Below are 72089 nucleotides of genomic sequence, written 5' to 3' on the forward strand. Positions count from 1 at the left end.
AGAGCTTTTGGCTTTCCTTTCTTTCCCTCTTTAAACGCAAGATACATACCAAATCTATCCATCACACACGCGAGTATTTCCCGCTCTCGTCACTATCAATGCACTTCCTTATATATTCCTGTTCAACTTTCTCGTCTTTGAAGAATTTGACGAGCGCACCGATGGCTGTTGCCTTAATTCGCAAGGTGTTACCAGGCTGTAGATCGTTTCAGCTCATGCACTGGTCCAATTAAAGCATAACAGGCAAGTCTGTTATCGATGGATACGCTCGATTCAACCACATCTGGGTCCCTTTCGACCTCTCTACTTGTCCTTGTACCTCACTTGGTATTTATTGAATTTCTTCGTGTATATCGCTTGCTTGTCCGGATTGCGCAAGAAGAAGCGCTGCACGTATGCCAAATCATCAATTTTGTTTACATCCATCCCAACGCTTTTAGCCAATTTCTGGATTTTTTCGGCCGGGATGGTTCGTTCTTCTTCATCTTCTTCTGCTTCATGTTCTTCACGGTCAGGGATCCTCAGAAACCGTTGGATCGGGACATTGGAGGAAGCCAATTTCGAAATTGAGGCAGCGTTCGATTCCGACACGGCCTCGCTGGCACCCACGAAAGAAACCGCGACGACCGCAAAAGCTTACGAGTGACGCATGGACAAACGAGCTGACACAATCGACACTTGAGCAAGCAAGAGAGAAAGTTATGAAGTGATCGTGATGTCTGTGCACCTTGCACGGTAGGGGCCGGCGACTCGTCACTGACGAGACACTGTGACATCCGGACACTAGGTGTCACAGCGCGAGTCTCACCGGATGTGCACTATGTTATACAGCACTGGCTGTACTAATAGTGCCGGGCATTCTTCGCCGACGATAGTGCAGGATATTCTTCGCCGACGAGGCCATAGCGGATACTATTGCAAGCAGAATCATAGGGGAAGCATTACTTTTTTTCTTGGACAGCGATTGGTCTCTTCATTGTGTGCAAAGTGGCTTCTTATTGGTCAAACGTTGCAACAGCTGCAATACTGACACAGTTTTCTCTCTGTGACTAGCGACAAAGATTCTTGACGCGAATGCTGCCAATCTCTAAACAAAACACATACCTTCGGTAAATTGATCAGGTTTAATCTTGTAAACTACAACGGTAAAAACTTCAGAATGTCCTGATTGTACCATTGTAGTTTACAAGATTAAACCTGACCAACTTCAGAATGTCCTGATTGTACAGTTGTAGTTAAAGTAATGCTTCCCCTATGATTCTGCTTGCAATACTATCCGCTTTGGCCTCGTCGGCGAAGAATATCCTGTACTATCGTCGGCGAAGAATGCCCGGCACTATTAATACAGCCAGTGCTGTATAACATAGTGCACATCCGGTGAGACTCGCGCTGTGACACCTAGTGTCCGGATGTCACAGTGTCTCGTCAGTGACGAGTCGCCGGCCCCTACCGTGCAAGGTGCACAGACATCACGATCACTTCATAACTTTCTCTCTTGCTTGCTCAAGTGTCGATTGTGTCAGCTCGTTTGTCCATGCGTCACTCGTAAGCTTTTGCGGTCGTCGCGGTTTCTTTCGTGGGTGCCAGCGAGGCCGTGTCGGAATCGAACGCTGCCTCAATTTCGAAATTGGCTTCCTCCAATGACCCGATCCAACGGTTTCTGAGTTTTCCTGACCGTGAAGAACATGAAGCAGAAGAAGATGAAGAAGAACGAATCATCCCGGCCGAAAAAATCCAGAAATTGGCTAAAAGCGTTGGGATGGATGTAAACAAAATTGATGATTTGGCATACGTGCAGCGCTTCTTCTTGCGCAATTCGGACAAGCAAGCAATATACACGAAGAAATTCAATAAATACCAAGTGAGGTACAAGGACAAGTAGAGAGGTCGAAAGGGACCCAGATGTGGTTGAATCGAGCGTATCCATCGAAAAGAGGCAAAATGTGAATTCAATAAAACCTACATTTTGAGTAAGCGACCTACAAAACGTCAAGCATGTGTGACTTGTTGGCCCTTGCATTGTGTTTGAAAAAAAACAAAAGCTGTTTTGTGGACTAGGTATGCCCTCAGCACCATAATCCAGATTCCACATTTGTAAATAAAACCGCGATAAGGCGCGGTGGATTTTGTCAGTAAAAAATAAAGAAAACATATGGACCCTTTTATTTATTAGAGTACTACTAGTAGTACTATTATAATAAAGTCCACATGATGTGAGAGACTAGCACGTTTACTACTACTACTAGTATTAGAAAAGACAAAGTACAGATCATGCCCATGAATCTTGGGTGACAAAGTACAGATCACGCCATGTTTCTTGGGTCTGTTGCGAGCCAGAACAGATACTGGGGGCTCCGAGAAGCAGATTATTTTCAAGCAGAACAGGAATGTGTTCTGTGGCACGGACGCCGAAGACAGCGGCTACTAAACCGAAGAATAATATATTACTTGATTTAGCACAACTTGATTTAGCACAACTTTATTTTAACTTCTTTTTCTTTGAATTATGATATTACTCATTAATTTTAAATAGCGTTTTCTTAAGGAAAGATTGTTAGTGATACAGTAAATGCCTCAAAACTTTAGTCATAAGAAGCTCAGACGCTCCTCACTGATACGTGTAAACGTAAGACGGCGTTGGTTGCCCAATCTCGAGTCTACGTTATGTTGCAGCATTGCTGGTCGACGTGCACGTTTGGATAGTGGTATGCTTACACGATGCTGAACTCTGCATGATTTAAAAAATGTCTTCGTCGCGGCTTGAATTCGAGAACCCACATCATTATTCTATAGTTTTGACGCCTTTTTTTAACCGGGCAAAACTATAGAACAATGGTGTAAGAAAAACTTATAATTCATTTAATTACTGTGTCGAAAAGCAGGGGTTTAAAATACCCACCACTGTTAGATCAAGAAAAATTTAAAAATTGCAACTGAGACACTTGGATGGCGCGTTAATCTTCTCACCTGTGCTCTCATTTGCATAGATCTCTTTCACCTTTTCCGTACCTACAACAATAACGGCTAGCCACGGAGCAGATGTGACGTGGTGGTCACTAGCCAATGGCATGGCAGTGACCAGCCACGTCAATTATTTGATGTCAGCTGGTCAGATTATTCTGATCAGCGTAAACTTAAGATTGCGTGTCTTTACATCATACTACAATCCTATTGGTCCAAAATTTCATGGATTTGCAACAATCAAGCTTCCAGCCGGAAATTGTGATTATGGGACGCTGTGCAAAATTTCCGACCAAGATAAGAATTAGGATTCATAGGCTTTCATTGGTAGTTACAGAGAAAAAAGGGATTTGAGAAAGATAGGTTTTAGGATGGACCTGGATACGTGCGTGAATATCCGGTTGTCAAGAACTACTGGCTGTGCGGCAGCTACTAGCTTGCCGCTGCCAACTCTAACTGATTAATCACTTCTCAATTTGCTTTCGAGCAGCAACTCCTCTCCTCCCCTACAACTGTCTACGGCGCCGTACTCGCCGTCTACGCTCCTACACTTCCTCGCTACTTTCGTGACATAGTAGCACTTGTCGTGTCAAGCTTCGGTTCAAGTAGGGCACTCATGGTGGCATAGCCAGAAGCGAGTTGGCCTGAGGTTATTGGTGCCAGCCACATAGTTGGGGAAGCACTAGATCACAAAGGGTATTGCCTCAGCACGAACTGTTACGTTCAGTGGCTAGTTGGTGTGGCTGCGCACTAGTGTGGTACATACAATCGGAAACTCTTTCTGGTGGCCTTGGGTCTAACGCTTTCACGTTACGTGGATCCTTATCCCGCATCAGATCTTAAAGGAGCAACCGTCCGATTAGATACTCACTGGTTGTGCTTGATCTACATCCGTTGCTACTGCATCTGTTTCAGTGTGCTTGTTTATGGGTAAGCGAAAGACTCGTCAACCCGAAGATCCGTTTGTAAACAGCACAAAGTCCTTGACTGATCGACATAAGCAGCTCGATCAGCTTCGTCCGAAGATCCGGCCAAGATCCGTTTGTAAACAGCACAAAGTCCTTGACTGATCGACATAAGCAGCTCGATCAGCTTCGTCTGGACTTGTGGCTAACAACGGTCAAGCAACTTAAGCTCGTCCGCCTGATCCGAAGCGAAATTCCGGATTCTAAGGACGCAGCCGCCCGGAACGTCATTCACGACTTCAGTGAATTGCTCAAGAAACGTATTGAGCAAACCCAAGCAATTCTTGAAGGATCTTTTGATCACTCCATCCACGTAGACAAGAAACGTAGATTGTAGGGAGAAACTTTAATCGGAACCTTTTTCGCTTCGTTTAACTTCGGTATAGGGTTCTGGTATCTTAAAAGACTTGCGCTGAGAAGTCCAGCTTGTAATGGCTCAAAGAAGGAGTCGTGCAGCTGAGCGCCCGTCACCGAACCCTCGTCCTCGTCAACAGAGCCGTGATAGTGCTCCGAGCGACGCTGAAGTTACCCAACCCACGATGCGAACAAATACAAGATCGCAAGCGTCAAGTGAAGGGGCCAGTGCCAATGCACAGGCTGAGTCAGCCTCCCCTGCTACTGATGCTGCTCAGGATGCGGCTGGACCTGAGACCATGTCCATGCAGCAGCTGCTCGTATACATTACGCAGCAGCAACAGCGGTATCAAGCTCAGATGCAAGCGCAAATGCAAGCCCAAATGCAACAAGCTAATGCGAGATTCGAATATCTCGTTGCCGCTAGGGGTGAGCAGAAGAAGAAGGACCCTCCGATGTATGAAGTAAAGTATGGTGAAGACATTGAATTGCGGATCTTTGCCACCGAGCAGTACTACGCAATCAGACGTGAGTTAGTGGAGGCAGAATCGTCAGGTTTCGTGACGATAATCTCCAGCAACTTAGGCAAGTCAGTGCTGAACTGGTATCGCGCTTTTATAGCCGAATGTGCGAGAGCGAGTGTGAACTCCACGTGGTCGTTGTTTAAGCAGCAGCTGCGCACGCGCTTTCGACCAAAGGACTTCGAGTATGATCTTCGCGAGAGAATGTTTCGTCTCAAACAGACCGAGACTATTCACGAGTATGTCTCCAAGTTTCAAGACTTGCTGTCGCAGACAGAATTGACGATCAGTGAGTTGGAGAAACGATTCTTCTTTCAAATCGGGTTACGTGAATAAACAGCAAAGAAGATTAAAGAAGAGAGTCCATCAACGCTACAAGAAGCCATTGAAATTGCTTCGAACTTCGAGTTTGCGCACTACTCCGGGAAACCTCCTCGAGCACCTTCGAAGCCTTCAAAATGGTCGTCGGGCTCGGGGCATCATCCGCCTAAATAGAAACAGCAGAACAACAAGCGTTACGAAAAGAAAAAGGCAAGAACGATGATTGGAAGAAGACAGCTACGTGCAGAAATTGTGACAAGGTTGGTCACATTTCTCCAGATTGTACTCAGCCAAAACGTACGGAAGCAAACCGGTACATGCAGGGGGCAGTGTATGCGATCCTAGAGGCTGAAGCTCGAGCATTCAAGACGGAAGACCAAGAGAGGCCCGTCACGATATTCATTGACAACGGCAGTAGCCTGAACGGCGTAACTGAGGAGTTAGTGATGAAGCTTGAGTTGGATGTCACTGAAGGTGACATGATGCAAGTTGATCTCGGTTATGATCAGATTGTGCATCGTCCACGTCGGACTGTAGAGATGTCTCTACAGCTACCAGGATTTCCCTTGACAACGGGAACATTCCAAGTCATGCCTGTACCTGAGGGAAAGGACATAGTTTTAGGCATGATGTGGCTGCGGGAGCAGAACCCTGACATCGACTGGAGTACTGGACAGATTGCACCTCGCATCAACGTGGAGAACACGCAGACTGTGAAGTTGAGACTGCCGAAGACACGTCCAGCCCGTTGGGTGGCAGGACAACGCCGCGCCGGAATTGCGTAGAGCCGTGAGATCTACAACTACTATTGGCAGAATGGCCACAACGGCCAGTTTGGACGAACGAAGGTTATTTCGTCCAACCAGTTCCAGCAAATGTTGCGTAGGGACAAGGACATCGAAGCGGTGTTTGTTATCAATCCGCATGACTCGGAGAAGGCGGAACGCTTCGAGTGTCAATGATGGGATGCTCTCAAGGACAATCCGGCGTACGAAACGCTACGTAAGTATGCGGATACGGTTTTTCGCACGGAACTTCCGAATGAGACACCCCCAGTACGTGAAGGGATTGAGCATGAGATTCTGCTCAAGCCTGATACTTCGCCTATTTAGGTGAAACAATGGCGCCGAAGTCCTGATCAGAAGAAAACGATACAGGAATGGACCAAAGAGATGGTTCAAGCTGGTATCATTCGACCGAGTACGTCAGCGTTTTGTGCACCGACTTTCTGTGTGAAGAAACCAGTCGGATGGCGAATTGTGCACGACCATCGTCAGTTGAATTTAGCTACGGCTCTACCGGCTATTCCGATGCCTCGCAAAGAAGACACCTTTGATGCGATGGCCGGCAGCTATTGGTACTCGTGCATGGACTTACTCTGGGGTTACTACCAAGTTAAGCTACGTGAGTCAGATATACCTTTTACTGCTTTTTCGACTCCAGACGGTCTTTTGGAATATCTCGTCACGCCCATGGGACTCAGCGGTAGCCTGGGAACCTTTAACAGGTTGTTACGGGAGGTTTTTAGGGATTTACGTGACGTGATGCGGATCTACTTCGACGAAATTTACGTGTACACCAAGAGTAAAGATGTCGACGAGCATATGGCCGCGTTGGACAGGGTTTTGAGGAGATGTGAAGAGCAGAAGCTATACATCAAGCTGTTCAAGTGCCAATTTTGTGTCGACGAAATCCCATGTTTAGGTGACTTTGTCGGACGCAAGAGCGTTCGAATGGACCCCGATAAGGTGAAGATTATCACAGATTGGCCTGTTCCCAAGACAAAGAAGCAAATGGAAAGCTTTCTGGGGACAACTGTCTACGTCTCTCGCTTTTGCAAGGATCTCGCTCAGTTTGCAGGTCCTTTGCACGATGGTATCAAGGCAAAACGCTCTAGAGATGCGATCGAACTCAATGAGGACCGGCTGCGGTGTTTTGATGAGCTAAAGAAACGCTTGTCATCACCACCGGTTCTCCGTCTTCCTGATGTCACCAAGCCTTTCGGTATTCGAATGGACACCTCAAATTTCGCAATTGGGGGAGATTTATTTCAAAAGGAGGGAGAGTTGGAACATCCAATTGCCTTTACTGGCCGGAAGATGAAACCTGCAGAGCTGAACTACCCAGTACGCGAACAAGAGCTTCTCGCAATCATGCATGCTCTGAAGGCATGGCGTGTATATCTGCTAGACAATCCCTTTCTTGTCGAAACCGATCATAAGAGCATCGAGATGATTCTTACGCAGAAGACAGCGAATAGACGCATTGCGCGGTGCTTCAATGAGCTCGCGGAGTTTCAACCCATGTTCAAGTGGATCCCAGGAGAAATAAATGTAGTCGCAGACGCATTATCAAGAAACTCTGAGTTTGAGCATAAGGCTGCGCAAGTAAGCCTTCAGGAACTTCTTGATACGGCTCAAAACCGTGAGATTGTGGCAACCATGGTAGCGAACAACGTGACGGTGGCACAGTCCGCAAAGAAGATGTATTCGTGGATCAAGGACTTGCAGGGAATTGTCAAGAAGCTTAAGCTTGGAGACAACGTTCCGCATTACTCGCTCAGTGATGGTGTTTTATACTACCAGACCGGTGAAGATGAAAGTCCGCGACTGTATATTCCGGATGACGAAGATCTGAGAAACCGTGTCATTTGCGAGAACCACGATGCCGTAACGGCAGGCCATCCTGGATCGTACAAGACTTACGTCACAGTACGAGAGATGTATTATTGGCCGAAGATGATGAAGTATATCCAGCGTTATTGCAACACTTGTGAATGTGTCAGCGCAACAAGGCGAGACAAGTGAAACCGCCGGGATTACTTCAACCGCTGGAAGTACCAAGAGGTAGATGGATCGACATTTCGATGGATTTCATTGTGTCCTTACCTCCCAGCAAGGATGGTTGTAATGCCATCATGGTCATCGTGGATCGATTGACCAAGCGTGCAAAGTGCATTGCAACGCAGACGACAGATAGCGCAGAAGATACCGCGCATGTCTTCATGAAGAACTATGTAAAAGATCATGGCCTTCCGAAGACGATTGTGTCTGATCGTGACTCCAAATTTACGTCCGAGTTTTGGCAGGCTGTTATATCTGCTATGGGAACGCAGCATAATCTGTCATCGGCATTTAGACCACAGACGGATGGACAAACGGAACAAACGAACCGTTTTATCGGGGATTATCTTCGTGGAGTCGTGAAACCAGCCCAGAGCGATTGGGATGAGTTTCTTCATATGGCAGCGTTTGCCTACAATCGACGTGTGCATTCGACGATCGAAATGGCACCGTTTGAAGCGGATCTTGGGTATATTCCGTACATGCCCGACGAGGTTTCGCTAGATCCGGAATTCAACAAGTTGGGAGAAAGCAGCAAAAGAGTTCTTAGGTCTTCCTCAAGGTAGCACAAGACCGTATGAGTGAAGCCCAAGAACGCATGAAACACTATTACGACAGGAACAGACTTGTCCAAGACTTCGAGACTGGTGATATGGTGTTACTTGACGGAAAGAACATGGACATCCGCCACAAGGGGTATGCACAGTCGAAGAAGTTAGCTCCGAGATTTATTGGACCTTTGCCGATACTAAAGAGGGTGTCTCGAGACTCGTATGAGTTAGGACTTTCGCAAGGATTGAAGCTGCATCCGGTGTTCCATACGTCACTATTGAAGCCGTACCGCAAAGATCACAAGCGGAGGCAAAAGGTGAATAAGGTTGTGTTAGCCGATGGTACCGAGGGGCAACTCGTTAAGCCGTCATTGGACATCGCAAGTACAAGGGAAAACCGCAGTACAAGATCTGGTGGCTTGGTGAAACCACGAAGGAAGCCTCTTGGGAGCCCGTAGAGAATCTAACGCAAATTCCCGGACTCATCGACCTCTACTGGAAGTCAAAGAAGAAAGAGAACCCTTTTCTCTAGGAGAGGCTCTTCTTCGAAGGGAGGTCATGTGACGTGGTGGTCACTAGCCAATGGCATGGCAGTGACCAGCCACGTCAATTATTTGAGTTCAGCTGGTCAGATTATTCTGATCAGCGTAAACTTAAGATTGCGTGTCTTTACATCATACTACAATCCTATTGGTCCAAAATTTCATGGATTTGCAACAATCAAGCTTCCAGCCGGAAATTGTGATTATGGGACGCTGTGCAAAATTTCCGACCAAGATAAGAATTAGGATTCATAGGCTTTCATTGGTAGTTACAGAGAAAATAAGGATTTGAGAAAGATAGGTTTTTGGATGGACCTGGATACGTGCGTGAATATCCGGTTGTCAAGAACTACTGGTTGTGCGGCAGCTACTAGCTTGCCGCTGCCAACTCTAACTGATTAATCACTTCTCAATTTGCTTTCGAGCAGCAACTCCTCTCCTCCCCTACAACTGTCTACGGCGCCGTACTCGCCGTCTACGCTCCTACGCTTCCTCGCTACTTTCGTGACAGCAGAATAGGACAGAGCCGATTTCTCTTTTGCTAAAGTCTCCAATTTGCCGGTACCGCTTAGTATTTTCGCCGAAGCACGCTTACAATGAAAAGATGAACGACGGAGTCTTGTGAAGTTCTACGGGCTGTCTTTAAAATGGCAACCGTTTGATCTGAAATGGGCTTGACAAAAATCCGACCCTCCATCAGACCCAACCCCGGTTTTTTTGTATTGGTACGCGTCAAGTTTCCAAATTCAAGGTGCGACTTGACGCAGCGGCAAGAATATAGTCAGAGACAAGCAGGGGTTAATAGTAGCGCTCCAAAACGAGTAGTAGTATCAATGGAACTATTGGGGGTCCGTAGACGGCGACATATTCATACTACTACAGATATTGGCGTATGGGTAGTAGTATGCGTACTACTATCGCTACTACTCTCAGTACTACTCGGTCGTCTTGCTGTCTACAGCCTTTCGAGCGTCTTGCTTCATCCTCACTATCTCATCACGATTGTGTTTGAGGAGAAGCTGCTTTTCGGATCGCCTGTGATCGGTTCTAGTGCGAAGTGGCCCCATTACAATACCTCCAGATGAAAACACTCGTTCCTGGAAAGCTGACGACGACACTTTGCCCAAGTGAATGCGTGCAAGAAGGGCAATTGAGGGAAAACGCTCTTCACCTTCTTCTCTCAACCACCCCAGAACGTCCACGTGTTTGTACAGGCCAAGCATAGACCAATACAAGCCCTTGGGTTTCCCGATATACAAGTCCTTGTTGAGCTCGTCCTTCGTCTTGGTCGGGTTCTGGCGAGTCGCGATTTCTAACCAGTCAGGTTCGAGTTTAAGCCACTCGGCTAGCACCTTATCCGCCCTAATATTAACTTCATCCTCCGCTACTTCATCTCGTGCTTGACTACTCCGAATAGGGGCCCCGACCAGCAACTCGTCTTCGTCGTCCCAGCCGGTGGATGCTGGCGAAAAAAATAACGAGGTTTCTTGACTCCAAATGCTGCTCCCTTATGACCCCACGTCTTGACCCAAAGAAATTCGCTTCTGTTTAGCCAACGTGCGAAATATGTGACGGTGCTCTTCTTTGAGGAAGTCCATAGCACCAGTATACAAAGCATTTTCCTCTTTGCGAGCCACGTTACCTACTGCAGCAATCTTTTTAACCGCCGCCTTGGTGCGGGGGTCAAGCAGTATAGATGCTATCGATTCACGAGTTACCTTTGGAAAACGTGCTTGCAGTTGTAGAATCGTTCGCCGTAGGCATATCTTGCCTTCTTCTGAGAATTGATCACGGGTCCTGAGCACCCTGCGATGAGTAGTTTCATTTTACTCTTTAGACCGAGGTGCTTCAATGCCCATCATCTGAAACTTAAACGACTTCAACTTATTTTCTGCCAACCGACGGAAAACAACCATGAACGAGGCCACCAGGTTCTCGCTCTGTGCTTCAACTAGAGCTAGATTCGCGATGGAGTTTGTGGCCGCTTCCATCTCTGCAGCAAGCATCCACTCTTGATCTGTAATAACAGACCACACATTGGCTGTGTCTTTGTTGGATTGAAAATAGGCTTGAAACGCCGCGTAGTTGACTATAGATCTTCTGATCAGTTTGCACGTGTACGCCACGCGTACGTCGTTGTCTTTGAGAGGTGAGAGCTCCGGGTACGAAAGCGCTTTCTGAATCATAGTCAATCCGGTAAGCTGCTTTGATGACCTGAAGTAGTTGTTGAGGTTGCGCAGCTTCTGTATTACAGTGCCTCCTTCGTCAAATGCGCCGCCCGGTGTGACGGTGGTGACCACCTTCTCCCAAGAGTCACTTTTACTGTCCCACACACTTGTTGTATGTATGTTGTCCTTCATGCCGAGGCCGTAGCCGATGCAAAGGCTGAGCAAGTGCATCGAACAGTCTTCTTGCTCGGTGCCCAGGTTGTCAGCCACATTCTTTGCTGAAGGTGTCGTGTCAGACATTGTGTATCGTGTCATTGACCGAATATCAACTCCATACTTCACTTTGAACCCGTTCTCAATGAGCTTAGCAACCAGGGGCGCGTTATGTCCGTCGTTTTTCACAGTCGCTAGCATAGCAATGTACCGAAATCTCCACTTACTGTCAATAAACGCAACGGACGCTCCAACAATACTGTCCTTGCCACAGCTTGTCCAGATATCGTGAATAAGGTTCAGGAATTTGATGCTGCATGCCTTCTGAAACGCTGAGGAAAGTAACTCACCGACAAGATCACAAAATAGCTGGAACTGTCCATTGAGTAAGCGTCCATGCCTGTCACGACTCAAAATTGGGAACTCTGGATCCCCCGTGGCAGCGCGTATCACATCCAAGAAAGAGTCGGAATAACACACCGTATACGGAAGTCCCTGATTGACGAGCCACTTGGATATCAACACGTTAACCATTTTCTCGTTCGGACGGAAAAACCTTTTCGTGGACTTGCTGGTTGTAATGGACGAGTCCGCCTTAAGTCCGGGAGACGTAGTAGTATTACTAGTAGTAGTATCAAGGACACTTCCCTTCGTCAAATCTAGGACACTGCGTGCCTCTGCTTCCGCGTTTTCCACATCATGCTTCGCCTTCTCCGTAACTTTCTGCTCCGCGAGAATAGCCAAAGGATGGTCTTCGTGCATGGATTTGATGTGATCCTTTATTCGAGGCGTGCTTCGTATTACGCAGTGCTTCTTCCCAACTGTACCGCGTTGTCTTGGCACGAGCCTTAATCGATTCGCAGCAGAGTAGACAGAGGTTGTGGTAAGGTTTCCCAGACGGTAGCCACGGGTTTCTATTTCGGTACGGCTCGTCAAGGTGATGAATCAAATCCCAAACGCTGTCAGACGCTCCAGCCTTTTGAGCATGTCTGACGGATAGCGGAACACCAAGTTCCGATACTGGAGACGGTGGAGGGAGTTCAGGGGAGTATAAGGAAGCTGAAGTTGCCACGGACTTAACCTTGGTCTTTCCCTTTGCAGCAGCTACTCCATAAGTCAGCTTTGACTGCTTGGCAACCTTCAGACGCTTTGTAACGCGCTGTGAGGACGCACGAGTCTCACCCACAGAACTGTCCGGCGACGGCGCAAAATCAGAGTCCGAGCCAGCCCAAATATTACCTGCAGGTCTCTTAGAGGTCGCTGGAGATTGATGTCGGACTGACGATACACACGCGCTACACACTCTGAGCTGCAGAACCTGTACCGAAGTGCAGTTAGTTTACATACTGATTATGTAGGATGTAGCACGCAATATTACCTCTCATTCAAAGCGGAGTCCTTGCCCTCAAACACACCAATGGCGCAAATGTGGTGCACCTGCTTGCCGCACACAGTGCAGGGGTCTGTCTTGAGTTCGTCACCTTCTTGGCATCCATTCACAGCGCACCCCATCGTTCGCGTGTACACCTAGAGTCTTTCACAGCCAGTTGTGTGCGGATTGCAAAATGAAAACCTGTGGCTGAGAGGCCTTTCAAAATAGTAGTAGTGAAACTACTATTGTGGTTAGCGAACGGCGGTAATACTACTATGAATATAGATACTCTGTACCTGGGTATGAGTATGAGAGATACCAAAAATTAAAGGATATGAATAGTACCACAAAGTACTATTTCACCTAATACTATTAATCCCTGGAGACAAGCGTAGCACCAAAAATGTTTTGTCCAAAATAGTAGGAAAGGACACACAAGCGAGACGTCCTGCTTTCAACCCGACCTCATTCATCAATGCAGATAAAAACTTTCAAAAGCTGGAGGCTTTCCATCCAGCGAAACCATTGTGTCTACTGGCTGCCACAACTGCTCCAGCCACGAATTATGTCACGCGCTCAGACTTGCTCGCACCCGGCGGCCACGTTGGGGATCACTCTACCACACGTCCAAGGGTCGTTAGGGTCGTCTGCCAATACACCTGACGAGTCAAGCCTGAGCCGAGTTGGCGTCGTTACTTCGGGTTGTCTGAAATGATTACGGATGCGACCAACCAGATCCGATCTCGGGCGACAGCTAGCTTGATTGGAAAGGCGTACTTGACCCATGTTAAAATACTCGTTCGCTCGAACCTTAGACCAAGTAGCTGTAGTGGTCCAATTTTGTTTTTATATCCAAATTTGCTGGCACCAATGTAATCCAAGCCCCTGTTTCGCGAATAAAGCTCTGCTGCGACAAATGCTTGCTGCCTGTAGTGAATCCTAGGTATTTCACCTTGGTTTCCCTCATAGTTCAACGGAGACGACTTAAGGGCGCCTGGCAGCTTTGCCATCTTCAGGCGATGGGTCTGCGTGTCTTCCCAGTCGGGCTAGTAAGGTCCGACCCGGGTTTTATATTAGGAACCAGGCCAACTACATATCATCTTTCTTATAACTTTCCCAGCGAACTTTCTGAGGGACGCCTTAGAAAGAAGCTGATAATTGAGCTCGATCTGGTTACCGTCAGACTCGAGACTCATTCTACGATTTACCCGATACAATACACTTGGCTATAAGTTCCAGCGGGGTGGCTCCCGCTTTGTCGAGTGCTGATTGGTTTTTCGCCCGGGATTTACTACAAAGAATTCTTTAGTGGAAAAAGTGTTGTCTTTGGTACAGGTCCAGCTGCCTGTACCAAGAGACAAGAACAAGTACAAGAGCCTGTTCCTGCCGTCGTGACTGTGGTTTTCTTTTGGCGCGACCGAAGCGAGCCGCTAAGGGCCCAAGGGTTAATCGTGGTTATTTCGGCGTGAGTGGGACTGAACCTCAACAAGTACCAGCCAGGATGCAAGGAGCTGGTGCACCGGTATTTACACCGATCGTAGCACCGGAAATTACAAGTATCTCTCATGAAGCTCTGACTGATTGGACGAACAAGCGCCGTCACTACGAGAGCAAGTTGAGAGCTCGATGCCGCGCTACTGGAGAAAATTATGACAACATAGTCCAGTCCGTTCGCGACTCAATGGATCCTGATTTACTGGATGCACTTTGCGAGCTGAGATTGAACGAGGACGTTGCTAACGTGAATGACGACATGCTGATTGCTGAGTTCGCCCTCATCCTTTCAAGCGTCAAGAATGACACGCTCCCTGACGTCAAGGCATTATTCAGATCCAAACTGAGGATGAACCTGACGGAAAGTGATGTCGACGCCCGTGTGCTGGACTACTTTAACCAGTTCCGGAAGTTAGTGCGCGAGAATGGTCTGGGCGCCTGCTTTGAAGGTGACGGGTGTAACGAGGCAAAGTGCAAGCAACTCGTGGCCTCTCTTCACCCAGCGACTCTCAAGGAAGAAGTAGAGCAGTGTTTGCAGTATACGCACAAGCAGGCCGCCTCGATTCCAAGACTGTTGTTTGACCTCGTCGTTGAGAAGGCGAAGGAACATGAGCGCCAGTTTCTAAGACAAAGGAATAAGAAACGAGATCGCGATGAAGATCTGCAGAAGAAGAAGAACCCCGAAGGAAAGAAGAAAATCAGGACCGGTGAGAATACGGAGGGCTCTTCAAGGAAGGTGGCCAAGACCAATAGCATATCCAAGACCAATAGCATATCCAAGACCAAGACGAAATCGAAGTCGAAGAAGCTACCTCCAAGTCCGTGTCCAAAGTGCAATGAGATGCACTGGCTCAACGAGTGCCCCAATGCAACTGAAGATGAAAAGGTGGAGCTGAGGAAACGCTTGCGTGAGGCGAATGCAGCCAAGCGTACAAGGACCAAGCGCCTTGGTGAGTTTCTACCGACTCCATCTCGTGCTGTTATGGTGAATGGAGTACTGGAGATTCCGTACTGCGCTGACAGTGGCTCTGACCATACCGTGATGGGCCGCTCTCACTGGAATCAACTCCGGGCTCTGGACCCAAGTGTTCAAGCTGAAGAACTTACTGTCCCTGTTCAGAACCAGACGTTTGGGTCTATGTTGGTGACTGCCGATAAGAAGGCCAAACTCCATTTAATGATTCGCACCGCGGCTGGGCAGGTTAAACCGATGAAGGCTGTGGATGTGCTGATAGTCGATATGGATGACGACGAGTTCATACTTGGTAATGATGTACTAAGAATGCTTGGGATTGATGTGGAGCGTCAACTGGAGCAACTAGCTGACCTAAATGTGGATGAAACAAGTAGCGATCCTGTTGAACTGGAAGCCGACGAATCTCCGGTCCGAATTGGAGAACCTCAATCTGAGAACGAGGACGTATTTGCTGCAGTTGAACGGTTGGTTGAGCAAGCAGTCGAGAACGGATTCCCAGCAGACAAGCTCGATCGACTTCGTACTATCATCCATGCCTACGATGTATGGCGTTTGACTCTGCAGGATGACCCACCAGCACGTGTCCCACCTCTGGAGATACGACTACGGGAAGGGGCTCGTCCAACAAGGTGTAAGCCTCGACGGTATCCCCCTCACATTCGCAAATTTCTTCACGATTTCAACTCTCGTTTGGTAAAACTAGGACTCGTTTACGAGAATTCGGAAAGTCGATGGGCGAGTCCCGTTCTCCCTGTCAAGAAGTCAGCGGACCTTATGGATCTTCGGCAAACCACAGACTATCGTGAGTTGAACGCATTGACTGAAGTCATGGCAGCAGTTATGCCGATTTTATCCGTGGTGATGGAGAACGCGAAGGGAATGAAACATTTCGGACTCTTTGATTTTTTGAAGGGCTGATGGCAGCTTCCGTTGGCTCTAATGTGTCAAGAATTGCTTTCATACATGACCGATGAGAAGGTTTTTACCCCTCGCAGAGTGCCTCAGGGTAGTAGTGATGCTGCGATATTCTTTCAGAAGACCATGGAGAATTGCTTTGCCAGTCTACTGTACGACCATTTACTGATTTAGATCGACGACTTACTCCTTTATGCCAAGGATATTGATGTATATTTGGACAAGTTGGAAGAAATGCTGTCACTAATGGACCACTTTAGCTTAAAGCTGAGTGCAAAGAAAACGAGCTTGTACCAGACTGAGGTCAAGTGGTGCGGCAGGATCATAAGTGGTGAAGGCATCAGACATGACCCAAACCGAATTGACTCGCTACGTGCTTTGCCATACCCACGTACTGCGGGAGAGCTTCAGCAATTTGTCTGTGCGGTCAATTGGATGCGTCAAAGCATTATTGATTTTGCAAGGCAGATTGCCCCTTTACAACAAAAACTTGACGCGGCTCTCACGAAAACCAAGAGGACCAATAGGGCGGCTGCTGGCATTAACATTGAGCTGAGCAGTGATGAACGAGTGGCATTTGACCGGATTAAGGATTCGCTCGCCAAAGCTGCTACTCTCGATTTTCCTGATGACAACGCTACCACATGTCTCTTCACGGATGCCTCGAACGTTGGATACGCCGTTATTGTGACTCAAGTTGTGGACTTCGACCCTCAGAAGCCTGCTACAGAGCAACAACATCGGCTCATTCACTGCACAAGTGGAACGTTTGCCGGTAGCCAGCTAAACTGGACTGTCATCGAGAAAGAGGCATTCCCCATTATCGTTGCCTGTGATAAACTGGATTACTTGCTACTAAGGCCAAAACCCTTTCGGATGTATTGTGATCATCGTAACCTGATTCACATCTTCGCACCGGACGTTTCGATCAAGAAACATATTAAAGGGAAACTTTTACGATGGTCCATGAAGCTAATGAACTACCAGTATGTAGTGGAGCATGTACCGGGATCTGATAATGTATGGGCCGATATGATTTCCCGCTGGGCTGGTAACCATTCGCCAACTGTGACACGACTGAAGGTTGCTCGGGCTCGCCCAGACCAAAGGACTGAGACTGTGTCTGCTTTGCGCCCTCTGGTTGATGATCGTTTTGTGTGGCCTACACTGGTGGAACTCAAGGCAATACAAGCCAAGAACGCGGCTCCTGTTCACGGTAAATGAAATGATGATGGTCTCGTGACCCTGGAGGACAAGCTGTGGATCCCATATGAAGAAAAAGAGTTACTTCAGCGGCTGTGCATCATTGCGCACTGTGGCGCTCAAGGGCACCGCGGCCAACAAGCCATGATTGCACACCTGGGACGGCTTTTCGCCATCGAGCACCTCTCAGATGTGGTCGCAAATTTCGTTAAGAAGTGTCTGCTTTGTCTGCATTCAAGAGGGGAGAAGATTATCCCACGTCCGTGGAGCGAGGTGATTGAGTGTCGTACACGTAATGGTGTTCTTCATTTTGACTTTCTTTACATGGGTGAAAGCTTTGGAGGCAGCAAATATCTTTTGGTTATGAAGGATCACGCCACACATTACTGCGAATTGGTTGTTGCAGACTCAGCCGAAAGTAGTGTTGTGGTTGAAGCTTTACTGGATTGGCACTCACGATTCGGTGTTCCTCCTGAGTGGGTGTCTGATTGTGAAACCCATTTCAAGAACGAGATTGTCGCCGAGCTGAGTCGCCGTCTCCGGTCGAAGCAGTCATTCACACTTGCGTATAGTCCGTGGGTTAACTGATCAGTTGAACGTGTGAACCGGGATGTACTACAAGTGGTGAGAGCAATGATTTTAACATACAAAATTGGATACAAAGACTGGGTCTACTTGGTTCCGATGGTGCAAGCCAATTTGAACCATACAGCACTCCCATCTCTTGGGAATCGAGCGCCAGTCGAGCTGTTCACTGGACTGCCACGGCCTACACCCCTCTGTGAATTTTATCTACCAGTGAGAAACAAGTTACAGCAGATTCCACAGAGCGAGCAGATAGACGACTACCTAAATCGGTTGAGAAGCAGCTTACAGAAGATGCATGAGGTGGTTGAAGACAAAAGACTGAAGCAAAGACTTTTGAACAAGAAGCGCGAACGAGGAGAGAATATCGTAAACTTTCACGTTGGAGATTACGTCTTGCGATCCCGAACGGATGAGAAACGTGGAAAAAAACTCCAAGTGAATTGGGTTGGACCGTATCGAGTGACTCGGGCTGATTCCCACTCCTTTCGTGAAGAGCACCTGATTACAGGAGAAGAACATGATGTGCACCCTTCACGGTTAAAGATGTACGCAGACGACAGCTTAAATGTCACGGATGAGCTACTCGAACACGTAGCTGCTCAAGGCATCATCTTAGCAGTTAAGGAGCTGAAGGACCACAAGTGGAATAATGCTACAAAGGACTTTGATATTTTAGTAAGCTGGAAGGGCCTACAGACGATCGAAGACTGTTACGAACCAATGCAAGTTTTGAATAAGGACATCAAGATTTTATTGAAGAGATATGTGGACACTGCTGAAGACCCTCGTCTCACGGATCACTGGAAGAAGATAGATCGTGAGGACGGCAGCACAGCGTCTACACCTCCTGAATCAGTGAAGGGCAAGAAGCCTCATGGCCGCCCTCGCGGTAGGAAGAAACGAAGTCACCCCGATGGAGAAACCGTTCGGCGTGACAGCGACGACGCGGATGAGGTACAACCTCGAAGTGTCCAGCAAACAGTTCAGCGTACTTTGGATGAGGACAGCCAAGGGCACACCGGTGCCGAGGACCAAGATCCTCAGCTTCCTCTAGGTCGTCGAACTCGATCAATGATGACAGCCACCGTGGGCCAAGTTCCGCGTGTCCGCAGTCAGCAGACATCTCGAGCACCCAGTCAGCGCCTCAAGAAACCAGTCCGGTTGTAAGCGTCAGACGCTTGCCAGCCGTTGGTCATGCGCTCTGGGTGATATCGCCACAACCTTCGCAAGTCGAGCGGAGGGGTAGTGGGGAAACCAAGCTTCGGGAGCTGTGTAGTGAATCCTAGGTATTTCACCTTGGTTTCCCTCATAGTTCAACGGAGACGACCCAAGGGCGCCTGGCAGCTTTGCCATCTTCAGGCGATGGGTCTGCGTGTCTTCCCAGTCGGGCTAGTAAGGTCCGACCCGGGTTTTATATTAGGAACCAGGCCAACTACATATCATCTTTCTTATAACTTTCCCAGCGAACTTTCTGAGGGACGCCTTAGAAAGAAGCTGATAATTGAGCTCGATCTGGTTACCATCAGACTCGAGACTCATTCTACGATTTACCCGATACAATACACTTGGCTATAAGTTCCAGCGGGGTGGCTCCCGCTTTGTCGAGTGCTGATTGGTTTTCGCTTGGGATTTACTACACTGCCATAATGCATCGGTTCACAAGATTTGGGTCCAGGAAGTAGCTGGAAAATGATACAGTAGTCTTCGTCTTGATTTGGATCTGCCTGGTCGACGAAATCGCTCATAGTTCCTTTCATTGCACTTATAACAGCAGTCAATCCAGAAGAACGGAAGACATTTTGGACAAAGCGGCATGTTCGAATATTTCCCATTCCTTAGCCAAATGATAACCGTCGAGAAAAAAGACACAGCATCCCAAATAGTCCTCTTTAACCGGTGTAACTTCATTGCGTACGTAGTATTAATACGCGCTTCTCCGCTCCCATACCACAAAATTCAAATTTAACAATTCTAAAATCGATGTCTAGTGCGCTGCACGAGATGTCAAAACGCTTCATCGGTTTCTAGGTACCATTAAGCTAAAAACAAATAGCAATACTGATTAAAACTGGGATATTATGTACTTTAAATAAATTGTTGGCTTACTATGAAACGTTAGTTTTATATTTTCTTATCAAAGTCAAAATAGCCGTCTACAAATAGCGAGATGATCGTCTTCAACATGCGACGACAGTTTGCAAATGACCCGGCATCATTGGCGTTCAATTTTCTCGTTGGGATCGTTGCTCTTCCTTTTACCTTTGCGGTACACAGATGCAGCTAATTGGGCCCAAGTCAGTGGTGCAAAATACACCAATGTAGCGGTTCGAGAGATCACGCCGTGGACAAGTCGACATGGTCATGCAGTGACAGCTTTAGACTTCAGTGATGACTATGAGCGCAGTACGGGACAGAAGGCTAGGCTTTTTGTATTAGGTGGAGACTCGAACGTCCAAGGCTCACAGGACCTGAGAGCGTATCCTGGCGGTGGTGCAATGCGCAACGACGTATGGAGTACAACCGACCCCACTTGGAATTTGCAGACAAATATCCTCAAAACTACCAAGTGGGGGGATCCTCTACCTCAAATTGTATCCAATGTAACGTGGCTACAGACCAATAACGGCAAGCGACCACCTCGAGGTGTGACCTACACAGAGTGGATCTCCTGTGCTACCGCTGCTTGGGCTGTCCATCCTCCTTCAGGATGTGATGACCCCACTAAACCTCCTGGTGCATACTTAGCTGATAACATGTTTTCTCCTCGCCGAAACTTCGTCGCTCTTGCCTTCCAGAACGAGCTCTTTGTCTTCGGTGGTCGAGCTCGTGAGCATTTTCCAGTACCCCAGTCGCAACAACGCGGTGGTACGGGGCCAGGCACTATGGCTCCACTCAACGCTAGATGGATGGAGTTTGCCGTGCTAAAGAACGACGTGTGGTGTAGCAGTGACGCCGGCGCATCGTGGAAACTTGTGACTCCAGGGTGCGCTTATCCACAGAGCGCTTTAGTGCACAAAGCTTCACGTCCAGAGCTTCAATGTGAGGATGACGACCAGTGTGAAGGTGACGCATCATGTCAAGTAGACGAGGCGACAGCAACCGGCTTTTGCGTCTGCAACATGTGGTCGCCACGTGAGTTCCACGCTGTTGCAGTGTTCAATAACGCCCTGTTTTTGTCTGGAGGATTCGCGTTAGTTGAGTTAGGCAACTGCGGTGTCGAAGAGAACGCTCGCAAACGCCCATCAGGCGAAGAGTATGCGTGTAGTGGCGGCTATCGCGCATATTTGAACGACATTTGGACATCCACAGACGGTCAACACTGGAAGATGCTCACCCCTCACGCAGAGTTCACTCCTCGTGGTGAACATTCGATGGTGGTATTCAACTCTCTACTGTATATTTTCGGTGGTCGTACCGGGGCTTCAAAGACAGAGGAAGGAACAGGACAAGCACAGACAGAGCTATTGAATGACATTTGGGTCAGTGCTACTGGGTCTACCTGGACTCGAGTAACAGAGGCAGCGCCATGGACACCACGAGCAAAGCATGTGACTCTAATGCTGCCAGGCGCTACAGATCAAACCTCAGGCGATGACCCAGATGATCAACTGATCTTGATGTTCGGAGAGGATGCAGAGCGAACGCTGGAAGATGTTTGGGTCTGGAAAGGAGGGAACTCCAATTGGATCAAAGATTACTCGTCCGATACCGCGTTTGTGGAGTATATAAGACCCACAAGTGACGTGTCGTATCTGCGGACAATGGTGGACACACACGCTCTAGCGCTGGGTGTTGCTGGGGTGAAGACGGTTCAAGACCTTACGAGTCTTTCATTCGACCAAACAATAGCTCTACGTGACCTAATGCCAATTTGTGACTACATTGCATTGGCCAAACTTGTGGTAGAACAATGTACCATACAACCGTCAGAGTATGAAGGGCAAGAGTTTGCTCATGTCAAGGTGATCCAAGGAGCCAATGGCGACGCGGAAGCAGCAGAAACAACTGCTACAACTCAAGACGAGACCAACTGGGACGGCTGTACACACATTGGCAGTAAGGTGGTAGACACCAGAACTGGTCGTCTCCGGTGGGGTGACGTACTGGGGGTCGATCAAGTCCAGGTCCTTCGAGACGTGTTTGTTGATGTGCAAGAGAGTATTTGCCAATGGAGACCCAAGCCACGATCGGGTCATGCCGGTGTAGTCTTCAAGCGTAAAGTGCTCGTTCTAGGTGGCCTTACAGCGCCAGACTACTACGACAACGACGTCTGGTATCGGGATGCTCGTCGACCACGTGCACAGTTCACGTTGTTCCCTACAAGTGGCAGTTCGGACACTGTGTTTAAGTTTGAAAGTGACAAACCTTACTCCGTCTTCGAGTACTTTTTACTCGATACAGTGGAGCAGCTCGTCGTGCGTAACTGGACGGTAACTCTAGGCGAAGTCGATTTTGAGAGTTGGCTTGACTCCGGTACTTTTCGGATGCGTGTCCGTGCTCGAGACCCTGCTGGTAATGTGGACGAGACGTTCGAGGACGGTCGAAATGAACACACGTGGGTGTACGAGCGTCCACTACCCTGGGGTCTGATCATCGGTCTGTCTTGCGTCGGGTTAGTGCTGCTGATTGGCTTCTTGATGGAGTGGCGGAAGCGCCGCAAACGCGCAGCCATGGAGCGCTACGCCATGAAACGTATGCGTCGCAAGCTCAAGAAGAAGAATGCTGCAGTAACTATTGCAAAGGAAGGAGATCCGAATTGGCGCGAGACGTATGACAAGGCCAAAGACGGGAAGAAGGGCAAAAAAGGTAAGAACGCGACTGCAAAGACGAAACCCACCACAGCTAAGGACAAGAAGGACAAAACGAAAAGTAAATCTAAGGATAAAACGACGGACAAGAAGGTAAAATCCAAGACGAAAAGCGGGAAAAGTAGCAGGAAGAACAAGACGAAGAAGACTGAGAAAACGAACGACAAAGCGAAAAAATCAAAGACGGCGGACGCCAAATCGAAGTCTAAGGACATATCAGTGAAGAAGAAGCCGAAAGATAACACGAAGACAGTCGAGAAGCGGCCCGGTAAAGCAAGCAAGAAAGAGAAATCTGACAAGAAGAAACACGGCGACAAGAGTAAAAACTCCGATAAGAAGAAGTCGAAGTAAAAACGTGACTTATGAACAAAACATAATAACTGATAAAAAATAAAAGCTGTTTCGTAAATTACCATAGTATGATACACCGAGGAAATTAACCCTTTTACAGCGCTATTCTGTATTCTACAGAATAAGAATTATGACAGGACATAATTTCCAGCAAGCTTGTAATCGTCGCAATTCCTCGCATGCTTGTGTTTGTAAAGGGTAGAGATGGGTGGATCGATCTTGAAGGATCTACGAAGGGAAGATAGCCGGGGATAATTCGAATTGAATAGAAAAGACAGTATAAGATGACTGGAGGTTTTGAAAATTCAGTTTCTTGCTATTTTCGGCAGTTGTTGGTGACCACAGATTTTAGATTTATTCGAGAATGAACGCTCCCAACGAGAAACCGTTCAAGCAGTTATGGCGCGAGCTATCCAAGGCAGGATGGAAAGCGAGGAAGCCTAAAGGACTGAGTGCGGACTTCACGTACGTGATGCCCAGTGTGACTGGCCGCTTGGATGCAGAGAAGCGCGGAGTTAAATACTTCGTTGGTACGTTCTGCAGACAGCTCGGTATATATACTCACAGTACTGACAGATATGTGCAGGCGAACAAGAACTCATGACATTTGGACGTCGTCAGGGGTTGCTGGAGCTCTCACCTTTGCCATCACTCCCAGCAAGGATCCCCATGGGAAAAGAATGCGGCGTATGAGTTGGCCCGCCGTCGTGCGCCGGTTGAAGAAGTGCTGCCAGCGGAAGAACAAGCGGCACCAACTTTGGAGGTGACGCCTACTCCTCCAACTCCTCCTTCGAGTTTCCCTCCGCGTACTTCAGCTTCTACACTGTCGACTCAAGCAGGTCAAGCAATTCAGCCAGATACAGAGCAAGAAGGAGGGAGCACCACTACTAGTATGAGGATCCGGAATACGATGTACGCTCGGGTCATGAACGTGCCGACGAGTCGAAGAGTGAAAGGGACGATTTCAACGGGATTGATGAGTTTGATGGAGAGAACTTCATGGATGCGCTACGTGGAGAGAAGCTGTTCGGGTCAGTTGCTGTAGATGATGTGAATCTGTGCGATGAAGCCGAAGATGACAACGACCGTATTGGTTGTGACTTCGATGATGAGCTGGATGTGCCCGTGTCGCCACGAGAGGACTACGAAAGCGAAGTAGAGTCTGACAGCGACTGTGAGGAGGACAGTGAGCTATTTGTGCAAGCCGACGAAGACATGCGGCGCTTGGGAGCTTCTGGGTGGAACATTTATGACGAGCAAAATTCTGGTAAGTCGGTCGTCTACAGAATAACTCTTTTGATTCTTTTCTAACTCTGTATTATATTGAAAACAGGTGATTTGACTCTTGAAGCCGCGCAGTTGTACGACGGAAACTGGGGGCCAACTAGATCTGCAGCAGCATTTGCAGAGTCCTCATTAGGAATGTTTTTCTACTTTCTTCCCAAGAAGCTCTGGTTTGTGATTCAGAAGGAGACGAATTTGTATCGCGAGGCTTGCATCCCGCTTGTCGCACGTCAGCAACGAGAGAAGCAGCTTCAAGCACAAGCAAAGGATCCCCAAAAGAAGGTCGACTCTGTCCAAGAGATTGAAGAGAAGCTACGGCGAGTAAAACCTATCCAGGCTCACGAAATTATCCACGTGATTGGTCTCCTCGTTGCTCGAACCCTTTGTTCTCATACGGATGGCCTGGAAAACCACTGGTCTACTCGAGAAGATGGCGCAGTCCCTCGTGGAACGTTCTCCAGGTTTATGAAGAGAGACAGATTCAAGATGATCACTCGTTACCTGCATTTCGCTAGTAACAACGCTGCAGATGCGTCTAAGGACAAGGCATGGAAAGTCAGACCGGTACTGCAGGTACTCGAGAAAACATTTCGGCGTGGCTACCGGTTGGGGCCGCGAATCAGTTTTGACGAAGGCATCATTCCAAACAGGAGCAAGTTCAATCCGGTGCGCGTCTACAACAAGGACAAACCGCACAAGTACGGGACTAAGGTTTACATGACGTGTTGCGCGGAGACTGGCTACTGTTCTCGGTACGTTGATACAGAATTGCTAGTAGTATCAGTAGTATCGGGGTGTTTCTCAGTATCATACAGATTGCCAATTCCTCTTTTCACAGAATACGAGTGAAGTCACTTACAATATGCTGTATCTTCTTCTGTATGCTACAGAATTGAAGTTTATCTCGGCGCGGCTAACAATCCAGCGGCAGCAAAGGGAACGGCACAGAAGGCAGTTATACGAAACGTGAACAAAGCCCTCGAAGGACAACCCGCAAAGCGACTTGTTGTCGCTGACAACTTCTACAGCTCGTGTGCACTGGTACTGGATTTACTTCGGAGGGGTTACTACTACGTGGGAACGCACCGCAACGACAGATTGGGCTGGCCAGTCAACTTTGCGCTCACACAGAAAACGCGGCCCAAGCGTATGCCCCGAGGGACGTATCGCGTCGCTCAAGCCAAAGACTTCCCTGAGCTCATTACTGTGTCCTGGATGGACTCGAAACCTGTGTCTATGATTGCGACTGGATGTGCAACGACGATGACTAGTGTGAGACGCCGAGTGAAGGGTGAGAGTGTTCGTGCAGACGTACCATGTCCCCATCTGGTTGCCGATTATCATACTGGTATGGGGGGTGTCGACCAGCACGACCAGCTGCGACTGCAGCGATATTCGATACAGCGATGTGTGGCTTTCAAAAAATATTACCGCCAGTTATTCTTGGGGTTTGTTGACATGGCGATTGTCAATGGGTTCATCCTGCACAAACTCATCTTGAAGAAAAAGGGAGAACGCATACCGACGCACGCAGAGTACATGCGAAGACTGCAAACGGAGCTTTTAGCAACAACCGAAGCCATATTGCGTGCAAACACCAACGCAGAGGATTTGATTACGGAGCCAATTCGAACGCAGCCACACGCCCTGCAGAATACGAACGACATGTATGATGGAAATGGGAAGAACAAACGTCGTCAGCACCTTTGCAAGGTATGCTCGGCAATGGCGACGCCCCAAACGAAAAGCTTTGAAAGCAGCTACTTCTGCCCCCAGTGCACTCAATCCCACGCCGGCTACGTACCTCTATGTAATCGCGTTCGGAGAGAGGATAGCGGCAACACGCTCACGTGCAGCCAGATTTGGCACCAGGTCTGGCGAAACGGAAGTGCGATTCCAGCACACCTGAAGAAGCGCATACGCTTTCGCAAGCGTAAGCGCGCTGACGAAGAGAAAGAAGACAGTAGTTAGCTAGTTAGTAGTCAAATCAATAGACTGTTCGCTCACCAAACTTTTCGGCCAGTTCAAGCCTAGTTCTTCTTCTACTCTTGCTAGTCTAGAACTGGCCGAAAATTTGGTGAGCGAACTTCTGCCGCGTAGCGATGAAGCTCCGGCGGCCATCCAAAATGGCGCGAAGCCGCCAATCTCACTTATCGTTTTGGAGGGGAAATACCTTACAGAAGACATTGCGATCTTTTTTTATTCTGCAGTAGCCAATCAAAACCCCAGATAATAGCGTATGGTGGATACATTGCGAAGTTTTTGTCCGTAGAAACGATGTCTTTGCACTTTTTCGCAGTGTCCACCTCACATGATTCGCGAGACAGCTACCATCAGATAAATTGTTGCATTCTTCTGTCAATAGTTTAATCAAGATAAAGCTTTATTCTGTATAATACAGAATAAAACCCCGCTTTAAAGGGTTAATAGTTAAACGCCCTTATTCTGCGACCGGGCAGCAAAAACAAAGTTTTTTTTAAACGTGGACGAGAGAAACACAACATTGGACAAGAATCGCTGTTAAGTTCGAATTCGTACTAAAAACGAAATCTAGAAATGATATTTGCTGCCGAACGCATTATGTGTCGTACACATTGTATGTGGTCTACATCACAGAAAATATTGCCCAAATTTTCAACGGTGGAGCACCATGACAAGGGCACTCACTGCCTGTGTGCCTGTTAGTTACAATTAGTAGGCGGCGCTGATGTACACACACGTACTATGTGGTCGCCCAAGTACCAACTGTTTAAAAAACTTGTGGTTCCTGATAACAAATATTTCGTCTTAAATAGTCCTTCTAGTGCTTGTTGCTAAATATTTAAGAATAGTTTTGATTATCAAATTTTTGCTTTGTATTACTTACAGCTTTTTCATATTTTTGCTGTAGGATTAATAAAAACGACAGTGTTATCTTCAAAATTTCAGTCGAAAAGGCTTTTATTCGCCGAATAAACCGTGTGTCGTACACCACGCAAAGGTTTATATTAGTTAAGTTAGACAGTTATCAAAAGTGCGTTTGCATCAGGTCTAGAATAGTCTTCGCTAAATAAGTATATATATCAATCCCTTTTACAGGAGTATTTACTGAAGTACATTGCTCTCATTTTGCGGTAGGAAATGTTCTAGTGTAGCACCGCCACCGCAAATACATCGGCCTCTACACCAAGTTCGCGCAAGGCAGCGACAACTACGCAAATGCCAAAGACAACAATGTATTTTAATTCATCGTAAGCTTCATAGCATCAACCGGAAACTGATGATCTCTCACTTAAAAAACTTTGTATAAATAAATATAAGTCGACGTCTCAAGTTAGAGGCACAAATACGAGTTCAGGGTTAAGCCTTTTCAGTCAGACGTCCACGACCACGAAATGTTGACCACTTTTTTGGATTATATTCGATTGTCCAAATGCCTATGTAATGACAAGGCCGATTGTAGATGCCAATAAGGACAAGTGTGGCCAGGGGAGTACGTATCTCGGCTAGTGGCGTTGCCCAACCCTACGGTGATTGTATCGGTCAGTGGTGATCACACGATATGATGCACTCGTTGACAAGTCCATCGTTACCATTCTCTGCGACTTAAATGTTGTTTCAGCCACGCTCACCGACCCCACCCCGCGCATCATCAAGGTCGATCCTGTAAGTTACGCACTTCAGACTGAAGCCGGCACATCCGACATGGTGCTTAATACGCAAGAGCTCTTGGAGTAACAGAACGCGGTGTGGACAGCCTGCAGGAAGAGAAGAGGTGCTCTGCCTTCCAAGGTGCAGTCCATGATAACGTTTCCATTTGAGCCCGATCACTCAGTGGATTTGGTCTGACCTAATCATCCCCACGTGGTCTATGTCCGGCGTCAACACATTTTGGATGTGGCCATGGGACCACAAAAGAAGATTCGTGCCGATCGGTATCGGGATCCGAAGACACCACTTAAATCTAGTCAGAATTCCCCATCGAGTCCACGCGATTTTCCGGTAGCGAGAGCTATCAGATACGTCGAGAGGGAGCAACTTTAGGCAGATATTGACAGCATCAGAGAGCAGAATCTGGGGCTGGGTAAAAAGCCGCACGAGACTTTTGCGGGAGATCCCGACGAGTTCAGCATTGCTGACCAAGGCAGCGACGAGGACGACGACTATTGGCAATTATGGCCACGGGTTGCGTTTCGGCCGTCTACAACGCAACCCCGGGTTGATCTATCGGCCATCAACGAGCGTTATACAGGTAAAAATGCTTTGATATTTTGAAGATTATGTAGAAGGTGCTCTTTCTTGGACAACAACCAATTGTTTTGCGACGCTTTGAGTATGGATTCAATGATGGCGGTTTGTCTATTATTCGTTTCCGGGGGGCAGGACTACTCGACAGGGTCCGCGCTTTGGAATCTACGGCAAGTTCGACGGACCTCTCCGAAAGAACGGAATCTTCGGCCTGTAGGGCGGCGTCTTGCAGGAGCGAGCTCTTCAACGCGTTGCAGTCGCTGCGCATTTTTGGCTCGCATTTTTCAACCTGTTAGGTGTCGGTCTTCTTGATACTGCAACTTTTTTATAAATCGCTACAGAGGTCTTCGCGACACCGACGGATTTGTATGGAAACAAAGTAATTTATAGGTAAACAAGAAATTTTTCCCAGTTTCGCAGTTGTGTCGTAGCCCGCGACGCCACAGCAGCCATCGTTCGCTTCGAGTTTTCCCGGACCGACGACGAATCGATGGAGGTGAGAAGTCAAAATCGTCACAATGACGCCGATCCCGCACGGACTCGACATGGATCGGACACGACGAAGCCAGGATAGCGTCCCCGCCGAATATCCAGTCTTCTTTCTGCAGTATTGGAAGCACTTCCGACTAAAGATACTAAACGCCTCTGTATGAAGGCAATATCGAAGCCAGGATGTACGGGAAACGGTAATGGTGAATGCTTTGACCCGAAGCAGTCTCACTTCAAGCTAAACCAACTGCCAGAGGCCGTTAAATTATACATCGTCGACAACTATAAAGGTCTCACAGCAGATGACAAGGGTAATTGATGGTGAGGACCAACATGACCCAATCGAACGCAGCGCGACACATCCAACTAACCCACGTGAAGTTCCGGTGCCGGTGGCCAACACCATAAGAATTCTCCGGTCGCTCTATATGCGTTCGTCTAGTGACGTTCATCGACACGTGGCCAAGTGTGCTGATCAGTATAATCTCAAGGCACCTCTGGTCAACAAAGAGCCATCGTAATTAACACGGCCTCAGTCAGCTTTCTATCAGAGCTCGCACGGCGATTGCACTTCAACTTGCCAAAACTTGCTCGGCTAGCTCGAGGTCAAGATGCTCGTGATCCTCGTCCTAACTGGGTTCTGTATAAACAGGCCGATCCCGTCGACCCAATAGATCAGGGGGCTTGTAGACGTGGGAATACCATCGCTCGATGCGGAGTGCAGCGACTATGGACGTCGGCAAAGCGATCGCAGCAGTCACGGCGTCCGAACATTCACCAAATCAGCACCAACAGCATGGAGAAAGCTCGGCGACGTATTGCAATATGCCAGAGGTAAGATTGGTATCTCATCTTGGAGAAAGACCTGGTCTCAAGTGTTTATTAGTCCTGTCGGCACAATGGAAAAGCTGTCACTCGAGGTAGCGCCTTTCATGATTGGACCATCATCCACAGATGTGGTGCCTTTCGACGCGAAGAATCAACCGATTAAACAGCCCTAATCAGCTCTTGTTTCGGGCCAAAGTTCGGTGGCCGAAGGGTCTTTTCTTCGGTTAAAACAGGCGTCACGTCTCTGGGGCTGACGATGACGTCCGTGTTATCAACGACTTCACTGACAGAGATAACTTCCCACGGAAGCTACAAGTCACGTCGCGACATTGCGCGACGCATTCATAAACTACGAAGCGAGCATCCAGTTGTTTAGGTTATGCTCCTGCTCGGAGACGTTTCCGGTGCTTTTCGGCACGTGCCGGTCAATGAGAATGGGGTACACATATTCGAGTTTCTCTTTGAAGACAACGTGGTTTTTGATCTATCATTTGACTCTGTGTGGTGTACTTTACCGGCATTTTATTCGTTGACAGGGACTGTCATCAATCATCGCTACGAGTCCTCAACCGGAAGGAGGGTCTGAGCTACACATAGACTTGTTCGGAGGCAGCGTGTGGTGTCATGATCCCACTTGGGTGGAGAAAACCACGGTACGCGCTGCACGGATGCTGCAATAGCGCTGCGAAGAGCCATGGCAACGGTGATTGGGCCTAGCGCTATCAACGGGGAGAAGCTCACAGCGTGGTAGACAACTGGCCAAGCGCTCGGGCTTCTGTGGGATACCGTCAACGGTACTGTATTGCTACCAGCTGAGAAACTGCTGAAGACACAGCTTCGCATTCAACAACTACTTCAGACAGACCGTGCTTCCAAACCGGATCTCAATAATTTCCTTGGAAGCTTACGTCACGTAGCTGCGTGCTTTTCTACTGTACGTTCGTTTTACCAGCGAATCCACGTGTCAGCTGTTGCTATGCATCCTGGGCGCAATTGGCAACTAATGAGGAAGTTCGCGATGTCTTTGTTGGTTTCGCGCCGTGCTTTTAGATGGAGACCGCTTCAACAAGATCTCTGTTGTGCAGTTTGCCGGTATTGCTATACCTACTGTACACATTGGCATGGACGCGTCAGACATCGGGTTGTGTGCCCTGGACCCCATGATGTTTGCGTACTTTCTAGTGTAATCCACAGAGGCTCAGAAGCTTGTGCTGTAAATGGAGACCCGTGTTAATTCGATCAACGGGCGGGAAGTTCGTAGCGCCGTGCTGGTTTCTCTCTTCTGTGGTCAGCATTTGCAACAAAACAAAGAACTTGGCTCGACATATGTGTGCCTTTACATCGACAACTCGAGTGCTATTTCGTGGTCCAACCGTCGAAGCAGCAGAAACCCCACTTCTTAGGTTCTCAACAGACTATTGTCCCTGGTTGAGCTACAATACCGCGTTGTTCTCACGGCGGAACACGTTCCTGGAAACGATAATGTCATGGCCGACGCTGGTTCACGAGCAGTGTCTAGTGCTGATAACCTTTGGCCGTTATGGACTAACTTATCAGCTACAGGGACACAGGTGAACGTCGGGCTTCCATTCGACGATTTTCCCAGTCGTGTGGGCGCTATAATGTGCCGCCAAGGCCTGACAGGCGCTACCAACGCCAAATATCAAGCAACTTAGAATCACTGGTCCAAGTTCTCGCGCATGATGGGATGGTTGCCATGGATTGGAAGCTCAGGTGTGGATCACGCTAACCGTCTGGGGTATTTCGCGGTGTATTTGTGGAAGTACGGGTGGAACCGAGCTCTCCGGGGAAATTAGTGCGCGGCTATCGTGTCCAAGCTCGCGAGGAATCGTGGCTCCACCGACGGCTAAAAGGCAATTAGATCTCCAAGTCACTACAGCTGCGTGTTTTGCTTTAATATATCAAACGTTTGTCGCAACCGGACCGGTAGAAACAACCTGTCGCAACCTATTTTCTACGCCTTCTACGTCGCTCACTGAATTTCGATCGCTCCCACCAGTGTCTTTTGTGGCGGAGTGTGCTCCTTGGATAATTCTTCCTTTTACGGCGCTCAAACTGGTAGGAGAGAATGCGTCCTACTAGGAGTCCTAAAGTGTCCTATTGTCCTAAAACCTGGGATAAAAAACTAGCAATTCGGCTCATAAACAATCCCATATTTAGGACGGCACAATGAGTTTTAGGACGAAACAAGCCAGGGTCCGCGTGTCCTAATAGGACACTCGACAACTGGACACTCAGTCTGTCCTATTAGGACAGACTGCAACTCAGACCACTGTCCTATTAGGACAACACCAAGCCCAACATGCACTGTCCTCAAGCCATATCCTCAACTGGCCTAGCTAGAAACAATAAACATCTTAAAGCCCCTCTCTCCAAGAGCAGCCGATTCTTTGTTGTGCGCGAAAAGCACCTCAACAAAACTTCTCTACTACAAAGTGTGTGACAATATTTTTAAAGTGTTTCAAAGGATGATAGTCATTGAAGGTAATAATAGCCGCTAATAACGGTTGAGCGACTTCAACATGCACATAGCAAACGACGGTTAATAATCAGAACGTGACGAAATAGGGGGGGGGCTCAAAAAGCAGCAAAGTACTCGCAAGGGCTACTTGGCTGCAAGTCGATCCGAAGACGCGGTTAGCAAGCGATGGGGGTCTTGGTTAGCGCGGCAGTGTGCTCGGCCTGGTTCGTCGAGTTGTCTGGCGTCGTCGGGGTGTCGACAACAGGTGCGTTTGTGGCAGGCGAGTCCGGGCTGGGAGCCGACGTCGATGGGCAGTTGGACGGCACGTAGACTACCAGGTCGGCCTTCAGGTTGGAACCGACACCGACCGGCAATTGGCACTCCTCCAGGTTCATGGCCTTCACGTCAGCGAGCAGGGTGTTGCAGGCAGTCGAGGCGCACATCTTGTCAATGGTGGCCTGGTCCGGGATCTCAGTGGTCCGTGCCGCACTGTTGAATGTTCGCGCTCGTGAGCAGAGCGGACAAGACACTGCTTCCGCAGGTGGCAGTAGAGGCCAGATAGGCGAGCGCCCTAGCTGCAGAAGGAGTAGCCGCAATGGTCTATGATGCTTGGCTGCAGTAGTGGAGATTCAGAAATGGTTGGTGTGCCCCAGGACAGTAATTGGCCGATTCCGGACACCAGTCCGGATGGTCGCCATACGGAATGACTGAGTCATGCCGGGTGGAATCCGGCCAATCACGGTCGGATTATTTTTTCCGGATGACAGTGGATAGGCTTAAATAACAATTCAATGAATTGCAAATAGGTGGCTACCTTGCGACAGTCTTCTTCGCTGTTCATTCAGCGATTTTCAAGCGTACCCCTCAAGCCTCCAGCCACAGCTCCAACTCCAGACCACGGTGCGTGCCTTCTCCGACCCCAACGCCCCCGTAGCTCAGCGGTAGAGTGGGAGACTACGTCTCCAGGCCGCTGGTTCGAATCCAGCCGGGGGCAGATAGTTGTAAGCTGTGCTGCGTGGATTGTGTTTGTGCTGTACTCTGTGGTGTGTTTGCAATAGCTGGTGCTGTGCTGTGTGCTATGGAGCGACGCGTGTGATGCGGTATATGTATGTACATGCTGTGATGTGCATTTGCTCGTGTATTGCTGGATTGGGCGTGCTGTGCTGTGTGTTGTGCGTATGCTGCAGTGTTGTGTTGGGCTGTGCATGTGCATGTGCTGCTATGTTGTGTACTGTGTGCTGTAACATGTTGTGTGCATTGTGTGTGGTGTGTGATGCTTTGTAATGTAGGCTGTACTGATTGCTGAACTATCTACTGTGGTGTACTGCCTTAGAATGGTGTTGATGCTGGTGAGTGCTGTTTGCTCGTGCTTATGTTTGCTGAACTGTGCTGCCCAACGGCTTGTCAATCCAAGTCAACTGCTGCCCACAGATGCGATGGAGGTGTGCAGGCATCTACGAGGGACCCACTGGATTTCAAGATAAGATACTGTGCTCCAAGCGAGCGATACGCTTCAGGATGCGACGTACGCAGCAGGCGCCAGCGCTTGCGAAGGGACGAAGCTTTGCGAGTTGGTTTCTTTTGGTCGAAGGCGTGGAGACGCTGGCTCGCGGCTGTATCCAGCTTGAGTGCCAGCTCCCAGACTACGTGCTTCCAGGCACTGTAAGCTGCGACGTCGGCTCGTGGAGGCTCCTCTGGGACTTGGTACGGCTTCTGGTACAGTACCATCATTATGTTCACTGCTGCCTTTGCTTCGGCACGCTGGGTTTGTTCCTTCTTACCTTTAACCGTTTGCCATATGTGGTTAGTGTACCAGTTGAGCAGGCATCCAGCAAGGGTGGACGCTGATGCTGAAGCTGGGACGACAACCTCAACAGCCGTAGGTAGCTGTGGTGACTGCTGTTGCGTCTGAGTACTCCCTAAGGCCTGGCTCTGCATCTGGGCTTGCGAGTCTTCAAGGCGACCAAGTCGCTCGCTAATGTTCACAATCTGGGCTAACATGTTGTTAAGAGTGGATGATAGCAGCGTGTCGTTACCAGCGACGGCATTGCTAAGCTGCACGTGGTTTGCCGTCTTCCAGTGAGCTCTCAGGTACGCCCCCCACTCACAGCATGTTCGTATCGTGATGCAGGAGCCAAGACGAGCGTTTGAAGAGGCGATACCGCGATGCAGCTCGTACATGTAGCGCGACGAGACCGAGGTGCTGGTGGTGTTTTCGATGTGGATGCGAACCTCATCCATGTGCATTAGCAGCGATGCAAACGTGCAATCAACGACGTCCAATGCGACATTAAATCGAGCGTCCTGGAAACCAAGTACGTGGCGGTACAGCTCGTCTCGAAGGGTCACAAGCTGACCAAACTCCAGTACCGTCAAACGCTGCTGTAGGTCACGAATTGTCGGCGTTACCACAGGTAGGTCTGGAGCTTGGTACCCTGCTAACACTTTGGCTACGCTCTGATCCTCCTTTGTTGTCGTTCCAATGTAGGCAAACGCCTTGGTTAGTGACTCCAACAGCCAAGCCCCGCGAGTAGAAATCCACTGAATCGACAGCTTCGGCGACGCATTGGCGTACGCAGCGGCTCCACGGCGAATGGAGTGGCTGGTCATATTCGGCGTCACCGTTTGGCTGAGATCAGGAGGCATCGACCTCAACGAATCTCTAATGACCTCGGTAATATAACTTGCGATATTTGGTCTCTTCCTCTCTCGCTTTTGGGGCGGCTCCGACGTGCTGTTATCGTCTTCTAATAGTTGACCCCAGTACAAAACAGCTTCCTCTTGTGAATACGGTTTATTACCAGGAAGGTCGGACTCTGCGAAATTAGGTGCCAACGGAAACAAATATTCGGAGGGCTCGTCGTAGCAGATAAACAGCAACCCGAATGCGTGAAGCATACACTGCTGCCATCTCTCCGGGGACTTATATATTGAGACGCCTTGAACCATAGAGGTTTTGATCCTGGCAATGTGGAGGAAAAGCTCTCCAGAAGCTGAAATCGAGAGCTGTTGTTTACGTGCAAAGCAGGTATCGACAGCTCTTCCAAATGTATGCCACATCATAGTCAACAGAGCCGCATCATGTACAGACTTCAAACCGGTAGCCACGTCAGCTTTCGCAATTAGATACCCAACGAGTACACTTAGATCATCCACGTTACACCCAGGAGCGTCATTGGTTTGCACATTTGCGCGCAAATTCCTCTCTTCTATGTAACTAGCCATTTTGTCCCGAATCTTGGCAATTCTCTTAGGGTCACCAAGAGAGTTGGTGTAGCGCTCGCGAAGCATGTTCACAACTTGTGAAAAATACCCTAGCGCTGTCGATTTTGCTAGTAGTCCATCCGCCGCTCTCGCCTTGTTGCTTTTCTTCGTCTGTATGTAAATCGAAAAAGCTGTTAGCAATGAGTACATGTTCTGGGTCGGGAGACTAGCTAATTCTCTATGAGCTTTATGTATGCCATCTAAATCGACTTTCGATAATCCTATTGAAGTGAGGAACTCCTCAAACATCTTCTCCGCCGCAATCTCTTGCCCTATTGTGCCAGCAGGAGTGTCCAGACCTCGCGAAGCTCTCCTCATTGCCTCTCGCAGTGTGAATCCCGCGCGTAATGCAAGCTGGTCGGTTGCATGGCGCCTCATCGTGAAGTTTTAGTCTATATTTACTCTTCAACCGCATGAATTTTTTATCTGGTACAGACGCCTTTTACGCGATAATACATGATGTGACTTGATTTTACTAAGGCGTCTTATCGCGAAATGTCGAGAAAGCCGGACAATTCCGGAAATAAGCTGGAATAAACTACCCCTACCCCTAAATAGCGGTTATTGGGTGGTTTGAGCAAATAAAAGTTCATGCTGTCCAGCGATTGGCTGTGGATTTTTTTAGCCTACAGTACGGGGTGGGGTCTCCGTCAGGAATATACTTATCCTACAATAAGTAAAGCCAATGTGACTTTTAAGTAACTCTTACGTAAATTTACGTAGATAGTCCGGAAAAAGTTAATATTTGAGGTTTAGGACAATCTGGAGGACACAAATTATATTATTCTGTAACGAAGGATTAGTCGCTTTTTAGGACACATCTCCAAAATCTCCCTGTAAAATTTAGGACAAATAGGACAGTTTAGGACGTGTCTTAGGACGCATTATCCTACACCCTCAAACTTGGTGTTGGTAGAAGACCGTCGGCCATTTTACAGTTTAAAGACCAATAACGCTATTTTCACTGACAACAGTGGACGAACTGTGAGTGTAGGTAAGGCGACAGCAGTGACTACCGGATTAGAAGGTTAAAAAATCAACCAATATGGGCGTCAAGCATGGCGCACAATGCATAGTTTGAGCGACAAGCTGCTCTGTCCAGTCCAAGCACTACGGCACATCCCGGTTGCTTGGTGAGAGCTCAACAAGCTGAGCAGCAACTACCTGTGTCTTGATCTGGAATTGAAGACAGTATCCAAGACCTTAAAGCAACGACACTGAAAGCAGGGGTGGCGGCTTCCAGCTACGCTACGCACTCGCTACGTTTAGGTGGCGCCTCTGCTCTGTTGAACAGCAAAGTTGGCAGCCTGGTGATAAAGAGCTTGGGACGGTGTTATCGAGGTGCTACGAAGCGTACTCGAGCCAATCTGCCGCTGCCACCACCGGCCTTACTAAACGAATGGTGTAGTTGCTCCCGTCGTGAAAAGCCGACCAATCTTCATGCGTGCAGAGGCATATTTGGGGGGGGGGCTCACCACGCCCTCCGGATTGACCGGCAATACAAACTTTCGCCCCTCCCCCCTTCACTTCAAGCTGGACGCATGAGGAAACGAGGAGCTTAACATATTTGGAGCTGACGTTCGCGCAAAGTAACTTCTTATACGATGCACTATGATCTGAATCTATTGGTGTTTGACGGCCCTTTGAATATTGTGTTTTAGAGCACTTAATTCAATTAAGAGTGGCCTTTGCAGCTGAACCATTTGTTTAAAGGAAGCATTGTAGACAATCTAAATAGTGGAAATTTAACTGTTGGCAACTTAGTATCTAGTTACACCGGTACATATATGTCGGCTTAGTGCAAAATATTAGGTCTTTCTTTGTAGATTCAAGCCATTTTGTTTTCTTTTCACTACTGGTAAAGCTGATTTAACAGTTAGCTTTTTTCTAGTAGTGCTGACTGGCCTTACTTAATAGTTGTATTACTCAACTTAATCGAAGATTTTCCTCCAAGGGCTACCAGCCTAATAGTGTAATTTTGCCTTTCCATGCTTTTGTTCCTCTCACTTAGCTTAGCGAAGTGCTCGATTTATAATAAATATGGACCGTTAAATTAAATCCAGAGTCATAAAACGTACACATCGATCTAGCTAGACTGACTAATAAATCGAGCGACGGGAGTCAAACCTACCGTTCGGGGTCGCCAAAATCACATTGATATCCTGTAAATCGACATTTTTTGCTGTTTTGACAGAGTAATTCGATCACAGATAAGCACATTGATGGCTCCCTCTTTCCATCCAGTGATTTTTGTTCCGACCATGCCTGATCTAGGCTATTAATCGGATGCCATTCTATCTGCATAATTTGCGCTAAATAAAGATGCCCAATGTATTACTTTCTTTGGGTGGAAATGATCACCGGGAGTTAGTTTGACAAGTGAAACGTTTTTTTTACTTCTAGAACTCTTACCGATTTATTATATTACACATCATATTGAACGTATTTACGTTCAATATGATTTTTTCATTTTCACTCGACAATGAACGCGCCAAACGAAAAGCCGTTCAAGTAATTGTGGCGCGAGTTGCGGAAAACGGGTTAGAATTCACGGAGGCTTAAGGGACTAAGCAACAGCCACGTGTATATCAAACCGGGGGTGGCTGCCCGCTTCATAGAGAAAAAAACCCAGCGTGGATTACTTTGTTGGTACGTATAGAAGGATTGGTGCAACTAGACGTGGCTATTGGCTTTGGTCACATTGAAATTGTAGGCGAAGACGAGCTTATGGCGTTGGGGCGATTAGCCGGACTGCTGGAGCTCTCACTTCTCCCTCCACCATCGCAACACGTCGCCTACGCATCCACAAGACCGCCTATGGGTAAGGAGCAGCGTATGAGCGCCTACGACGCCAAACGCCTCGATCATCTCAATCGTCGCCGGTTGTGCAAGCAGGTGTCGCTGTCTCATCTGATGACACCCCTACTGCTGATACTGTATGTGGAATATACAGAGCAAGGGAGCCACAACAGCGATGCTAATCCGGATAACGTGCCAGCGACGGAACAGGACGGCAGATTCCAATGGGATTGACGAGTTTGATGACGAGCACTTTAAGAATGCACTGCGTAAAGAGATCCTATTTGGTCCAGTCGCGGCGGATGACGTGAATTGCTCCTATGCTGTCAGCTTTGATGACGAAATCGTCCTCGACGCCAAGATTGGCGTCGCTGTCCAGTCCTGCAACCAGGTGGAATCTGATAGCGACTTTGTGGACGACAGCGATCTATTTGAACAAACCAACGACGACATGCGTCAGTTTGTAGCTTCTAGCTGGAACATATATGATGAACATCATTCTGGTAAGTCTGATATCTACAGAATAACGAAACACACGAAATGCTTACTCTGTTATGCACTACTTACAGTCACGGTGGTGATTGACAGTGCTGAGGTATGACGGAAGCTGGGGGGCGACCAAATCGGCTGCTGCATACGCTGATTCACCTCTCGGTATATTCTTCTACTTCCTACCTAAAGCGTTGTGGCTCAACATTGACTAGGAGACTAACGACTATCGAGAGACTTGTATTCCAGTAGTGGCTCAGCAACAGCATGATAAAGAACTCCACGTCCAAATTTAAGACTCGAGAAATACCGTGGCTTCGCAGGATAAAATTGACGAAAAGCTTTATTGGACTTCTTGTTTCCGGAGCATTGTGCAGTCATACCGATGGCTTAAAGAAACAATAGCCGACGTGAGAAGGCGGTGGAGTTCCTCGGGGGCCTTTTTCCCGATACATGGCAAGGGATAGAATCGATACCATCACTCGCTACTTGCATTTCGCCAGTAACAACTCAGGCGCAGCCTCTAAGGACGTATGCTGTAGGTCACGAATTGTCGGCGTTACCACAGGTAGGTCTGGAGCTTGGTACCCTGCTAAGACTTTGGCTACGCTCTGATCCTCCTTTGTTGTCGTTCCAATGTAGGCAAACGCCTTGGTTAGTGACTCCAACAGCCAAGCCCCGCGAGTAGAAATCCACTGAATCGACAGCTTCGGCGACGCATTGGCGTACGCAGCGGCTCCACGGCGAATGGAGTGGCTGGTCATATTCGGCGTCACCGTTTGGCTGAGATCAGGAGGCATCGACCTCAACGAATCTCTAATGACCTCGGTAATATAACTTGCGATATTTGGTCTCTTCCTCTCTCGCTTTTGGGGCGGCTCCGACGTGCTGTTATCGTCTTCTAATAGTTGACCCCAGTACAAAACAGCTTCCTCTTGTGAATACGGTTTATTACCAGGAAGGTCGGACTCTGCGAAATTAGGTGCCAACGGAAACAAATATTCGGAGGGCTCGTCGTAGCAGATAAACAGCAACCCGAATGCGTGAAGCATACACTGCTGCCATCTCTCCGGGGACTTATATATTGAGACGCCTTGAACCATAGAGGTTTTGATCCTGGCAATGTGGAGGAAAAGCTCTCCAGAAGCTGAAATCGAGAGCTGTTGTTTACGTGCAAAGCAGGTATCGACAGCTCTTCCAAATGTATGCCACATCATAGTCAACAGAGCCGCATCATGTACAGACTTCAAACCGGTAGCCACGTCAGCTTTCGCAATTAGATACCCAACGAGTACACTTAGATCATCCACGTTACACCCAGGAGCGTCATTGGTTTGCACATTTGCGCGCAAATTCCTCTCTTCTATGTAACTAGCCATTTTGTCCCGAATCTTGGCAATTCTCTTAGGGTCACCAAGAGAGTTGGTGTAGCGCTCGCGAAGCATGTTCACAACTTGTGAAAAATACCCTAGCGCTGTCGATTTTGCTAGTAGTCCATCCGCCGCTCTCGCCTTGTTGCTTTTCTTCGTCTGTATGTAAATCGAAAAAGCTGTTAGCAATGAGTACATGTTCTGGGTCGGGAGACTAGCTAATTCTCTATGAGCTTTATGTATGCCATCTAAATCGACTTTCGATAATCCTATTGAAGTGAGGAACTCCTCAAACATCTTCTCCGCCGCAATCTCTTGCCCTATTGTGCCAGCAGGAGTGTCCAGACCTCGCGAAGCTCTCCTCATTGCCTCTCGCAGTGTGAATCCCGCGCGTAATGCAAGCTGGTCGGTTGCATGGCGCCTCATCGTGAAGTTTTAGTCTATATTTACTCTTCAACCGCATGAATTTTTTATCTGGTACAGACGCCTTTTACGCGATAATACATGATGTGACTTGATTTTACTAAGGCGTCTTATCGCGAAATGTCGAGAAAGCCGGACAATTCCGGAAATAAGCTGGAATAAACTACCCCTACCCCTAAATAGCGGTTATTGGGTGGTTTGAGCAAATAAAAGTTCATGCTGTCCAGCGATTGGCTGTGGATTTTTTTAGCCTACAGTACGGGGTGGGGTCTCCGTCAGGAATATACTTATCCTACAATAAGTAAAGCCAATGTGACTTTTAAGTAACTCTTACGTAAATTTACGTAGATAGTCCGGAAAAAGTTAATATTTGAGGTTTAGGACAATCTGGAGGACACAAATTATATTATTCTGTAACGAAGGATTAGTCGCTTTTTAGGACACATCTCCAAAATCTCCCTGTAAAATTTAGGACAAATAGGACAGTTTAGGACGTGTCTTAGGACGCATTATCCTACACCCTCAAACTTGGTGTTGGTAGAAGACCGTCGGCCATTTTACAGTTTAAAGACCAATAACGCTATTTTCACTGACAACAGTGGACGAACTGTGAGTGTAGGTAAGGCGACAGCAGTGACTACCGGATTAGAAGGTTAAAAAATCAACCAATATGGGCGTCAAGCATGGCGCACAATGCATAGTTTGAGCGACAAGCTGCTCTGTCCAGTCCAAGCACTACGGCACATCCCGGTTGCTTGGTGAGAGCTCAACAAGCTGAGCAGCAACTACCTGTGTCTTGATCTGGAATTGAAGACAGTATCCAAGACCTTAAAGCAACGACACTGAAAGCAGGGGTGGCGGCTTCCAGCTACGCTACGCACTCGCTACGTTTAGGTGGCGCCTCTGCTCTGTTGAACAGCAAAGTTGGCAGCCTGGTGATAAAGAGCTTGGGACGGTGTTATCGAGGTGCTACGAAGCGTACTCGAGCCAATCTGCCGCTGCCACCACCGGCCTTACTAAACGAATGGTGTAGTTGCTCCCGTCGTGAAAAGCCGACCAATCTTCATGCGTGCAGAGGCATATTTGGGGGGGGGGCTCACCACGCCCTCCGGATTGACCGGCAATACAAACTTTCGCCCCTCCCCCCTTCACTTCAAGCTGGACGCATGAGGAAACGAGGAGCTTAACATATTTGGAGCTGACGTTCGCGCAAAGTAACTTCTTATACGATGCACTATGATCTGAATCTATTGGTGTTTGACGGCCCTTTGAATATTGTGTTTTAGAGCACTTAATTCAATTAAGAGTGGCCTTTGCAGCTGAACCATTTGTTTAAAGGAAGCATTGTAGACAATCTAAATAGTGGAAATTTAACTGTTGGCAACTTAGTATCTAGTTACACCGGTACATATATGTCGGCTTAGTGCAAAATATTAGGTCTTTCTTTGTAGATTCAAGCCATTTTGTTTTCTTTTCACTACTGGTAAAGCTGATTTAACAGTTAGCTTTTTTCTAGTAGTGCTGACTGGCCTTACTTAATAGTTGTATTACTCAACTTAATCGAAGATTTTCCTCCAAGGGCTACCAGCCTAATAGTGTAATTTTGCCTTTCCATGCTTTTGTTCCTCTCACTTAGCTTAGCGAAGTGCTCGATTTATAATAAATATGGACCGTTAAATTAAATCCAGAGTCATAAAACGTACACATCGATCTAGCTAGACTGACTAATAAATCGAGCGACGGGAGTCAAACCTACCGTTCGGGGTCGCCAAAATCACATTGATATCCTGTAAATCGACATTTTTTGCTGTTTTGACAGAGTAATTCGATCACAGATAAGCACATTGATGGCTCCCTCTTTCCATCCAGTGATTTTTGTTCCGACCATGCCTGATCTAGGCTATTAATCGGATGCCATTCTATCTGCATAATTTGCGCTAAATAAAGATGCCCAATGTATTACTTTCTTTGGGTGGAAATGATCACCGGGAGTTAGTTTGACAAGTGAAACGTTTTTTTTACTTCTAGAACTCTTACCGATTTATTATATTACACATCATATTGAACGTATTTACGTTCAATATGATTTTTTCATTTTCACTCGACAATGAACGCGCCAAACGAAAAGCCGTTCAAGTAATTGTGGCGCGAGTTGCGGAAAACGGGTTAGAATTCACGGAGGCTTAAGGGACTAAGCAACAGCCACGTGTATATCAAACCGGGGGTGGCTGCCCGCTTCATAGAGAAAAAAACCCAGCGTGGATTACTTTGTTGGTACGTATAGAAGGATTGGTGCAACTAGACGTGGCTATTGGCTTTGGTCACATTGAAATTGTAGGCGAAGACGAGCTTATGGCGTTGGGGCGATTAGCCGGACTGCTGGAGCTCTCACTTCTCCCTCCACCATCGCAACACGTCGCCTACGCATCCACAAGACCGCCTATGGGTAAGGAGCAGCGTATGAGCGCCTACGACGCCAAACGCCTCGATCATCTCAATCGTCGCCGGTTGTGCAAGCAGGTGTCGCTGTCTCATCTGATGACACCCCTACTGCTGATACTGTATGTGGAATATACAGAGCAAGGGAGCCACAACAGCGATGCTAATCCGGATAACGTGCCAGCGACGGAACAGGACGGCAGATTCCAATGGGATTGACGAGTTTGATGACGAGCACTTTAAGAATGCACTGCGTAAAGAGATCCTATTTGGTCCAGTCGCGGCGGATGACGTGAATTGCTCCTATGCTGTCAGCTTTGATGACGAAATCGTCCTCGACGCCAAGATTGGCGTCGCTGTCCAGTCCTGCAACCAGGTGGAATCTGATAGCGACTTTGTGGACGACAGCGATCTATTTGAACAAACCAACGACGACATGCGTCAGTTTGTAGCTTCTAGCTGGAACATATATGATGAACATCATTCTGGTAAGTCTGATATCTACAGAATAACGAAACACACGAAACGCTTACTCTGTTATGCACTACTTACAGTCACGGTGGTGATTGACAGTGCTGAGGTATGACGGAAGCTGGGGGGCGACCAAATCGGCTGCTGCATACGCTGATTCACCTCTCGGTATATTCTTCTACTTCCTACCTAAAGCGTTGTGGCTCAACATTGACTAGGAGACTAACGACTATCGAGAGACTTGTATTCCAGTAGTGGCTCAGCAACAGCATGATAAAGAACTCCACGTCCAAATTTAAGACTCGAGAAATACCGTGGCTTCGCAGGATAAAATTGACGAAAAGCTTTATTGGACTTCTTGTTTCCGGAGCATTGTGCAGTCATACCGATGGCTTAAAGAAACAATAGCCGACGTGAGAAGGCGGTGGAGTTCCTCGGGGGCCTTTTTCCCGATACATGGCAAGGGATAGAATCGATACCATCACTCGCTACTTGCATTTCGCCAGTAACAACTCAGGCGCAGCCTCTAAGGACGTGGCGTGGAAGGCCAAGCCAGTGTTGCAAGTGATCGAGAAGACAATTAGGCGCGGGTTTCGCATGGGACCGCGTATCAGCTTTGAGGAAGGCACCATTTCGAACAGGAGTAAGTATAACCCGGCTCGCGTCTACAATAAGGATAAGCCTCCTAAGTACGGGACCAAGGTGTACATGACGTGTTGCGCTGAACCTGGGTAATGCTCGTAAGTTGTTTGTCTGCAGAACCGTTATTCTGTTCACATGTAATTCTGTAATATACAGTACCGATTACCAAATCTGTATGATCTTGAGCGACTTGATGTATGCTGTAAATTAAAATGTAGTATCGAAGTTTATCTCGGAGCCGTAGGGAACCCAGCTACTGCAAAATGAGTCGCGCAGAAAGCGGGTCATTCGAAATGCGAGCAAAAAACTCGAATGACAGCCCGCTAAGTGACTCATCATTCCTGGTAACTTTTACACTCATGTGCACCATTGCTGGAGCTACGCGAAAGAGACTACTACTACGTTTGCTCACAACGTAATGACAGGCTTGACTGGCCCACCAACTTTGGATTCAAGCAGAAAAAAGATGCCAAGAGGCACGTATCGGATCGCCAAAGCCAGTAATTACTTTGACCTCGTTGCGGTGTCTTGGTAGGATTCTAAGCCCGTATCAATGATTTCAACCGGGTGTCGGCTAGTGTGACGCGCAGATCGAAGGGTGATAGCGAACATACCGCCGTGTCGCTCCCTTAGATTATCATGCGGGAATGGGTGGTATCGTATATCACGACCTAACTCCAGCTGCAGAGATACTCGGTACAGCAATGCGTTGTTTAACGAAACACTACCGCCAGGTATTTTTAGGATTTGTCGACATGGTCATGGTCAATGGCTTCATTCTGCCAAAACTTACTCTGAAAACGAAAGGAGAGCCCGTATCGACGCACGCCGAGTACATGGGCAGGCTTTACGCAGAGCTCCTATCCGCGACTGCTTCTGCAAAATCGTTTACTTTAGTAAAATCCTCTTTTTTGTATTTACTGTACCTTTATTGTATCAATCTATAGAAACAAAAAAATACATTAAAAGGGTAAGCCTTTTGAGCCCCTTTAGATTGATATGATTATACCTCTATACTTTGCTAGTTTATTTTTTTGAAAGGGTTTTATGATTTGAGAGGAAGGGTAAATCGACAATCGCTGGGCGGTTAAAAACGACGAATCGCACACAGATGAATATATTACTTTTATTGGATAAATACGTCTGTCACATAATACTGATTTTAAGCCTCTTTCTCATAGGTCAAGTATATCTAAACATCGGCAAATGAGTCTAACACAGCTTCAGCGCCACCAGCTATATGACGTTCGCCTTAACTAATTGAGGAAATCCATCTCTACGATATACATTCTTCGCGTGATTAATTTTATCATTTTAATTCATAATCCTACAGTTGATTTTATAAGTCTGCTGTCGACTTGGTGGGTTTCGCTAATGCATCGGGTTTGGAGATAAACCTCTGTCTCGTTGTGAACGAATTGTAGCTCTCTCAACCCGTTTCTGCGTATGTGAGTGTGTGTAACAAAGGTCAATTGTCTGATCTATCCGCCCTAAAATTGAGTGTAATATCGCTAAATATTGAGTGAGCTGCGACAAAAAAAACAGGAGCCCTAAAAATGCGGAGCGCTTAAGCGCGGCGTGCTCACGCGTATAGTGTGTTCAGACATCGAAATGAATATGCTTGTCTGCGCTTTGCCTTGGACTTTTTATGGTGCTCTTTGTGTCCACTCTAGCAGCAGGCTATCAGTCAAAATGTGAAAATGTCATTTTGGAGTGGACCGGAGAAGTATATTTCACGGTGCAAGGCCGTGAGAAACCTGTACTTAGCAACTTAAGAACATCTAGTATATAATAAATATGGATTTATTTTAGAGTACACCATTTGAAATGTGAATTGATGCAGTACCTCCTTTTTCTATGGACCAAATATTTCATCATTGAATTAATCTGTGTTGACGACTTTAAACGTAGCATTAGCAGGAAAAGAGTTGGAACTGAAAGGGTGAATTCAGTACGCCACGCATTTTCTGACCACCGCCACCTCAGCAGTCAGAATGTTGCGTCTCTGAGCTCAACGGCACCGCCTTCTTGTCTCGTGCCAGCTCATTTACGGCGTGAATGACGCTGTGGTGTCAGTCTATGCAACATGACAACCTCTGCAGCGAGAACCTTGCGTTTCCGTACTCAATAGTACCACCTTCGTGTCCTCCACGAGCTCCGTCGCGACGTAGATGTCGCTTTGGGCCGTCTTACGTAACATGTCAACCCACCGCCACTTGTGTAGATAGCACCTTGTTATACTGTGACACGGCAACCCTCCGTCACATCTGCAGAGATAGCCTTACGTCATCGTACTCAATAGCACCACCTTTTTGTCCTGCCCGAGCCCCTTCACGATTTTGAGGTCGTCAAACTTAAGATTCTCGTCGCTGGGTACGACTACCCGGGGCGTATCGCTAGGCTATACCTGGTAATAGAGAAGGCCACCGTTCACCTCATATCGGGGACCGCTGCCGTCGTGAAAGTCATTCGGCCTTGGCCCCCGCTTCCAGGAACCGGGTGATATGCGCGGTAATCTCCTCGTCTCGGTGTGCCAAACGTATTCGATCACAAAACCCCGTTGTCACCCGTGTGATGTGGCTCAACGCATAGTCCGGACGCCGCTTCAAGCGCTCTAAGCGTGTCCGGCTTGTATTCAACGCGGACGTTGTACTCCGCGATGAAGGACAGCCACCTCGCCAGCCTGTGAGAGGTGCGCGTCACCGTCCGCAAGGATGCGTGGTCGGTGTAGATCACAAAGCGCCAGGATCCTAGAGATTGTTCCCGAGACATCACGAGGGAACCTTCATATCAAGGGGTTTTTTGTCGAGAACTTGGTAGCTCCGACTAGACGGTCTTGAACTGCCTGGACTGGAGCGAGATGACTCGTACATGTCAGGCCGCATCGTTTTACAGCAATGTGCAACCGTTCGCATAGTCGGAAGCGTTGCAAAGGACGCTAAACGGCATCTATATTTTCGACAGGTCCGGGACCGGTGCCTCATGAAATATAGCATTGATGCTGTCAAAGAGGTCCTAGTGCTCCAGCTTCGATTGCAAGTCGACGACCTATTTAGGGATATTTGACAAGGGGTTGGCGATAACCGCGTACCCTGCGCTGTATCTGGGGAGGTAGTCGGCCAAGCCCAACCACTTCCCTAGTATCATTTTAAGATCGGGGCGTCGTTCACGCTGCAATGATCTTAACCTTGTCTGGATCAGTCCGAACGCCGACGTTGTTAACGAAGCAACCGATAGCAATTTTCTTTGATCATGCGAAGATTCACTTATCGCTATTTGCGTAGAGCGTATTAGATCGCATGACATCCAGTACCCGACGCAGAGTCTCCCGATGCACCGTCTTGCCTCCTTTGACACGGCTATGATCAAATATGTCGTCGCATCTGAACGAGTGCATGCATCGGTCAGAAACGCTGCGTAACCAAGCGATTGAATGGTGTAGAGGAGTAGCTAGGCCCTGAATCATGACGATCCACCCCCCAAACATGCAACTTGGAGTGATCACCGCGGTGACAGCGATGTCTCCCTCACATATCAAGATCTGGTAGTAATTGTCCACCCGGTCGTACCGCCGTTCAAGTCGCAGCCGTCCATGTTGTTCAACATTACATTGTTTCGCGAAATTGGTGTCTGGGTCGACACCGTCGCGTTTTTAAGCTGATGTTAGTGTGAACAAGACTCTACTTCCCTTTCGGCTTTCGAGCACAGAAGGTTGGCCCTTCGATCCGGGGGGGGGGGGGGGGTGGTTGGGTCGGTGCTTCGTCACCACGTCCGCATACTCCGTCACCAAAAGATACACTGAATCCTCGAGGCTCGTAATAATCTCAGTACCCAAGCGCACTTGGCGCAGCTTGCTCAGCTCCTCACTTACGTATTCGTCCAAAACAGAGGGGAAGGTCAGCCCCTCCTCCGTGGTCTCTTGTCTGGTGAGCACCATCTCGGCAATTTCTATAGCCTCAAATTTGGCCAGGAGATCCCTCGCCGGCATTTCCTCGAGGGTCAATATCTCTGACACATCGGCCAGCGGCTCCAAGCGGATGGTGGATGCCCTGACGGGTAAACCGGTCTCATCATGGAAAATGTGATAACACGCTTCCACCGACGGCGTCGGAGGAACCCAGGCCCTGATCTCCGAGAGGCTTGAAGCGGCGGTGTGGTCGACGGCAACCGTCAGGATGTGACGCTTCGCCACCACGTCGATGGATGGCTTGGTAGCGACATCTCAGGCACTCATACCCTTTTAAAGAACTGCGTTATTCACACAGAAGGCATGATCAATGCCTACCACTTTCGCTAAGGTCTTGTCGATCGTTTATGGAGCTTTGCTACGCACCTAATACCAGCGTCCAAGATAGCTGCAGCTGTATGCGGAACGATGTTACCCACTCGTGGACATAAACTAACCACTTGTCCGGCACCTATTATTGAAGCCTCCTGTGAGCCGTCATATACGTCGACGACTTTCCAGCGTCCCCCAGGTGCTTCGGTATTCAAGCAGACCTTGCCCTTCCCCCCCCCCGGGTCCTGACAGAGGTAGGAACATGACTCACTAATGCTCTGCCGAACATTGCAGGGAGTACGGCACCAATTGCCTTGCCTCGGCAGTCGATACAAAGATCGTGCTTCTCGAGCTTGGGCATACCAGGATCAAATCGAAGGGTTCCATGTCGAGAACAGTAACCGGTTCTGGGTAGTCGACGTCTTCAAACTTGACAACCGGATCTATTTGGACATTTGGTACAGTGGCCACATTCCCATCGACCGTCTCCATAGACAGAAACGCCTTCACTTACCTGAACGACTCACAATTTAAATCAGTCCGGAAGATGGCTGGCATCTTCGGACGAAGGTCTTGCGAAGCCAGATGGCATTAGCGCTGGCCAGGTAGCTTGAACGTGTCAATGCATTGGTATTTACGAGAAAGTGCTCATCGCGCATGTGCAGGGCGACCTACCGGCGCCGGCGGTAGAAGCAAGGCCGCCACACCAGAAGCCAATACGACTTAAGATGAAGTCAAAGGAATGAAGGATGATGAGCCCCTTCACTTCTGGGCTCGCGAAGCAGAGATCGCTATGGACGCGGCACTAAGCTCGCCCGAGCGACTTCGAATTGTTTTCACGCTCGCCCACCTTAGCGGTCGTGCTAAGCATTGGGCCTACACGCGGAAGGTGACTTCGCCTGGATGCTTCACACATGAACTCAGCTGTGCAAACAGCTTCAACCCGTGTTCTTCCCGGCGAGCAACGATTTTCGATAGCACTCGAGTTTCCTCTCGTTCAGACAAGGGAAACGTGGGCTGCATAAGGACATCCAAGAGATGCGGGAGCTTACGGCACACCTAGTGGGCAACCCAATGAACGAACATATTAACGTGACGGTGTCATAAACGGACTTTGTGTGAGCTCGGCGCGAGCCTAGTTACTCCGGATGCAATTAAGCACCCTTTAAGGGGCGATTCGAGTGGCACTTTGAGACGAATATAGTCACCGCTAGGCGCGTACGCTGGCCTCAGCATGGCCCGGGAGTTCAGCATCGAATTTCAACCGGCGAACCCCGCCGGACCTATATCAATGAATCTTTGGTCCGTCAAACAACGCGACATTTGCTGTTTCTGCTCCGGGAAGCTGGACTACTTCAAGCGCGACTGCCCCGCGGAGAGAAACCATAGGCGGACTTTCCTAAGTCCGTCCTTAAGGGTCGCTGGGGAAAGCCATGCTTTCGGGGCCAGTGGAGCACTGGAGACCACTCAGGGCGGGACACCTTTCTGGTGAAGAACCAGGTCTTCATGAGAGCGCGGATTGCGCGCACCGTAGGGCGTAGCACCTGAGGGTCTATGTACTCTTGAATCGTCGAAGGGTAGCGGTTGACTGCTTGTAGTACGCTGACGTGTAGGATACGATCGTCTTTTTAGATTCTGGATCGATTCAGGAGCGTCGCGGAGCTTGCACGCCGCTTGACGGTTGTTCGTAACAGCAACAATACAGGTAGTCTACAATGATTGATTACTAGTGCTACCAAGTGTGACGGGACGTCGCACAGCACCTTGCGCTTGAAGGAAGTCCGCTTTGGAGAGTATACAAACGCTTAGTGAACAGCAGTTGCAGGTCCCTTGTCAAACGGACGAAGTAAGCAGTCAAAAGTAAGCTTCAGACTAAATGTTTTTATACGCAGACTTAGTTTAAGCTCAAATACAAACAAAAGTTACCTACTAGCATCCTCCGTTCTATACTGACGCTCACTTATTACTGACAATATTTATAGCCAATCTAATGATCTTATTTTGAACCTCCCCATGTTATCGACAACACAAAAATTTGCAACACAGCTGACATTTCCCACTCTACAAGATGCTACCCTCGCGCATACGTACCGCCGTTGCTGCTGCCGAGAAGTTCTCGCTCGATGCATGGGATCAGTGTGGTAACATTAATGGAGTCATTGAAGCTTTCTACAGCGGTCTAGACGATCATGCGCAGGAGAAAACAGTAAAAGCATGATACAAGAAAACAAGACTTGCTATACAGGACGTAGATATTGTAGAAATGAGGTTATATCTTAATTAGCTAGTCTCAGTTTGGTAGATGGTAGCATAGAAGCTGTGGCTGAATAGCACGACACTATTGAAAGCAGTCCGCTCTGCGACAAGCTTCTTGAATCAATTCATGTATACCGGTATTGCACTTTCTCGTATTTCACGCAGCGCGACGTGCATCATCTTTTATACACAATTATCGTTGCAAATTGTAATACTTCATGACTGTCAATAACGAGCGGAGGATACCGGTATAGTGAAGCTATGTTGTTAGCCAATGACTGGCCTATAAATCCCCTGGTACCATGTACCAGGCGCTCCGAAGCGCGACAGGCCACACTTTACGTAACTTGGGTACGCCGGCATGCAATCCGTCACATCAAACCTCAAACAATTACTAGCGGTCTATAATGCTCTTCAATCCTTTGGGATAACCTTTAAGGAAATCGTAAAAAAAAACACAATCGCTTAGGATATTGGATTTCTTGATTAGCAAGAATAGTAGTTTCCTCGGGAAAAGGAGTCAGCAGCTGAAGCCCGAACCTCGCTAGTACACCTGGTTCAGCAGGTGTTCCGGCGCGGTAGAGCTCACTCATTGTAGTGCCAAAAAGAGCGATGGACGAGTCCGACATATACAGCAACCTCAGTTCTCAAGTTTCCTCTAGCAGCTCAAGCAAGCAGCTCAACTCCAGAACTTGTCTAACTCCAGAACTTCTCTAACCTCACCGCCTCCGTCGCCATGGCCCATCCACCCACATCGACGTCCTCGAACACCGCATCTCCGGCTTTAGGCTCGCCCAGGCACCTGCCACAACCTACCTCAACGGCGTCAAGCGCTCGCCACCAATCACCACGCGCGGCCTCCACTTCGGAGAGTGCCCCGGCAGCACCTTCAGCGCCGACACTTGGATCAAGCGCTGCGGCCGCCTCGGACGTCGTGGACCCTCTTAGCCCAAGCACGCATCCACCGACTACGACCGGATGCCCGATAGCGCTGAACCACCGGCGGCGGAGTCCACGTGTTCGTCCGGAAGTGCGCCCCCGCCGGACTCTTCTCTCTCTCTGGACCGTCTGAGTCCTTCGGTACGCGTCGCCAATGAGGCACTGAGCGACGTGATCGTCATCGACGAGCCCGAACCTTCGTCCAGTGCAGCGGCACTGTCCCCGGGTCGCTCAAGCGCGCGCATCCGAGCGAAAGAAGTGGCCAAACGCATCAGGGCGGAATCGCGTAAGGCCAAGCGCGTAGACCCTGTGTCTGAAGCCGACCTTGCAGATGCCCGCAAAAAGAAGCGTAAAGCCGTCGCGAAGCCCCGTACTGGTACTCCAACCACGGAACAAACCAACCCATCCGTCCGCAGTGAGACGGGTGATGCGCTTCCGCCCCAGTCTCGACACCCTAACGCAGCATCTTTTCCATCGACTGAGCCTCTACCTGTCGTTCCAGACGCGACCTTCCCGGCACCACTACCCTGCGCGTTTCCCCCCGCTTGTGGAGACGACCAGCCAGGCCTCCAGGCGGCATACGCCAAGCAGGTGAATACGGTGAGCGCTACGTCAGCGGCGCTTCCGTCTCGTGGCCGAGAAGAACCTTTCCCCGGAACATCAAGCTCCGCCCCTGTGGACTCAGCATTCAGCCTCGACGACTTTATGCGCGGTTTTCAGCCGGGTGGTCCGACGGTACCTGTTAGTACAGCCCCCCAAACAATCCACGGTCACCGTCAACTTGAAGATAAAGTTGATCAACTTTTTCAGCTATTTACCGAGCTGCGTCGCGAGCTCCACAGTAAGGAGACACCCATCTCTCGCGGTTCACCACTTTGTGGTAATGTAGACTTGGTGTCTGCTTCTGTCTCGACCACAGCCGATAGCGGGTCATCTATGTGGACCCTTCCACCGCTCGGCAACCCAGCTGACATGCCACCGCGCGAGCTTCATCAACTTCGTTGTGCCAGTTTCCCTGCCCCTCGTACTCGCACTAAAGGCGAGTACCACCCGCCTCAAGCACATCAGCTCGCGGCACACCGTATCTTCAAGGAACTAAACTCTGAGACAGGTAGGCGGTTGTCTCCAATGTCTTTTGTATTGCATTTGCGTGAACTCGACAGCGTCCGGTTCGACGCTCCACCCGCGGTGCTGATGGCAATTTACAGCGGCCGTCTAGGCTCAAGAGGCCTTACCGTCATGCACTTCCGACCACAATCGGAACTGGAGCAACTGCGTCGAGGCTCATCCAACGCAAACTTCTCAGAAAACTTCGGCGCGAGTGCGTCTCTACCGGTGATGAATGCCCAGTGCCAGACGTATGAAGACGTGCTGGCGGCAATTGGTGGATTAGTCTCGCTTGGAGACGCCCTGTGGTACGATTATGTCCGCCGGCTTCTCTCGCGACTGAAGCGGTTTGTACTTGCTAACAAGAAGCGAGACGAGAACACACCCGAGCGTGTACTGCTCACGCTTCTTCACGTGAACCAATTCCTCGGCAAGGCTTTGGATCACCTGATGATGGACGCTCCACACTGGTGGCGTGACTTTTCCGAGGCCGTGAGAGCCGTCGACTATCACAGTCCCAACTGGCAGGCACCTCTCGATGGCCTCGCTCTCCGTCTAGCAGCCAAGACACCAGGAGCTACTAGCTTTCCCCCAGCGACTGAACCTCGCCCAACCCAGACGTCGGCAAACTCGTCCTCATGTCGTGGCCCTCCTCCCGTGTGCCCATGATGCCGGACGACATTATCCGCCTCATCCCACGTGATGCCGGCGGGCGCGAGCCTTGGCTGCGGTTTATGGGCGGAGGTATGTGCTACGGCGGAAATGCCGACCGTTGTGCCCACTCTCGTCGTACCCACCACTGGAACGGCCGTCTACCGCTGGAGTTACAGGAACTTATTGACCGGAATTACGGGCGAGAGCGTTACCAAGGCAACCGCCGCACACGACAGTGAAGTGGCCGTGGCGCTGCTAGTTCGTCAGCTCTACGGTACGATTGCACAACCACATTAAATACACCGGTATATGGTTCTGCCAACGGACAACAACTTTATATTCCCCGCCTACGCGGGCGATCACCTCCTACCATTTCCTCCTCTAGTGGCCTAGAACGTCGAGAGGAAGACATGCCCATTAAGGCGCCCCATGGCCCTATCATTTCTGCAGAGCCGCCCCACGGCGCTTCGACAGACACGCAGCCGCCCCAAGGCGTCACCGAGCCGGTTTCGCCTCACTCTATGCTCGGACGTCGCATGGCATCTCCATCCGCGACGTCAAACCGAGTACCACCTCGGCTTCAGCGCCAATCTAGTGGCGCACCGGGAGCACGGTTAGCACCACAGCTTACACAAAACAACATTACGGGAGCACGCCGCCAACTCACAGCAACATGTACCTGCCGAGCTCCGGCACATCAATCTCTGAAGCGTCCACCTCCGAGCATCGCGGCAACTCAGGCCCTAGCGGTACAGGCGGAGACACGAGCACATCTATGGGAACGCATTCGTCTACAACATGTTAGCGCGGCACTACAGACAGTTGGACTATCGATGCCAGCAGCGCCATCTCCTTCCCGGGACGGAGGGCCAGTACTGAACAAGCATCTCCAACGGGTGCTCTCAGACTTCATTCGGCGCACGCACATCAGTTTATTAAAGTTCGTCTAACTATTGCGCGTCCAAACGGTCGATGACTATGGACCCAACAAGAACATTCTTCCTGTAACACTACGCCATGCTTGCAGAGGATACGAGCACTTAGAGGCGCTGCTCGATATCGCTCAATACGGCGTCCGTACACCTCTCGTCGGACCTTGGACGCGCCAGCGCTCCTATCCTCCAAACCACCAATCGGCCACAGATCGCTACCACATCCTGGTCAAGAATATACGCAAGGAACAGGAAAATTGGCGGTGCATTGTCGTCGACCTCGACATCCTGGAAATATGACCCGAGGTGCATGTTAGTCCTTTCGGAGTGGTGGACAAAGGCGACGACGACCCTCTCGTTAACGAACACGTCATTCACGACCTATCCTACCCGGACGGACAATCCGTGAACGATCAAACGGACACGTCGCGTATATGGCCACCGTCATATCAGCACTGCGACGCCATCGCGTCTGAGGTCATCACTCCGTAGCAGAACCACCCGGGTACAGTGGTCAAATTGCAAGCTGGTGACGTGGCGTTCGCATTCCGTAACGTATGCACGCATAGTGAGAGTGCATATCTCTTTGGCGGCCGACTAGAGCCAGACAATGCGTTAGTTATCGATATGTCCGCTGCCTTCAGATGGTCCGGCTCACCCGGTAGCTACGAAGTTGTCGGCGGAGCGATCGCTCATGTACACGGGAACTCTGTCACCCCGCATCAACCTTCAGGCGTGCTCAAATACTACTGGGTGGACGACCACATCAACGTGGCAGCCGATATTGGCAGCAACTGCAGCGACACGGAACAGTCACTTCGTCACGCGATGATCACCGTACTCGGTCACGCGGCTATTAATGAAGACAAATTCACGCCTTGGAGTAGTCGACAGAAGGCTCTCGGTCTTATCTTTAACACTGCGATCGGTCACGTCGCCATGCCCCGGAAGAAGATAGAGAAAGCCAAAACGTGCGTGGCAGCGACGTTAACCATGACGTCCCTCAGTCGGTCCGAATATCACTCACTCCTCGGTCGTCTACTTCACGTAGCCACGTGCGTCCGCCCCGCTCGTCCATTCTTACAGAGCCTACGCCGCCAAGAAAACCAGCTTCGCAGATGGGATCGGGTGCCTGTTAGCGCGGACATGCGTCAGGACCTGTGCGGGTGGTCCTACATCTTACGTTCCCCGCTACTCAACGGCGTTCCCCTACGATACTTCCACAATGCGCCCCCACCAGACATCATTGTGGAAATGGACGCTTCCGACAGTGGCCTCTGCGCTCTGGTTACAACGGCACAAATGGTGCTACAATACACATTCTCCAGCGCTGAGCGTCAGATGATCGACGCATCGAAACTCGATTCCACCGTCGGTTTCGATATTAATTACAGGGAAATACTATCCTGCGCCTTTGCAGTACACACATGGGGTCCAGCCTGGTCGAGACAACAACGTTCGAGCAGCAGCGGCATTGTGCATGTTCAATTCCGCATCGACAACACGTCGGCGGTGGCATGGCAGAACAAAATGTCGTCCCGCATTCCCAGAACGCAAACCTTCATTAGACTGCTCGGCTACTGGGAAGCGGAATACAGGCTCCGGTTCTCTGCCGCTCATGTGGCCGGTGTAGACAACCGGATTGCTGACGCGGGCTCTCGCGTGACATCTAGCGCTCAACATGCACCTCTATTTGCTAAACTAACATTGGACTGGACGCAGGCTACTCTGACAACAGACGTGTCGGGTCTGGAAGCGATTTGGCGTTCTATCTCAGAGCCCACTCTGTCGCGGCATCAACATACGGCAAATACCGCAGCGCGCTAAGCGCGTGGTATGCCTGGGCAACTCGCAACGAGGTGGACCCTACGCTACGCAGCTACACATTGGGCGACCAAGTTCAGTTCATCACCGATTTCGCAACTCATGGTCTTCAGGTCGGCCACGGCTCTGGCCGACCCGTGCGTGGCTCAACTATTGCATCTACACTACACGGTATATGACATTTCTTCCTGGCCGCCAACATGGCGTTCCCGAGCGACAACACACAAATTCGCATGCTTCTGAAGGGCATCAATCGTCTCGATCAGCCAGCTACACACAGCAATATCAAGAGCCATCAGATAAGCAGCAACAAGGCTCGGCAACAATCCGAGGATATTTAGTCCTCACTCGCTCAGAGCAGGCGGCGCAACTCACATGTACCGGGCCGGAGTTGACACACTCACCATCCAATTCCACGGACTCTGGGCATCCGACACATTTAAGCAGTACACAAGACTATGCAAGGAGTCAGTCCAAGTGCTGTCGGCCATGATCGTCAGTGGCTCAAGACACATGCACCGACTTCAGTAGAGCTTCCGGATCCTCATAATTGGGGGTCTTCAACTCCACATGAGTTGAAGTTAATCCGTTAGCTCTTACTGAATATATGTATGATGATACCCCCACGACTGCGTATGCGAGGAAATTGGATTTCTTGATTAGCAAGAATAGTAGTTTCCTCGAGAAAGGGAGTCAGCAGCAGAAGCCCGAACCTCGCTAGTACTCCTGGTTCAGCAGGTGTTCCGGCGCGGTAGAGTCCACTCATTTTAGTGCCAAAGAGCGATGGACGAGTCCGACATATACAGCAACCTCAGTTCTCAAGGTTCCTCTAGCAGCTCAAGCACCCACCACGCCACTCCTGGGGTCTTCAACTCCACATGAGTTGAAGTTAAACAGTTAGCTCTTACTGAATATATGTATGACGATGCCCCCACGACTGCATATGCGAGGAAATATTTTAGTCAACCATTTGATGTACCATCCACTTTTAGATTACAAGCGTCTGGGAACACAGGCAAACATGAGTTTGTTTTATTTACATAGATTTTTTACTGCTACGTTCGCAAAGTAACATATGAAATTAAAAGATCAAACACGCAACCATGTCTTCAGCCGCATGCGCGTAGTAGTTTCGTTGATTTTAATACCTATACACCTTTTCGACTTTAAAATGTCAAATTCGTAGCTAAGTGGGGTAAAATATGCACATTCAAAATGTCGTCATGGAAAAAGGTGCTGGCCGAACTGATTATACGGATGCCAATAATCGCTGATTTCACTTGTTGGATTGGAACATCGCGCCGTTTATGCAGGAAATAATATACCATGGTGGCAGGAGTGACGCCTCTGTAGATCGTAAGGATGGTGAGTGAATGCTGCAACCAAAACAAGAACGGCAAACCGAGCGAGTAATTATCGTGCGATGTGTTTTCTCACCACGAAATGTACTTTCGAATCACTTGTCATATTCGCTGCTTAGGTTTATCGATTTCAGACCAGGTGCCATTTTGCTATGTTGTACTCCGGATTTGCCGTTTTGAAGTTAAGTTATAGAATGCATTAAAAGAAGTATTGTATTAACCAGTATACCGTACTCGAAATTTTCCGTAGCTCAAGTCGCCAATACGATCTCGTCTTTGTCAAGTACCAGGAAGTACTGCGCCAACACGAAAAACCAAAATACAAATTGATATGTGGTGTGGCAGTAGATGTGCTCCCAGGGAATACACCCTTTGGAAGCATACACACCACGGCGACTACACCAGTATACAGAACACCACAGAAGATCCGACAGCGCCCCGCTAAACTAAGCCAAATCAGTACGCGAGGTTGGCGAATAGCCGCAGGTCTCCACGGTATCTCTCACTATCTCTTTCCGAAGAAGCTTACGACGGTGAAAGCTCTCGATGACAAGCTGTGATCGCCGCGGTTGTCACCAGCACCCGAATGGTCCATGAAGCCACTTCAGTCGTGTTGTTACGCTACTGTAAAAGCTACTTGTAACACAAAATTCACGACACGATGAGTTATATGCCTAGTACAATACAACTTAAGGCGAGTAACTTGCTTTTCAAGCGGATCGGAGACTGATTTTCCAATGGTTCCTGAACCCGGCTGAGAAAATCAATGACTGCTTCAATTCTGTGTCTGGAAACGAGAGCATCTACACACCACGTCATGTTATTGATCTCGCTGACCGGATCGATCATCTCTGTTACCTCAAGCGGGCTGCCTCCTCGTGGGATGCTCTCATACACAGCATGAAGTAACGTTAGTTGTCTTCCATTGTGTTCCGCTTTGTACACACTTAGCTGGCCGTTGATAGGCAGGTTATAAGCCGAGATGAGTTGGATCCGCATGATCCCCACATTGAGCTCACCCACGACGTCGAGCGTGTGCAGGGCCCCATTAGAGGGGTTATTGAGACAGCAACGAGTTTTCGGCATATCGTGTATTTGGCATAAATGGAAATGGCAGTATTTGCATGCTTGAAATGGTGGTGCCACTGGCCATGTACAACCTTCGTCAAATGCTCTCCTCTTCCGATGATCTTGTGTTCAGTCACAGATCGAAATTTACAGTCACTGTTTCTCCCATAGTCTTTAAGAGACGGAAACTATGTCGATGCCAATTCTCTTTGTGACGGGGTCACACAGCACCTTGCACTAGAGGAAGTTGGCTTCCGAGAGAATACAAACTCTCAGTGAACGGCAATTCACAGGACTGCTTTTATCGAAAGGGAGCGAAGTGAACAATTTAAGGTAGAATGTAGACTGAGTATATTTATAGGTAGATAAAGCTTGAGTTAAATACGGTATAAGTCACCTATAGAAAAGCAATGTCATCAGCCAATGGTTGGCTTTGGACGACCTTGCTACCTCGTACCAAATATCCCGATGTATGACGTGTCATACTTCTAACATGTGACTAGGGATACTCTTAGGGCTACGTACCCCGTTACACCCCCTCCCCTAGGTTCAGTTGGCCGACAAATCAGAATGAAGAAGTGTACGTCACAAACTTTCATTCTCAAAGTAAACAAACATCGACTTGGCCGCACGAGCGCGGCGGAGGCTCACTTTACAGCTAGAGCCTCGAGCAGCCGTCTGAGCGTTCCCATTCTTGTCTCCACTTCGACCGTTGCCATGCCTCGTGGCACTCCGAAGCGCGGTGCGAAGACGCGCCCCAAGGCTACTGGCGGAAAGGCGCAAGCCAAGAGCACTAAGCCTCACGAACGACAAAGACTCGGCACTTGATGGTGCTACTAAGGTGACCTCCGAGCCGATCGGTTCAACGGGTGGCGCGACTGTGAGCAAGCGAGCAATCAAGCCTCGCAGTTCGTCGCCCTCGGCCTCACCAGACAATCGTCCAAACCCTCGGCTCGCTGAATGTGAGTTCTACTCTGGCAGTGAGGACGAAGCCGAGTCCGAGAGCACGCATGATTCTCCTGCGGGCTCTACGGGAGGGCACTACTCAGTGCCCAGCGAGCACAAAACCGACAGCGTGCAGTCGCTCGCAAGTGATCAAGGTGATCACAGTCCCAGAACGTCTGTGCGCTCTGAGAGTCCGGCCGTCAAGGCTAAGGGCACTCCCAAAGCTGGCAACGATGAGGAAGAAAAAACTCGCAAACGTCGCTCGCTTGCCGAAGGTCTTGCACGTGCTAAGACCGCTAAAGTCGAATGCGCCAAGGCCTCTAAGAAGCGTACGGCTTCTAAGTCTTCGCTCCGGGAGGAGAAGGAGACTGGGTACTCCCCTCGGGGCCTCTTCGATTCCTCGGATGAAAAGGACGAGAAGGAGGAGAGAGAGAGGGTGCTATTTTTTGAGCCCCGCGAGATCACTAATGACCTCGACCAGCAGCAGAACGACTGCCAAGCTGCCCAGCGTGCGCGTGGGGGCTCGGTGGTGGTACTCGCCAGTCACGGAGCTGCCATCAGCTCAAGCGGGTATTGGCCTCCCGAGGAGAGCGCTGGGGCTGATTTCTTCCTGGAGCTTCTCGTCGCTTCTCGTGACCTTGTTGGCGGCCACACCTCTAGGGGCGTTTACGAACGCACCCGTGTCCAGAAGGAGCAGTTGTTTGTTGACAACTTAGAGGCGGCTCGGTGTGTGCTTCACACGCCACACGGTATCTCGCTCAAGGGCTTCACAACGTATCGCAAGAAGCCCGAGAACCGGGGTGGTCTCTACCCTCTTTGGGGTTACCCGTGGGTTCGACCCGAGAGCTGTCCCTTCTTGTAAAAACATATTCTTGGCTTGGACGGAGACTCTCAAGTACCCACCTGGGGCTCACCTCTTCTTGGACCTTATCGTCGCTCCTCGTGGCCTTGTTGGCGGCCACACCTCTAGGGGCGTTAACAAACGCACCCACGTCCAGAAGGAACGGTTGTTTGCTGACAACTTGGAGGCGGCTCGGTGTGTGCTTCTCACGCCACACGGTATTTCTCTTTAGGACTTCACAACGTGCCGTAAGAAGCCCGAGAACCGGGGTGGTCTCTACCCTCTTTGGGGCTACCCCTGGGTTCGACCCGAGAGCTGTCCCAACTGGGGTTCTTGTGGAAACATGTTTTTGGCTCGGGCGGAGTCTCTCAAGTACTCATCCTCGGAGTTACCGGAACTCCATGAAGGTCAGCTGCTGTCCCGCATCCTGGACTAGCGTGATCTCCGTGTTCGGTTTGCCCACATAATCAGCAAGAGCAGGCTGCCACGAGACATTCTGAAGCGCGCGGCTTCTAGCGCTCACGATGAGCGCGGCTCCGGAGTGCCGTCAACGTCCGTACCCCGTTCGGGCAAGAAGCCCCGGACTACTTTTGAAGCTGCCGCCGCTTCTGTTCCCAGATTGGGACAGCCTTCGGGCAGTCAATCAGAAGCCGTTCAATCGGCTCCCACGAGTTCTCGGAGTGGGCATAACCCCTCCACTTCACTAGGTGCTGTCGCTTACCGCGACGCCGTTGATACTGGAGAATCCTCTCCTAGTGGAAGTGGACTTCTTCATTCCGGTCAAGCAAGGGTGGAGGTGCCCTCGTACGAGTACGAGTATTTGGCGCCTCCGGAACGCCACTCTCGTCCGAGTGCTTCTCCTGTGGGTCCGACACAGGGCCCTAAGGTTGACCGCCTCCGTCAATGTTTCCTCGGGCTTGAGATTGCACTTGGCCTTGGAACTGGCGGTGTTGCTGCCGCCCTGGCCGGAAATCAGGACGAGCTCGCTCGTCTTGCAGGCCACCTGGACCTGTTGGAGCGTGAGGTCGCGAGCCTGCATCAGCGGGTGAACCGACGGGCCTCTTTGTCCGATCTGGACGAGACATTCCGCATGATCATACGGATCGAGGCTCTGCTGCCGCCTTCGGCGCACTCTCAGTCGTATGCGTATGCTGTGTACCCGGCGTATTCAGTGTACTCGGCGTATGGCTACAGGGTCCGTTCGTTCGGAGCCCCTCCGGCGAACGGTCGTGACCGCATCTTTGCCGTACAGACCGAGACTGGGAGCCTGCTCTGACACCCTCGTCGACGTCTGTGACCGGCCCTCGCTTCGAGGAGCTGGGTCAAGGTGGGTCTGCGAGTCAGCAACCCCCTGCGGATCAAAGTATCGCTTAAGACGTCTAGCATAGAGCGTCGGGTGCGTCGTCATTGACTTATGCAAGTCGATGGTGTACGACGCACCATGTCTGGCTAGGACTGCAAATGGTCCGACGAAGCGGTGCTTCAGCTTGATGCTGCCGACAGAGCTGACAGTGTCACGAGATAGAAGCCTCGTGTCTAGTAACTCTAAGTCCTCCACTTTAAATACACTTAGGTTCCCTCTTCCATGTTTGTCGGAGTACTCCTTTTGTCTATCCTGGGCCGCTGCCATGGCATCGCGGACCCTGCTGACAACGCTCAGCTTGGTATCCATAAAGAATTCCACTTTTTTTTGCAGTGACACTGGTCTCACATCCGAGACCTCTGAGGAAAGGGCTTTCCGAGCCCCCCCCCCACTTAGAATAGAGGCGTCAGTGGCTCCTCGAAGAGTGAGAGGCACTCTGGGGTGACGGAAGCCGTTCAAGTAGAGCGGCGTGAATCCCGGGGACGCGTGCATCGCGTTGTTGAGCGCAAACTCAGCAACTGGAATCTGCGTCGACCACGTACGTGGCGCTGATGCGCACACACTGCGCAGCGTGTCCTCGAACACTCGATCTGTCTGGCCGTCTCTCTGCGGATGGTCCGCAGTGGACATCTGCAGACGAGTTCTTAGTAAACGGAACAGCGCTTTCCAAAACGCATCCGTGAACCGCGGGTCTCGGTCCGGGTCAATCGTCTCCGGGACACCGTGATAGCGGAACACGCCATCGACGGACAACCTTGCGGCTTGTTCGACCGTAACAGTGACGGGAACCGGAGCAAGATGTACCATCTTGCTCAGCCGACACACGAACACCAAAATACAGGTATTGCTGTGTCCGTCGGCTGAAAGCCCAACGATGAAGTCAAGACTCATCGACTTCCAACAGTCAGTGGTACGGGCAGGCTCTGTAGTGGAGCCGAAGAGTGCCCTGCGGGTTTGACCCGCTGACATGTTCCAGATGTCTTCACGTACCAGGCGACCCACTTGTACATGTGGGTCCACCAGAGGGCCTGAGAGACCGACAGAAAGATCTTTTCGCGGCCCAAGTGGCCGCTGCAGGGCGTGTCGTGCGCCTCCGGGAGGATATGGAACTTCAGATTCTCGTTGTTGGGTACGACCACCCGTAGAGGTTCATTGCGCTCCACCTGGTAATCGAGGAGGCCGTCCTTCGACTCATATCGGCGGAGCCGTGAGCGCTGTCACGGTGAGAGCCAGGCGGACTTCGCGCTCGTTCCTGCCGTGAGGAACTTGACGATAGGCGCGACAGCCTCATCGCCCCGATACGCCATGCGTATCCGGTCATATACATCCCTTGTCACCCGTGTGACGTGGGCCAACTCGTAGTCAGGTCGCCAAGACAGGGCGTTGTATTTGACGCAAAAGTTGTACTCCGTGAAGAAGGACAGCCACCTCGCCATCCTTTGGGAGAGGCGAGGCGAGTTAGTCGCCGTCCTCAAGGACGGGGTCTGTGTAGATCACGAAGGGCCCGATGCCCAGAAGGTGAACCCGAAACTTTGCAAAGGCATATGTCATTGTTGTCAGGAGCTCCTTGTTGTGGACACGGTAGTTCCGTTTGGTAGCTGACTGGACTGGAACGAGATGACTCGTTCATGCCCTGCCGTGTCGGCCTGCAGCAGTGTACACCCGATGGCGTAGTCGGAGGCATCGCAGACGACGCTAAACGGCTTCGTCTCGTCCGGCAGGGCCAGGCCAGATGCCTCTTGGAGACTGGCTTTGATGCTGTCAAAGGCATCCTGGTGCTCTCGCTCCCAGTGCCAGTCGACGTCCTTCTGAAGGAGGCCCGCCAAGGGCTTAACAAAGCCCGCGTACCTTGCATTGTACTTGTGAATGTAGTTGTCCAAGCCCAACCACTTTCGGAGATCCTTCTGGGATCGGGGCGTTAGCCATGCAGCAATGACCTTGACCTTGTTTGGGTCAGCCCGAACGCCTACGTTGCTTCCGAAGCAACCGAGAACTTTAATCTCTCGTGATGCGAAAACACATTTGTCGATGTTGGCGTAGAGCTTGTTCGCTCGCCTTACGTCCAACACTCGACGAAGGTGTCCTAGATGCACCTCCATGGCTGTCTTGCCTCCCTCGGCACGGCTATGGACGACAATGTCGTCGATGTACGGCTGTATGAAGGCACGAAATGGCCGGAACAATTGCGTCACCAGGCGGTTGAACGTCGCCAGGGCTTTAGATAATCCCTGCGGCATGACGAGCCACTCCCAAAGCATGTCACTTGGAGTGCTCACCGCGGTGAGCGGGATGTGGCTCTCTCGCATCAGGATGTGGTACTAAATCCAGCGCACTGAACAGTACGCTTCCGGCCATGTTATTTAACAGCACAGCCTTTCGTGGGATTGGTGTTTGAGCCGGTACCGCTGCGTTGTTCAGCTTGTTATAAGCGTAAACTAGACGCCACTTTCCGTTCGGCTTCCGAACGCAGAAATCTGGCGTCGAGTGCGGGGATTTCGACTCCCGCACCATGCTTGCCTTCGTTTTTGCAGCGAAGAAGGCATCAATGACCTCGCACTGTTCGCGCGGAAGTGGTCATTGTCTCGTGACACAGTAGTTTGTGCCAGCAATCTCATGCCGTACGCCTCGATCTGGTGGGAGTTAAGTCGGTGGGTGTTTGTTCACCACGTCCGCATACTCCGTCACCAAAGGATACACCGGATTCTTGGGGTTCTTAAGGATCTAAGAGCCCAAGCGCGTCTGACGCTGCTTATTCAGGTCTTCCAGGACGTTCTCGTCCAAGACAGAGGAGGAGTTCAGCTCCTCCCGAGTGGTCTCAGGTCTCATGCCCACCATCTCAGTAATCTCTCCAGCCTTCAAACTGGCCAGGAAAGTCTCGACCGTCATTTCCTCGAGGCTCAGTATCTCTGCAACCGCTGGCATCGGTTCCAAGTGGACACTAGATGCCTTGACGGGTAAACCGGTCTCGCCATTAAAGATGTGATAGCACGCTTCCACCGGCCTTGTCGGGAGAGCCCGGGCCCTGGACTCCGAGGCGCTTGAAGCGACATCGATCTGAACGCAGTTCGGATCCGACTTGAGGCGGCGGCGGCAGCGATGGCGACCGTGACGTGGAGCTTTGCTGCTCACGTCTGGGGACGTCGGCGCTCCGATATCCGAGGCACTCGTGGCCTCGTGTGGTACGGTGGTACCCGCACAGAAAGCGTGTCCGACACTTTCCTCTTCAGTTAAGGTCTGGGCGACCGCGTGTGGCACTCTGTTACCAAAACACAGGAAGCGTATCCGACCTCTTCCTCTTCGGTTAAGGTCTGGGCGACCGTGTGTGGAACTCTGTTACCCACTATGAACACGCTGTTGTCAGTGTTCGTGACAGCTGCAGCTGTCTGCGGAACTAAGTTACCTACTTGTGGACCAAGGCTACCTTTTGGCCAGCGCCTCTTCTGGGCGCCGCCACCATAAGAACATCCTAGGAGTCGTCATATACGTCAACGGCCCCCAAGCATCTGCCGGATGCTTTGGTACCCTGGCAACCCTTGCGGGCGTCTCAAGTCCTGCCAGAGGTGGGAACATGACTCACCAATTCTCTGTCGGACTTCACACGGCGGCTGGCACCAATTGCCTTGCCTCGCCAGTCGATCCAGGGCTCGTGCTCCTCAAGCCAGGGCATCCCCACGCTCATATCGTATGGATTCATGCCAAGAACAGTGAGCTGTTCGAGGCTGTCAAAGTCTTCCAACTTGACGGCCAGATCTACTTGGACGTTGGGGATAGTGACGACCTTCTAATCGACCAGTCGCATTGACACCGTCCCGTTGCCCTTGCTTTCTCTCAAAGCATCAGGTAACTTGTTGCTATTACGAGCAACCGTCTGGCAGCGTGCGAAATTCTTCGACGCCCCAGAATCGATCAAGATTCAAAAGGGATGATCGTATCCCCGTACACATCCGTGTACTACGAGCACCCCCCCCCCCCGCTGATCTTCGCCGATTCGAGAGTGCGAAGACTTTCGGGAGCTACTTCCCCGTGGTACGCGCCACCCGCGCACTCATCACGAAGACTTAGTTCTTCCCTAGTAGGGCGCCCCGCCCCTACTGGTTTCCGGCGTTCCCCTCTCCCCGGGATCCTGGCTTCTACCAGCAACCCTTGAGGACGGGCTTAGGGAAGGACCGTCTGCTAAGTATTTCCGCGGGACAGTCGCACTTGAAGTGGCCCATCTTCCCACAGCCGAAGCAGCGGATGTCACGCTGTTCGGCGGACCCGAGATCCATGGGAACTGGTCCGTTGGGGCTCGTTCGAACAGGAGCCGACATGAAGCTCCCAGGCCACGCTGAGGCGGCGTACGCTCGTGGCGATTGCTGTACTCTTCCCGAAGAGCCACTTGAATCGCCTCTTCAAGGGGGTTTGACTCCACCCGGAATAGCTGAGTGCGTGCGCGGCCCACGCGAAGGCCGTCCATGAACACAATCATCTTGATGTGTTCGTTGAGTGAGTTTCCCACTGGGGACGCCGTAAGCTCCCGTATCTCTTGCATGTACTCGTGCCGTTCACGCCTCCCTTGTTTGCACGAAAGGAAGCGCGAACGCTGGCGGTACTCGTAGTTTCCCGGGAGGAACGCGGCTCGGAGCAGTTCACACAGCTGAACCCAGGATGTGAAACATTTAGGGGATGTTGCCTCCTGTGTGTACACCCAACGTTTGCACGGCCGCTAAGGTTGGAGAGTGCAAAAGCAGCACGAAGTTGATCGGTCGAGATCAGAGCCGCGTCCATCGCGAGCTCTCCTTCTCGGGCCCAGAGGTAAAGGTTCTCGCCTTTCTTCTCTTCATACGGCTTAGCGTTCAGTCGTATTGGCTTCGGGTGAGGCGGATTTGCTTCCGCCGCAGGAGCCTGAAGGCTTTTCCGCACATGCGCGATGAGCCCCTGCTCATACGCGTCAAACGCATTGACGCACTCGAGCTGCTCGGTCGGTGTTTGCACCACCAGGCTCTACAGGGCCTCCATCCCGAAGATGCCTGCCATCTTCCGAACCGACTCGAACTTTGAGTCGTTCATATGGGAGAAGTCGTTCCTATCCATGGCAACGAACTTCAAAGAGGATCAGGTAGTCTACCCGCGGTGGCGTGAATTGACTACGAGTGCTACAAAGTGTGACGGGGTCACACAGCACCTTGCGCTAGAGGAAGTTAGCTTCCGAGAGTATACAAACCCTCAGTGAACGGCAGCTCACAGGCCCCCTCTTTATCAAAAGAGAGCGAAGTGACCTATTTAAGGTAGAATGTAAGCTGAGTATATTTATAGGTAGATAAAGCTTGGGTTTAATACAAACTATAAGTCACCTATAGAAATGCAATGTCATCAACCAATGGTTAGCTTTGGACGACCTTGGTACCTTGTACCAAATATCCCGAAGTATGACGTGTCATATAAGTGTGACACGTCACACTTCATTTAACCATTGGTACACTTAGGGCTACGTACCCCGTTACAAACAAGGAATCGTGAAAAAAGTAGCCGACGCAACTGCCTATACTGTTGTCTATCGCATACCAGCAAACCGAGTCGGTAATTATCGCGCGAGGTGTTTTTCTCACCGAGAAATTACTATCAAATCGCCTGTCATATCCGCTGTTTACGTTTATCGATTTTGATCAATTTTGAGACCAGGTGTCATTCTACCATGTTGAATTACGAATTTTCCGTTTTGAAGTTAAGCTATATACTGTATTAATAGATATATTGTCTTAACCTGTATCCCGTACTCGAAACTTTCTGCATCTTAAGTCGCCAATATGATCTCGTATTCATCAAGTACCAGGAAGTATTGCGCCAACGTAATGAATCCGTCACCAATTTGGTAATGATGTGGCAGTAGGCGTGCTGCCAGGTGAATACTCGCTTTGGATGATGTGGCAGTAGGCGTGCTGCCAGGTGAATACTCGCTTTGGAAGCATACACACCACGGCGACTACATCAGCATACAAAACAATACAGCATAATCGACAACACCGCGTCGAATTAAGCCAAGTCGGTGTGCGATGGTGGCGAATGGCTGCGGGTCTCCACGGGATCTCCCATAATCCCTTTCCGAAAACGTGAACGACGGCGGAAGCTCTCATCCACTTTACAAGAGACGACACGCTGTGATTGCCGCGGTTATCACCGGCACCCGATTGGTTTATTAAGCCACTTCCGTCGTGTTGGTTCTCGTCAAATTCTTCTCATAGAAGTCCCGCTAGCAGAAACGTAGCAAGTAGCGCGAGCATGCATTTAACTAGCCTTAGTGCGACTACTGCAAAAGCTACGTGTAACATAAAATATACAATGCGGTTAGTTAAACGCCGAGTACAGTACTACTTGAGGGGGGTAACTTACTTTTTAAGCGGTTTTGCACGGTTGGAGTCTGGTTTTCCAATGGTTCCTGAACTTTGATGAGGAAATCAATGACTGCTTCATTTCTATGGTTAGAAATGAGAGAATCTACGAGCCAAGTCGTATCTTTGATCTCGTTGACCGAATTGATCATCTCCAGTAGCTCAGGAGAGCTTTCTCCACGTGTGATGCTTTCATAAGCAGGATGAAGTAGCGTCAGATATCTCTGATTAAATTCCGCTTTGTAGATACTTAGCTGGCAGTTGACAGGCAGGTCAAAAGCCGAGATGAGCTGGCTTCGCATTATCCCAAGGGTAGGTTGACCCACAATATCGAGTATGTGCAGGGCCCCATTAGAGGGGTTAAGAAGACAGCAACGAACTTGTGGCATATCGAGTATTCGGCAAAAGTGGGAATGGTGGTGTTGCATGCATTAACATTGTGGTGCCACTTAAATAAAATGCTCTTCTCTTCCGATGATCTTGTCTTTAGGAACAGATCGAAACTTACAATCACTGTTTCTCCTACTTTCTCTGAAACATGGAAACTATGTTGATGTCGGTTCTCTTTTTGTGTGGATCGGGTGCACGACTTAGATAAAACATATCAATCAATCCCTATCCACTTCACGAAACTTGCATCCGGGTCCTCTGCCCTGCGTGTGCGTGGGCTCTTGACATTCATGAGCAACACAATGTGGTTTAGGTAAGTGTAGTGGGTCGTGGTTTAAAAGCCCAACCGAGCCCACGCAATGCAGTCGAGTTGCGGCAGCAAGGTTGACCATCATCATGTGGTTGCAGTCAGCCATGTAAATGTGGCTCAGCGAGATATGGAGTTGAAGCTGAGCGTCTTTTGTTTAGTCAAAGACGCTTATCAGAACTGCCTGCTGTTATCTACAACTGTTCGTCTACTCAAGCTGGTGCATGTTGAAGTAGGAGTTGAGCACCATCACTAGGACGCTAGTGATGGCAATGTGGGGAGCAAGTCGAAGTACATGTTTTAGTTTTCTCAGTTTCATTTTTGACAGCTAGTCGACAAACTCAATACACTCGGCGACAAGACTTTACAGGAAGTGCCAGCTTCCTTCGGGTGTCTTTGAACTTTTCTTCTGAGCGCGACCTACTACAAAGAATTCTTTAGCAGTGAAAGCCAAAGATGACAAGAGCAACACGCAGCAACCCGATGCTTCCGGCAACAACAACGACCGATTCTAGTGGAAGTTCAACTGTACCAGTGGCGTTATTTATGCCACTTGCTGCACCCCAGCTAAAGAGTACTTCGCACGCCTCCCTGGTGCAATGGCGAAAGCTTCGACGTGAATACGAAGCTGAGGTGGCGATGCGATGCAACAACGACGCTGACAAGATGGCAGAAGTGCTTGTGAGCGTGAAAAAGTCGTTTGACAACCGACTTCTTGCTGTCTGGTGTGAATTTGACTGGGACGTCAGCGTTGATACTATCAGTGATGAGTTCATACTGACCAAGATTGACGAGATTATCTCGTTCATCAAGAACAACTCTGTTCCTGACGTCGCTGTTTTGTTCAAGGAAAATGTCACGATCAACATGACTGAGAGTGACGTCAAAGAACGCATCATGCAATTCTTTGCGCGAAGCAGAGAGTTTGTAGAAGAGCAAGGGTGGCAAGAATTTTTCACTGGGAACGAAGGCATTCGGCTAAAATGTAAACTACTGATGGACTCATTGCAACCGCGCTGCCTGCGTGACGAGGTGACAACCACAGTTAAGTACCAAGCCAGGACAGCCAAAAATAGTGAGAAAGAGCTGTTTAAGCTCATACTTGCCAAAGCCCTTGAGCAGGACCGCGATTTTCAGCGGCGCAAGCGATCGCGGACAAATGATCACAGCGATCGCAAGAGGAAGGACGCTACAAACGACGATGACTCGTCTCAACCTCGATTGAAACACCGAAACGTGGAGAGATCCGACGGTAAACGACCCGCGAAAACTGTCATTAGTAAGCAGAGCATCAAGAAGCAGAAGAGCTCCAAGCCTCCGACAGGTGGTTGCCTTAAGTGCAAAGGGGACCACTGGCTTACGCGTTGTCCGACTGCTACCGATGATGAAAAAAAAGACCTTTTACGCAAGATGCATGAGCGACGCGACAGCAATAAGGGCACGAAGCGCCTCTATGCTGACGCGTGAAGGTTGAAGCGCATCAAGGACTGTCTCTTGGAGCAAGAGAAAACTATCATATTGGAAGAGAGATTGCCCATGTCCTATTGCGCAGATACTGGGGCCGAGAAAAGCATCATCAGTGCTCGCAACCTGATGAAGCTTAAGAAGTTGGGTGGACTTGTGAAAACCACCATGTTGGATCGACCTATAGTATGCGAGACAGTGGGTAAGCACACGATTCAGGCAAAGGCGTCTGTGCTGTTACAGATCATGATGCACACCGCAGCTGGGCCTGTGAGGCCAGTTAAACCGTACGAAGTACTAGTGATCGAAGAAGACGAATATGAATTTATCGTGGGTGAAGATATTCTCGGTGATTTGGGTATCAGCATTGATAGACAACTAGAACAGTTGGCAAAGCAGACCTCGACGGACGATGGCGACCCGATAGAGTACAACGAGGATTTTTGCAGTGGAACTTCACCTGATAACGAGATTCGGCAAGCAGTTGAGGGGATGATCGCCAACGCATTGGAAAACGGATTTCCTGCAGAGAAGGAGGACCGGCTACGCACTATTGTGTTCATGTACGACATCTGGAGGCTACATCTTGGACCGGATCCACCGGCTAAGGTTGAGCCTTTAGAGATCCGTCTAAGGAAGAATGCGAAACCTTTTCGATGCAAGCCAAGAGCATACCCCCCGCACATCAGGAAGTTCCTGAAGGAGTTCAATGATGAGCTAGTCCGGCTCGGGTGGGTGTTCGAGAACGCTTCTAGTCGGTGGGCGTGCCCAGCTCTACCCATTAAGAAGCCAGGCAAGGATGAATTTCGGCAGATAAGTGATTATCGACCGGTGAATGCTGAGACGGAACCCATTGCAGGTGTCATGCCGATCTTGCACGTGATCACAGAGCACGTCAAAGGCATGAGTTTCTTTGGACTTTTCGACTTCATCAAGGGGTTCTGGCAGCTACCGCTGGCCAAGGCCAGCCAAGAAATTCTCAGCTACATGACGGATGCCAAAGTGTATACACCAACGCGTGTACCACAGGGATTCAGCGATGCCGCGTTACACTTTCAAATGACGATGGAACGTTGTTTTGCTAAATTGCTCCACAAGCATCTTCTGATATGGATTGACGATCTGCTCTTATATGCAGAGGACGTGGACACATACTTGGCAAAGTTGAGTGAGCTTTTCTCGCTGATGGACGAGTTTAGCCTCAAACTGAGCGCCTCAAAATCGTCTCTGTTCGAGCGATCTGTGAAGTGGTGTGGTAAACTTATTGACGGAGATGGCGTGCGCCATGATCCGGAACGAGTTGTTGCACTACGCAAAATGCCGCTACCTTCCAATGCAGGAGAATTACAGCAGTTTCTTTGCGCATGTAATTGGATGCGAGACAGCTTGGTGAGCTATGCTGGTCATGTTCAATCGCTACAGAAACGGCTCGATGCGACACTGGGAGCTGGAAAGCGGACCAAACGCGCTGCAGCAAAGCTACCGGTGACCTTCACAGACGAAGAGCGAGCCGCATTTGATAATGTCAAGGACTGTTTAGCTACTGCAGCTACATTGACACACCCGAGTTCAGAGGGCGTGCTATCAGTATTCACAGACGCTTCAGACGTAGCATGGAGTGTCATTGTGACGGATGTT

General features: G+C 49.6%; 2 protein-coding genes and 1 pseudogene across 2 annotated transcripts; 2 read left to right on the plus strand and 1 right to left on the minus strand.

Moving 5' to 3' along the window:
• Window positions 1-20188: 20188 nt before the first annotated feature.
• On the plus strand, window positions 20189-23146 carry PITG_14840 (uncharacterized protein; the record flags this gene model as incomplete). The annotated part of the gene is made up of 1 exon (XM_002898993.1): window positions 20189-23146. One exon carries the CDS (start codon window positions 20189-20191, stop codon window positions 23144-23146), a length of 2958 nt encoding a protein of 985 aa, XP_002899039.1.
• A 4707-nt stretch (window positions 23147-27853) lies between these two features.
• On the plus strand, window positions 27854-31650 carry PITG_14841 (uncharacterized protein; the record flags this gene model as incomplete). The annotated part of the gene is made up of 10 exons (XM_002898994.1): window positions 27854-27902; window positions 28032-28143; window positions 28696-28762; window positions 28806-28870; window positions 29078-29153; window positions 29799-29980; window positions 30033-30066; window positions 30511-30627; window positions 30726-30908; window positions 31546-31650. The coding sequence occupies 10 exons, from the start codon at window positions 27854-27856 to the stop codon at window positions 31648-31650; spliced, it is 990 nt and encodes a 329-aa protein (XP_002899040.1).
• A 988-nt stretch (window positions 31651-32638) lies between these two features.
• PITG_23028 lies at window positions 32639-32996 on the minus strand (annotated as a pseudogene; the record flags this gene model as incomplete).
• Between the last annotated feature and the right edge of the window lie 39093 nt (window positions 32997-72089).

The sequence above is a fragment of the Phytophthora infestans genome, genomic scaffold (assembly GCF_000142945.1).
Source record: "Phytophthora infestans T30-4 supercont1.33 genomic scaffold, whole genome shotgun sequence".
Classification (NCBI taxonomy): domain Eukaryota; phylum Oomycota; class Peronosporomycetes; order Peronosporales; family Peronosporaceae; genus Phytophthora; species Phytophthora infestans.